The 70342-nt window shown below is 39.0% G+C and overlaps 4 protein-coding genes across 9 annotated transcripts; all 4 read left to right on the forward strand.

Moving 5' to 3' along the window:
- Window positions 1–2733: 2733 nt before the first annotated feature.
- LOC134389548 (keratin-associated protein 4-12-like) lies at window positions 2734–9801 on the forward strand. Of its 4 annotated transcripts, none has more exons than XM_063113108.1 (2): window positions 2734–3244; window positions 9689–9801. In XM_063113108.1, exons 1-2 carry the CDS (start codon window positions 2734–2736, stop codon window positions 9799–9801), a joined length of 624 nt encoding a protein of 207 aa, XP_062969178.1. The 4 variants fall into 4 exon arrangements, with proteins under 4 accessions (XP_062969178.1, XP_062969176.1, XP_062969177.1 ...); XM_063113106.1 differs by having other exon boundaries at window positions 2734–3234; window positions 9622–9801; XM_063113107.1 differs by having other exon boundaries at window positions 2734–3185; window positions 9621–9801.
- A 5702-nt stretch (window positions 9802–15503) lies between these two features.
- On the forward strand, window positions 15504–22814 carry LOC134389674 (keratin-associated protein 4-5-like). Its single transcript, XM_063113252.1, has 2 exons — window positions 15504–15864; window positions 22702–22814. The coding sequence occupies exons 1-2, from the start codon at window positions 15504–15506 to the stop codon at window positions 22812–22814; spliced, it is 474 nt and encodes a 157-aa protein (XP_062969322.1).
- A 7092-nt stretch (window positions 22815–29906) lies between these two features.
- Window positions 29907–45408, forward strand: LOC134389547 (keratin-associated protein 4-6-like). 3 transcript variants are annotated; one of them, XM_063113103.1, is made up of 2 exons: window positions 29907–30102; window positions 37783–38273. In XM_063113103.1, exons 1-2 carry the CDS (start codon window positions 29907–29909, stop codon window positions 38271–38273), a joined length of 687 nt encoding a protein of 228 aa, XP_062969173.1. The 3 variants fall into 3 exon arrangements, with proteins under 3 accessions (XP_062969173.1, XP_062969174.1, XP_062969172.1); XM_063113102.1 differs by lacking the exon at window positions 29907–30102 and adding an exon at window positions 44897–45408 and having other exon boundaries at window positions 37803–38136; XM_063113104.1 differs by lacking the exon at window positions 37783–38273 and having other exon boundaries at window positions 29907–30344.
- Window positions 45409–68260: 22852 nt separating this feature from the next.
- On the forward strand, window positions 68261–68629 carry LOC134389492 (keratin-associated protein 2-3). The gene has a single exon (XM_063113058.1). It carries the CDS (start codon window positions 68261–68263, stop codon window positions 68627–68629), a length of 369 nt encoding a protein of 122 aa, XP_062969128.1.
- Window positions 68630–70342: the final 1713 nt, after the last annotated feature.

Here is a 70342-nt window from a genome sequence, read left to right on the forward strand (position 1 = left end):
TTCTTTTTCTTTTTTTTTTTATTAATTGTGAATACTTATGGGGTACAAAGCTGACCGTCACCATTCATGCCCAAGATGTCATGGCCAGATCAGTACTGGCAGCATGCCCATTACCACAAATTGCTATTATACCCCATGTCCCCCAGCCAATTAATCCTCCCCTCCCCATTTCCCCCACCCCACTTTGTATCCCTAGGTCTGCTCTCTCTGCAAGTCTAACGCACCATTGTGGTCCTTCTTTCCCTCCTTCTTTCTCTTCATCTGGTTCTTGAATCTCAGCGACACCAGTTCACACTTAACCCCTCCATTGACAATCTATGGTGGTGGCCCACTCCATAAAAGATCTGCACCATGTTGAATCAAACTTTGTCTCTCTGTGAGCCAGTGACTGATCCTAGTCAGCCCACTGCAGCAATCTGGGGCAGGTCCAGTCTCTCACACGGAGCCCCTTCGTGCTGCACCACCTTTGCTTTGCTCCAGTGTTCCCTTCTCTAGGTTAAATTTCCAAAGTTTTTTCACTTGTTCCTCACTGATTATGATACCACCATCAAAGCAACTTTTCTTTTCATACACCTCAATTTATCTCTAGTCTTCTTACGTAGCCCAGAATGAAATGCATTTTCCAGAGATGTTTAGAATGTTCAGAGAAGCAGAACTTTCTCTTTCTTGGTAAATACTGCACTATCATTAATGTATCAATGTTTGCGTGGAAGGTTTAATGGCAGGAAGTGGCTGGCAGTTACATGTGGACTAGTACTTTAATAGTCCGTTTGTGTTGCTATAACAGAAATACCTGAGACTGAGTAATTTATAAGGAAAAGAGGTTTATTTGGCTTACGATTCTGGGACAGCTGCATCTGGCACGGGCCTCCGCTGCTTCTCCTCATGGTGGAAAGTGGCAGGCAGCTGGTGGGTGCAAGCAGATCACATGGCGAGAGAGGAAACAAGAGAGAGAAGCTAGAGATGCCAGGGTCCTATAAACAATAAGCTCTCGCGGGAACTTATAGAACGAGAACTCACTCACTACCCCTCCTCCCCCAGGGAGAGCATTAATCCATTCCTGAGGGATCCGCCCCCATGACTCAATCGGTTTCCAACACTGCCGCATTGGAGATCAAATCTCCACGAGTTAAAAATATTAGTTATGTTTACTCCTACCCATTTTCATGCACCCCGCTGCATTAATAACTATCCACTCTTTTAGGTATGAGAGTGGCTTTCATCTTTTTGGATTTGGTTTCTTGTGCAAGCATGTCTAAAGTATTTGAAACCATCATTCTGCCCTTCAGTGTATTTACTCTTCTCTAACTCCATGGCCCACAAATATTTTGATGAATATATTTTATGAAAAGACTCATCAAAGTCAGGATGCCCATACCTGTCCTCAGAGAGTCCAGTCCAAAACAGAAATTGCTACCCCAAGACCATACTAAAGTGGAAAGTGACACATATTTGGAAGAATATGATACAGTGAGAGGATTTTCTATCTCTTTCCTTAGGTTTCCTTGACTCACAAGGGTGGGGGAATATATACACATAAAGGGCCAACTGATGGACTAGAAGCATTCTTCATTTTTTGAAACAGTAATCACCCTCCATTTGGCTGGGCATTTTTTGCACCTTTTAAGCTTTTACTCCATCCCACTATAAAAAAGAGGTGGCTGATATCCTTTGATTTATATTTGTTTTCTATCATTTTTTTTCTCTCTCTCTCTCTCTCTACCTCTCTCTCTCAAAATCAAAACCTAGTGAGTTGTATCTGATCAACACCTTGAATGATGAAACAGGAGAGTACAGGGCATCTTCACAGTCCAGCACTCAACAGAGAGCAGGATGTTTGGGTGTGAACTAGAGTAACAGGCAAGGACACAGGGTAATCTCACTGGGATTTGAAAGTACATCTGAGAAACAGAGGAGACGAGTCAATGTGCCATGTTAAAGCCTGAAAGAAAGTCAACATTGGAAGGAAAACCAGCCACACAGAGCGGGGAGTTGAGGAACCTGAATCTTACAATAGAGCTGATCTCTGCAGCCAACTTCCCCCAGAGGCCCTAAAATTGAGTTGTGGTGGTTTGTTTCTGGAGAAAAAGAAACATCAAAATTTTACAACTTACTTTCCCACTTTAAATCAGTTCCATGTTTTTCATCAAAAAAGTCTAGAAAATGGGTCATGATTTACACTGGGGAAGGGGAAGTGTTCTAATAACCTTCTTATTCTCATGCCAGTGGTCTCCTGTTTCATGTTCAAACCTTCACTGCACACCTGACCCATAATTGATGAAGCACAGACTAAACCACAACTCTATCCTCCTGCGTCATCTGAAAGAATTATGGGCCTATAAGAATCATTATCACTGAGGGTGGACATGCTGTGCTGTGCAAAATGAGATGGAAGCACATAGTACCTAGAGGCAGCATGCCATGAGACAGCTCTCTTTGAGGAAGACAGACACATAGGAGATGATTCACGAAGAGTTGACCAGATGGACCCTAACACAACAGGAAAAGGAAATAATGTTTTCCATCCATCTTGAGAAATTTAACCAGGGAAACAAACTAGCCTAATTTGATAATTGCCTATTTGTTAGGATAAACAACAACAAGGAAAGAGTGTTGCATCTGATGATAGCAGCCCCTTAGCAGGGTATAAAAGAGACCTGAAGCAAGAAGACTTCCAGACCTTCCAAACCCACCTTCCTGGAAACTCACCCAGAACCTCCACCTTTTGACACCATGGTCAACTCCTGTTGTGGCTCCATCTGCTCTGACCAGGGCTGTGGCCAGGAGACTTGCTGCTGCCCCACCTGCTGCCGCCCCAGCTGCTGTGTGTCTAGTTGCTGCCGTCCCAGCTGCTGTGGATCTAGCTGCTGCCGCCCCACCTGCTGCCAGACCACCTGCTGCAGGACTACCTGCTGCCGCCCCAGCTGCTGTGGTTCCAGCTGCTGCCGTCCCTCTTGCTGTGGATCTAGCTGCTGTGGTTCTGGTTGCTGCCGTCCCTCTTGCTGTGGATCTAGCTGCTGTGGTTCCAGCTGCTGCCGACCCACCTGCTGCCAGACCACCTGCTGCAGGACTACCTGCTGCCGCCCCAGCTGCTGTGGTTCCAGCTGCTGCCGTCCCTCTTGCTGTGGATCTAGCTGCTGTGGTTCTGGCTGCTGCCGTCCGTCTTGCTGTGGTTCTAGTTGCTGTGGTTCTGGCTGTTGCCGCCCCACCTGCTGCCAGACCACCTGCTGCAGGACCCAATGCTACCGCCCCAGCTGCTGTGTGTAGCTGCTACTGCCCTAGCTCTTGCCAGACCACCTGCTGCCATCCAGCCTGTTCTAGTGATTCTTGCTGCTCAGCACTCTGACCTGCACTCACCTGTGTTTCATCAATCAATATTCTTGGTGTAGTTCATTTGTGAGCTGAATCATGGGAGACCAATTGTAAAACCTCTTTTCTGACTGATTCTTAAATTGACTTTGGCCTTCAAATATGCAGTTCTCCCTACCCCTACCCCCACTATATTACTCTCTCTCTCCCAAATGAAAACAAGTTTGAATTTTCCCTGAAATCTGTCAACAATCATGTCACCCTAATTGAAATATGTGCTTTCTGTCACGTTTTCTCACATGGAAAAATTCCTACATCTTAAATAAATTTTAATTTTCCAAGCATTCAAATATAACGGCATCATGTCTCTTTATTTTTCTGATTTAAATTGTTCTTATCTGTCAATATTTCTGTTGTTCTCTGCTGAAAGAGAAGAGATTATTTCAGGGTCTCCACCCCTATTGCCTCAGCACTCCTCATTCTAGTATAGGAAGCTTGTTTCTTAGAGCAGTTACTCAGAACTCAGCCTGAGCATTTTCTCCGGATGAAGGAGTGAGCTCTGGGCAGGAGAGTTAAAGCCTCTAGGAATCAGTCTACACCAATGAATAGGAGTTGGCGAATAAATGCCCTAGATTATTTGCCCTCAAGTGGGAATGTTAGATCAGTCTTCCAGAGGTTCTCAGTGGGATTGCACCCCAGCTGCCTACAGCAGTATTCTGATCATTAACTCGCTTTATACTGACTTCCTTTTTTTTCCTGGGTCATTTCCCAAGTTTTCTACAGCACTTCTTGTGATTATATCTCAAATATTTGATTTGCTCTCAATCTCCAGTTTTGGGGTATGCTCCAGAGAATACCCTATCTAAGACAGCAGTGTTCCTAATCTCATTATCAGTACCCTTCAAATCATTTTTCATATAATATGCATGGTTGCCATGGTTAATTCTTAAGTTTACTGTCAACTGAACTGGTAAATCTTCTCAGTGTTTTGTTGATCTTTTTTCCCAATTTTTGCACAGTTGTTTTTAGACTAGTTGTCTTCAATCTTTTTTTTTTTTTTCACATCATTATATCTAAGGGATAGGGTACAATTTCTATACTAGTAACTTTTATCCTAAAGGACGCTGTTTAAGGGGGTACTGCCCTCAGCTGTGTGTGCTAAGTTGTATTCACCAAAAGCAGAACCTGAAACAGATTCTGACACAAGTGATTTATAAGGAAATGCTCATGAGAAATCTGAGAAACCGCAGGAACAAGATAGTGTAGCAGAAGAAGATAAGCCAAAACGTAATTTAATTTTATCCTTATCTGACCCCACAGAAAGCTCCAGAGTGTAAATGGTACCACAGATCTGCCTCTCCTAGAGGCAAGGTGCTTAGACATTTGTACTCCCACATCAGTTATCGCTAGGTGTGGACTACTCTGGGGAAGGAGACGGTGCAGAATGAGCAAAAACCTCCAGATGAGGAGGCTGCTATAAGCTGAGGATAATTACCTGGAGAACAATGCAGGTGAACAGTGCAAAGGAATCTGGATAGATATCATATAGTCCACCATGGCACTTCTCAGGTTCACCTCTTTCTCTCATTAGCTCAATCCAACTAATTAATCACAATTTCCAGAGAAAATTACAAGAGAACATTAATGAGCAGCACTTCTGCTGGTCTAGGTGACTTGCCAAGTAGAGCAATATAGGTCCTCATCCTGAAAGTTCTGTGCCCTTAATTACTAGGTTCTTATTGAGCTATAGCCATTGCCCTTGCCCATTTGTAGAAAAAAACTGGAGCTAGAAATGCCGAGAATGTCCCAGTGGATCACCTAAGGGCCAAATACTCCTCCCTGTTCCCACCGTGTAGCAGCGGTCCTCCTTCCTCATGATGATGAGGTCAGTTGCAATGTGAATAGCTCCTTTCTTTCCCTACTGAGCCCCTGGCTCTACAAGCCTTAAGTGATAAGGTGAGAGCCACAGCTTTAATTCCAAGGGGACCCTTAATATGTCTCCTGGAGGTGGCACCTCCTTTCTTGGAGCCAGAACATCTAGAGCCACAGAGCCTAAAGCTATGGGTGAGGGAAGCACAAACTCCTTCAAATGGACCACTGGGAGTGAAGCGGGGCAGCTCTTCTTTCCACCTCTTGGTTTTTTGTGTTAGTGTATTTGGCCTATTGGGTGCTATGGGGACACAGCACCATAAATGGTCACTAGTTTAAGGTGTAGACTGTGTCCTGGAGGATAATACTCCATCCTCACAAGGTGTCACCTCCAAGCTGGTACCTCAGTTATGGCTTCAAGAGATAGTTGCATCACTCTATCCGCTCAACTGTTTCTGAACGGTGTCATTATCAAGTAGAACCAGTGGATCCCATGGTCATGTGCTCATTGCCACACATTCTTTGCTGCATACGGGGTCTGTTGGTCCAAGGTGAAGTTATGTAGGATTCCATGCTGCTAGATCAAATACCCTTGAGCCCCCATGTAATGGTTCTAGCTGAGGCACTGCAAGCAAAAGAGGCAAACCCACACCCAGACTACATGTCAATCCCAGTCATAAATGAGTAACTGGCTGTTCTCCTCAAAAATGGCACCTGATCAGGGGCTCAGGGTTGGTCTCTTGCTGGCAGGTCAGATATTCAGCAAAGGATGTCCTAGTGTTCTCTAGAGTGAACTCTTATAAATAGTACCAATGTGACAGCCCCTGGAATCTTTGTCGGATTTATCTCCCATCTTCTGGAGCACACGTATCTTACTAAAGTATCCACAGTATGCATGTTTCTTGTTCATCAGGTGTGATTAACATGATATCACCAAAATTGTTGATCAACATGATATTCTGTAGAATGTCCAGAAGGTCCACATCACTTTGGAATATATAGGGACAAAAAGCAGGAGAATTAACATAACCCTGTGGTTCCAGATGGTGAATTTATACTGCCGTCTGTTCCATGTAAACTATGTCCACTTCCAGTTCTCCTTCCTGCTGGGTATTGAAAATGATACATTTGCCAGTTCATATTCTACATACCCCTTACCAGAATTGTGTTAATCTGCTCTAGCAAATCTACATCCCTAAAAAATGTGGGAGTGGAATAGATAGTTTCAGGGACTCCCACTTGTCCTTTTCTGCTAAAATAGCTCTTAGTCCACAGGTCAAGGAATGAATGTGGTGGATTTTGCATTTGGGAACTGGATAAATGAACACCAGGTGGGTCTGTGGACCCAGTGAGCCTGCTGTGAGACTGATCTAGGTCAAGACTCCATTTACCCTCTCACCATCTTGCCATATTCTGTTAGGGAGCTATGCTGGCATTTGGGGTATCTAATGGTCAGTGTCAACTCAGATCTGGTATCCAACAACATCCAAATGTATGGGTTTTCAACTTTCCCTTGAGTGGGTTGTAGGTACCCTTGGGAAAGAAGCAAAGAGACAACTACTATATACACTTGCCGAGGTCCTTTCTGTTAGAAGACTGGCCTGTCCTTCAGATGATGAGTCCTAGGTCTGAGAACTGTCTCGGATCTGGAAACTTGGCAAGTGGGGCAGTGGCAGAGGGTTTGGGCAGTGCCCACACATCTTTTCAGGCTCCAGGGGGTCTTACTAATTACTCCTCTTGTTGGTTCTCAGATGCAAACTAATTAGAGGCCTGATCCTTGGGCAGCATTTGGGAGAGTATGCTGTCAAACCCCTTCCTGGAAGAAACTGGAACCTGGATATTATTGCCTTTGGTCTGTGCTGAGCCGGGAGCAGGGGAGTGGGGCGGGATTGCAGCAAAGAGTGCTTCCTTACATGTTTAAAGCCACCTCTTTGTTTACTTTGGTCCTATGGGACTCCTGTATACTGAGCCCTGTTCACTCCCAGAGCCAGGTCATTTAGAAGCCAGTCCCTCTGGCGGGAGCTATAAAATTTGGGGTTCTCAATGTATGGGCCAGCTCCTCCCAGGAAGAGGCTGGAGACTTGGTTTTATCTCTGAAGGGAGTGAAGGGGGCTGGGGGAGTGAAGGGAGTGAAGCGGGCAGGCCCACATACTCTTCCAGGTTCTTTGAGGTCTTACTAACTTCCTGTCCTGTGGTTCCCCGGAAAATGTACTCCATTTTTTCCAGTTCTACATGTGCCTCTTCTTCAGGCTTTAAGTTGCTGCAGCTCCAAGTCTAACTTTGGCATCTCATTCTGGGGTCCTGAAACTCTCGCTGTGCTTTGGAATTACCTCATGTGAAAGTGGTCAGAATCAAAATGAAGTCATGCATGTCAAACTCTAACAATAAATAAATAAAGCTGGGAAGCTGAGAAGGGAGGGCCCTGGCATACATTCCCATGATAAGCACTATTACAAAGACTCTCTTGCCCATAAATGCCTGTAACAAAACTTTTGCCAAGAGCTTTTCAAACTGCAGCTTGCTACATGAGTCACAGACAGCTAGCTGGATGTACAAGAACACTTGTCAGACACTCTCTCCACTAGTGAACCATCAACTCCCATGTAAAGCTCCTGTAACCAATAGTCTCTGTTTCAAAACAAATTACATTACATGTACTTTTCTCTTTTGCCTTTAAAAATCTTTGTCTCCCTTTACCTACTTGACTATGCACACAGTTTACTATGGCATGCATATTACCATGGCAATGTTCTATTCCCAATTAAACTCATTATTCTTTTAGAGAGCCTCTCACTATTTGTTATTTAGGTTGACACTCAGAAACAATAAAGAATATAGAGGAGGTCTAGGCTCCTTCCCAGACTTTCTGAGTCGGCCTTAGTGCTGTGCCTCCTGCCTAAGACTCCATTGCTTCCTCTTCCAGTTCATAGCAAGCCCATTTCCTCCTGCAGAGGTGTTGCTTTCTTGTCTACTAAGCAGTTTAAAGGCATGATTGTTTGTAGAATGCTCACTCTTGCTCGCTTATGGGTTTGTGAATTGGCATTCCATAGCAGGAGTGAGATTTTAAAATATTAGAAAACAGTAGTTCAGAACACCATCTAATCAGAGTGGACATCAGGCTTATCCCTAGAGCGGAGGCCAGAAGCCCCTCTGTGGTTCTTGGCTCTCACTCTTTCTTGCTGGTTCCCAGGGATGCGGCACTGAGGTGTACACTAAGGGAGCTCTGGGCAGTGGCTGTTTACAGAAAGACCTTCAATATCTTAACAACCAGTACAGCTGAACTGGTACCACAAGCTGAACATCCTGCTGGCCTGGGCTGCCTCAACCCCCAGCCCTAGAAGGTCATGATGAAGATGACAAAACATGACAGTTGTCTTTAAACCTTTGTCTATTCGTAAAAGAAAAACAAGTCATCATATAACAAGCAGAGAATAAAGAAAAGCGTTAAGAAGAAAATTTAAAGTTTCCATAATCCCATCAACCATAAATAAATACTATTAACATTTCTGGTAATCATATCAATAGTTTTCTATACACTTTTAAAAAATAATTGAGGCTGTACTGTATAGTCTATTTTGTATACAAATATGTGTTTTCATTAACATAAGTGCTATCATAAATTCCAATGTTGATCCCTAAAAGGCTAAGCCCATTCCTGACACATACTGGCTTTTTAAAAAGAGGAAATCTATCAATATATTCACATCCAGAAAATGGGATGAGTACACAGTTTGGGTGTCCTGGGGATTCGTTTGTCCACTGACCATTTTTGGTTACAACTGACCACACTGATGGATTTTACCTTGACTTCCAATGCTAAGATTCTGTATTTCTTATATTTTGTTATGTCTGCATTGGACATGTGACTAAATCTTTTTTCCATAAGCAATGCTCTGGAAATTGTGGGCATAGTATGACCCACAGATGGGGAAGTATGGCATATGAACTACTCCGTGTCAAACTTCACATGACACTGCTCTAGGGAAGAAGGTGGAATATCTGTAAACATAGCTGATGCCGACAAGGAAATAATGACAGGAGACAATGAACAGATATAGTGAGAGGCAACAATTTAGTGTAAAATATTTAGCAAGCATTTGAACCAAGGTGATGCACACAAAGAAAGACATACAGGATGTGCTTCAGGAAATGTCAATGAGATAAATCTTAATTCAATGTTTTCCATCCAACTTGGAAAACGTAATTGCCTAATTTGTAACAATTGCTTACTTATTAAAATAAACAATAACAAGGAAAGAGCTCCCTCAGCAGGGTAAAAAAGGGAATATGGGACAATGACATTTCCAGATTCAAGAAATACATTTTTTTGGAAACACATCCAGAACCCCCACCCTCTGACATCACAGTCAACTCCTGCTGTGCCTCCATCTGCTGTGGTCCCAGCTGCTACAGCCCTTGCTGCTACATCTCCAGCTGCTTCACCCCTCCTGCTGTGGATCCAGCTGCTGCTGTCCCTCCTGCTATAGCTCCTGCTACCCTCACACCTGTGGCTGCCTGCATCCAGTCTGTGGCCAAGTCTCCTGCCACACCAATTGCTACCGCCCAACCTCTGTCATCTCCACCTGTCCCCGCCCCATGTGCTGCGCCTCCCCTGGCTGCTGATCTCTGCCTGTAATCTTTGTCACATTATAGATGTCTTCACCAATCACATAAAATGTATTGTATCCAGCCAGGGACTGGAGAAATGGACTCTTGCCTGCCAACCCCTCTTCTGATGTGGCATTTAGCATTGGCATTCAGTTTTTCTAGGAAATGACAGATGCGAAAACATTTGTTAAAATATTTTAACCCAGGCCCCAATGCATCTATTTTTAGATGAGCAATGTCTTTATTCTGAGTGTACACTAATTGTGATGATCTCATATAGCATTGTTCCCATGCATTCTTAATAAACAGCCATTTCGTGATTTGTTAATGATTTGATTGTGTGTGTGTGTGTGTGTGTGTTTACCTGTCACTTCACACCAAGGGCCATCTATCTTCAAGTGCAGGAGAGCATGTTTAAGATCATGGGCTGTTGATTCATGTTAGAATATTAAAAACCTCTATTAGAATCAAGACACCACTAGGTATTTGTTGTGTAACATGGGGAAAGTTATTTAACCCCTTCAGACCTCAGCTTTCTTTCTTCGTGAATAGGGATAACGCATTATGCTCTTCAACACTTTAAAGACATAATCCATGTATAATATACTTATCACTGGGCCTGGCACATAGTACAGTATAGGCCCTCAATAAATATAGTTTTTATTGTTATTGGAACACTACCCTGAGCTAGAATAATATCTTAGCATAGTGTTCCCTTTGACAGAACAGCAAGAAAAGTTGTGCAGTTGTTTCGTTGTTTTCTATTACTCAAAATTAAGTTTTGGTGTATGCCTCAAATGTCACTTTAAAACTTCAGTGAATTGATCACCCTGAAGTCATCTAGATTTCACCTATCTATAGTTTACTTCCAGTAATGTCCCACCGCTGGTTGTGTAAAGCTTGAGCGTTCTACTAAACTCAAGTACTTTTTCTTTCCTTCCTCCTTCTTCCCACCCTCTCCCTCTCTTCCTTCTCTCCTTCCTTTCTTCCTTTCTTCCTCTCTAAACATGAAACTCTTGTTCAAATTACAAAGTGCACCTTCTAAGTAAAGATTTCTGGAAATTTATGAAGTCCAGGACAATTTTCCAATAAAAATTTTAAATCTTTTCATTAGCAGATGATCAAAATTTTAATATTGCCAAGCTGAAACTCCTTTATAATTTTAGTCTCTCACATTATTGAGATTTCTCTATTTTCTTGATGGTTTTACTCTCCCATTTTGGGCTTTCATCACTTTACTTGGCTTTACTTAATAGAACATGAACAAGACATTTCTTTGAGGCCCAGTTTTCTAGTCATCAAAACTCAGGTAAGTATGATTTTCCTTAGCTGTGAAAATGCGTCAAAATATGTGCAATAATATCATGTTCATACTAATATAAGGGTTTATAAGTTTTGCTTCATATTCCATAGTATATTAAAAACATTTTAAATTCAAGAGTTTTACATGTTAGCTATGTTATGTTTTCAAATAACAAGTGCAACTAAGAGTTGACTATTTCCAATTTTTTTTTTAAGTTTTAAGGTGTCCAGAGACAAAATTGACATAAATTGACATAAAGTCACATAAAATCACATAAAGTGATATAGGCTAGGTGTTACTTCTCTGGTACTATGTCATAAAAAAGTCTTGCAGACATTTTCAGCTTCACCCTTTTTCACTTACTCTGAATTGTTCTACAGAGTACAGACTTGTCTATTTATACATCAGAATTAATGAATCTTTTATCCTCCCATATGTTCTTCTTTGACAACTGCTAATTACATGATGCAGGCTCTGGTTTTAACATGATGCTTTATTAGCTATAGCTAAATCAAAGAATGTAGGTTTTATATGTTTTTTTCAATATTAAAGTATGTGAAGCTTGTAAATGCTTGTTTTTACAAGAACTGAGCATGGTGAATCTGTCTAGTAAAAGAACTATTTGCAAAGGTGTAGACAGAGTTTAGGAATAGCAATAAGAGAAAGATCAGTAGCCAGGGCTCACAAGAACAAGGAGCAAGTGCCCCAGGTCTGAAGACTTATGCAATGATTTGGGTGAAATGGCCAGAGAGTGGCATGCAAAACTTGTTAGTATTAGTACATACAGGATCTCAAGTACAGTAATTGCCATCAGGGAGAGTTATGGTTCTCTGAATGGTCCAAAAGTAATACCGGAGATACTGTGGTAGAGAAAACCAAGATAGAAATCAAGTTATAAGTGACAAAGCGTAACTGGAGTGGTTATTCTGTGGTCACATCAGCTTTACCTAAATGCATAGTGGGAATGGATTATAAGTGAATGAAGCATCAATTAAGTCTGCCCCTCACTCAGTTTTATTTGGCTGTGCTAAATATGTATCTCTGGAATTGCTCAAGCCCCTCTGGGTAGTAAATACTAAGCAATATAGAATTCCAGAAGGGAAACAAGAGATGACTGTTCTGATTAAGGAAATTGATAAAGCAAGTGTTTTAATTCCCATGAACTCCCTTTTAATAGTCCTGTCTGGACAGTATGTAAGGAGGACAGTTTGTGAAGGTTAATAGTGGATTCTTGGTGTTTAAACAAGGTGGTTCCTCCAATTGCTTTAGCTGTACCTAACATGTAAAACCACATTAGAGGAAACACAATAAGCCTGGAAAGACAGATATGCCATTACAGACTCAGCCTTTCAATGCCAGCTTTAGAGTCCAGCCAAATGCAATTTACATTCTCATGGCAAAGAACCAAATATACATTCATTATTCTGCCACATAGACATTTGAGTTTCCTAGCACATTGCCATAATACGGTGAGACAGACTTGAACTTGATAACCACTAAGAGCAAGTTAACACCATACGTTGTTGATTGTGGTACTAGCACATGAAAAATCATTAGTGACTTGAAAACCAAGTCCAGAAATAGACCCAAACACATAAAGGAATTTAATAAGTGAAAAGGTGACATGTTAAATCAGTAGGGGAAAGATGTATTGTTTAAAAATGATGTTGGAATATGGTCATATCTTATTTTAAAACATTTAAACTTCGTATCTTATATCTATATAAATTCCTAATGGATCAAATATTTAAAATATAAAACATGAAACCTTGAAGTTCAAAATTATGGGATAATGTTTACGTAAAATTGTAACTGAAAAGACCTTTCAAAATATGACACAAACCTCAGAAGCCATAAAAGAAAAAAATTAATAAATTTGACTGCATCAAGTGCAACATGAGAGAAAAGAAAAATTTCTTTCACATATGATTTTGCAAAGTGGCAGTGTATGTAGTGATTAAAACCATGGCCCCCATGCTCGGCTGGCTGGGTCAAGTCATGGCTCTTCCGCTTACTAATGTTATACCTCCTAGTGCCTCAGTTTCCTCATCTGTAAAGGAGGGATTATAATGAAATTTATTTCACTGGTTTATTGGGACTAGTAAATTAGTTAATATGTGTAAAGGGCTAGAACAATTGCAAAACATGTCAGTTACATTGTTATTCCAACATACAGCAAAGTGCTTGGCATACAAACTCAGAGGTGAGGAAGAAAAGACGAATTTAATAAATATTGTCTTTACATTTTGCTTAGGCTTCTGGGGAGAACAGATGCAGCCAGTTCATAATTGTGCCAAATATCCCATCGTGGTCTTATGATATAAATATTTTTTCCTTATCACTAAATGTCTTCTCGCTTTTTAGGTTCTTCTTTTTTAGGCACAACTTTCCCTTTCTGATTTATTTATCCTTTAAAATTTTAAGTTATTGGCTTTTAGGAAGTAGGGGGCATAAATTATACACATAGAAAGTTATAAAACACATAAACAGTTAAATTGCAATATCTTTTATGCCTTTTACAAAGAGCCTTCCTCATACTTCTATTTTCAATATGTTCCAAGTCTTTGCTAATTTTTCTTTGAAAGAAAGAATTTTATTTCATAATAAATATATTATTTCATAATAAAGACAACTCATCTTTATTATGCTCATTGCCATCACCTGATGCTGAGAGTTTATCTCTTACCCTGTCCCACTTCAGTCTTTTAAACAACACCTCTCCCTAGAAGTTCAAGAGTGTTTTGGCATTTTTAAAGGCAGATCAAAAATGAAAATAAATTTTATATCATATGTATTGCCTTACATTCCTGCCTGAAAACTTTTCATAGTCCTCCACCATTTCTTCTTGGATTCAAGGCTACCGGCAATCTCTCTTGCTTTCTATCAACCTCAACTTATCTCTTCTTATTTCTCAAACAGACCTTCCAGCATATCACTTTCATCATCACAAGCCAGGACTATGCCCAGTCTCAAATACGTGCTCCTTCTTTTGAATCTTTCTCTCCATCTATTTGACTAATATGTATTTACAAAGGTCAGTGTGTGTGTCCCTTGAGGACCTTAACAAAATTTTCACTTATTCAACATATACCTCCTTTCAAAAAACTCATTCAGTTTCAGGGCCTCGTATACAAAGATGCATAAAGCAGAGTCCCTGCCCTAACAGAGTTTGTATTCTAGAGGCAGCCAATAGACAAATCCATTTGTGATAGAGAATGAGATGATAGAGCCCATGCACATAGAAGGCACAAGAGAAGTGCAATGGAGAAAGGGCTTCACCTTGTGTGGGGCCAAGGAGGATACTGAAGGGAAATGGCACTTAAACCCACCAGTAAAATAACCAGGAGAATGCTGAGTTCACCGGAGATCCCCCTTTCCCCAGGCAGAGAGAATGGTGTGAAGGTAATTTGTTCCCCCTTAATTTTTTCCCTGAATATCTGCGGCACTGAAGAAGACCTCTTATTTAGGACCATATGAGGCTTTGATTTAAAAGCGCTTTATGGATGTTTAAGTACAAGAAACAAAATAATGTCTTTTATATTCCCCTTAATGCTCCTACAAATAATCTTAGATATAAGTGACAGTACAAAAACTGCTATACTTTTTAGCTCATAACGTATGGAAAAGATTTTAATTAAACATCAATAAAGCGTAACTATGACATATTTTGATATTTCAAGAGACAGATAAAAACTATCTTCCAAATTACTTTACTTCAGCATGTAGGACATTTCTGAAGATAGACACAAATCCATCCCAGATGATTCTTTGATCCTTAAAAAAAAAACTGAGTCACTGCTAACTGTTTCAAGGTGCTTCAGGTTGATAAGAATTAACACATCTTGGAATGTCCTAGGCATTTCCTTAATTCAGTGACCACTGAGAATACACACAATGAATTGGAAGCTTCGTCATTTTTCACACTCAAAGAGAGAAGTTTACTTCCTTTTATCTTACCAGCATTCCACCTGATTGAAACATGCATTTTTCCACTAGAGATTCCAGCCCCAGATGAAGCTCACCCCAAATCACATCAAGGTGAGAAACAGACAAAAGACAATGATCATCCCATGTCACATGATTCCCAGGGAGGGTGGTCATGTGACACTGCAACCAAAGGAAGAAACACAAGAGGTGATTCATGTGGAGACATCAGGGAACTTGAGAAAAGGGAAATAGTTATTTTACATATATTGAAAGTTCTTACTAGAAAAACACAGTGATGTAATTCATTAATTGTATTTGTGTCATATAAACAAAAACAAGGAAATAGTCTTTTCATAATTATAGAAGGAAATAGCCATTTCAGAATTACCTCAGCTGGATATAAAAGGGGACATATAGCAAGGAGACTCCCAAACTCAGGACACTCACTCTCCTAGAAACCCATCCAGAACCTCCACCCTCTGACACTATGGTCAACTCCTGCTGCGGCTCCAGCTGCTGTGGTTCCAGCTGCTGCAGCCCCTGCTGCTGCCGCCCCAGCTGCTGTATCTCCAGCTGCTGCCGCCCCTCCTGTGGTGGATCCAGCTGCTGCAGCCCCTGCTGCTGCCGCCCTTCCTGCTGCATCTCCAGCTGCTGCCGCCCTTCCTGTTGTGGTTCCAGCTGCTGTGGTTCCAGCTGCTGCCGCCCCTCCTGCTGCAGCCCCTGCTGCCCTTGCACCAGCTGCTGCCTGCGTCCAGTCTGTGGCCAAGTTTCCTGTTACACCAATTGCTATCGTCCAACCTGTGTCATCTCCACCTGCCCCCGTCCCATGTGCTGTGCCTCCCCTGACTGCTGAGCCCCTTCCCTGAGCCCACCCTCTCCCCTTTACCTCACTCATCACAGAAGTGGACCTTGTGCACCTCATATGTGACTCAGGAGAATTCTACCAAAAGTGTGTCCACATTCTTGCCTCATCGAATTCCCTCCTTTGTTGACGTTTTCCCCATGTAGACCCAAAGTAAGAAATTACCATAAATAAATTGTTACTTATAGCAAGAAATTAATAGAATTTTCCGAATTTTAACATTCTACCTTTTGGCTTCTGGGTACCGAATCCTCCTGTCCCAAACATGGAAATTCCTCCTGCAGGGCCTCTGGGGGCAAGGACATCACACCCACAAATGTGAAAGTCTGATATCTTTATCCTGTATTTCCTTTAACAGTGATGTTTTTGTATCTTGTTGTTGCTGCTGCTGAATAAAAGTCCAATTTCCTAGCCTATAAATACAATATCTGTTGCTTTGTAATGAACATTCTCAGTTCCTGGGAAATTATATCTAAAGCACAATTGAATCAAGCTTTCCAATTCCTACTCTCTCCTGTTGGATCTGAGATGGTGGGTGAGAATTGATTGAACCTTCAGTTCAAGTCTCATCTTAAAAATCAGTTTTTAATGCTGGTAGGACTGTATGTGGTTTCTTGGGTCATAGGGAATAAGTTTCTAAGGATGAGACATCTGCACCCTGAGCTGTGGGACACTCTAATACTCAAAAGCTGAAAAGGGAGCAATAGCAACCACAGGAGACTAGAAAGGAACAGCCAATAAAGCAAGATGACAACTAATGGAGTAAAAGTTCCAAAATCCAAACCAAGGAGAGAGTGGCTCTTGAAGAATTAAGACAGAATTCCAGCTGTAACTGGAAAGTAACTGGTATCAGATCACACCTCTCAATGAGAATAACTATGATAACAAGATAAAATTAAGAAAACAGTTATTTTAAGCATTGGAAATTGACCTATGTGGGCAAGATTAGAGAGACCATGGTCTTAGAAGAAAATTAAATCTATTCAAATGAAAGATAAAATCACCTCAAGCCTCTACAGTTTTTCATATATAATGGCTGCTATTCAATAAAAAAAATTACCAGGCATGCCAGAAAAAGGGACTCAATTAGTAAAATCAAGGAGAAGAAAAGACAATAGAAACAGAGCCAAAGATAACTCACATATAGGCATTAACATTAACTTTAGAATAAATTCTATTAATATGTTTGAAATAATGGATGAAAAATGTGAATTTTACTTAAGAAATATAATGTATTTTTTAAAAGCCCAGTGAAAATCCTACAACTGAAAAACTTAAGACTTGAAGTTAAGAATTTGATAAATGGATTTAACAGCAGATTAGACAGAGTAGAAGAGAGGAAGAGCAAATTGGAAGTAGAAAATATCCACATTGAAGTGCAGAGAGAAGAAAAGTTTAAAAAGATAGAAAATAGCATAAGACACAAGGAATATGATGAAATGATCTAACATGCATGTAAATCTGAGTGCCAGGAAAAGAGAAGAGAGAACGGGGCAGAAGTTATAAATGAAGAGATAGTGAAGGGCAGTTTGACAAAACTGATGAAAGATACTAGAACATCTTTGAAACCCAAGCACAGTTAATAAAAATAAAAACATCTAGACACATAGTGGACAATTGTTGAAAACCAAAGATAAAAACAAAATTATAATAGCAGCAAGAAATTGATGCAGCCATTATGGGAAACAGTATAAAAGTTTCTCAAAAAATTTAAAATAGAACTACCATGTAAAATCCATCAATTCCATTTCTGAAGAAAACAAAATCAGTATCTTGAAAAGATATTTGCATTCCAATGTTTATTGCAGCATTATTCCCAATAACCAAGATATGGAATCAATGTAAATATCCATTGACCGAAGAATGGATAAAGAAATTGTGGTGTATATATAAAATGGAATATTAATCCGTCTTTAAAAGGAAGGAAATCCTGCCATTTGTGACAACACGGGTGAACCTGGAAGACATTACGCCAAGTGAAATAAGCCAGACACAGAAAGAAAAATGCTGCACCATCTCACTTATATGCAGAACTTTTAAAAAGTGGAACTCATGGAAGCAGAGAGTAGAATGGTGGTTGCCAGACGGGGACAGCTAGGAGAAATGGGGAGATTTTGGTCAAAGGTTACAAAGTTGCAGTTACATAGGATGAATAAGTTCTAGAGATCTAATATACAGCATGGTGACTATAGTTAATAACATTGTATTGCACAGCAGAGACTTGCTGGGTGAGAAGGTCTTAAGTGTTCTCACCACACACACACAAAAAGGTGAGGTGATACACACGTTTATTAGCTTGACTGCAGTAATCACGTCACAATGTATATCAAAGCATCATATTCTACATCTTAAATATACACAATTTTTATTTTAAAATAAATAAATAAGTAAAAGCAGCAGAAGATAAAACAACACATACTTTTCTAAAAAGAACAATAGGCCTGAAATCCATCTGAAATGACAGAAGCAAGAAGACAATGAAAAGACATCTTTAAATGCTGAAAGGAAAGCAATCTAGAATTATACATGCAGAGAAACAAAAAGGATAGTGAAATAAAGTTATTTTCAGAAAAACAAAAATAGGAGAATTTGTTGACAGCAAACTGCACTGAAAGAAAAAGACTACAGGGAGTTCTTCGAGTAGAAAAAAAATGATACATTGAAGCAAGGTGATATGAAAGGAATGAAGATCACAACAAAAGGTAATTCTGTCTTTATTTCCCAAATTAGTCATTTTCTATAATGTACAATCCAGTCATTATGATTTCTATTTATTGTTTACTTTTTAAATCAATTTGTTATAGTCTCCTCAGAATCTTCAGTTTTCTCAGTTTGGGGGCATCATATTCCCTTTTGCTACATCTGCTTGTATGTAAAGTAGTATTTTCTTGTATGTTTTGTAATATTTGCCTGTGCGTTTATCTTATACAGGAATTCTTCCCTGTGCATACACCTTGCAGTCTGTGTGTGTTTTCTCAGAGTTTATTTCTTCTGTAATTAAAGGTCTTTATTTTGAGGTGTTTTTGGGGGGGAGGGGTGGTTCTATGTGTGTGCTATACCTTTTGTTTTTGTTTCTGATGATCCCAAGGGCATTCAGTATTCAGTACCAGTTAGTTTCTCACCTTAGAATTACTCAACCATGCATACAGTGTAAATTAGGAAGCATGGTGACATTGTGTGGTTTAGATGTTCATGAGAGATTTGATTGCTACATAAAATTCTTGTGGGCAGACTAAGATTCTCTTGTCTCCATCTTACTCACAGGGTTCCACTTTAAGAATGAAAGCTTTATATAGGGGTCTCACTTTCTCGACCCTGCCTTGTGACAGTGTGAGGTCCCATTTCCTGTACCTGCCTGGCCTTAACCATTAGCCTCCAATTCTGAGAGCCTGTAACTAGAAGTCAAATCCTCATAACCCAGAGGACATCAGCTAGTTTGTGCAGTTTGACTTCTGTCTTTCTTTCTGGAAAATGAGGATTTTTCTTCACTTTTTCCAAGTTCAGCCATGTAATTTAAATATTTTTAAAAATTTTTGAAGCATTTCTATTTGTTTATAACCAGGTCATAGGACTTTCATATCAACTCAGTCAACCATGTTGCCAGAATCCTTTATTTCCAGGGACCCAAGAAGATGAAAGATTTACTGTGTTAGTTAGAAATATAAAAAAAGTTTTTATAGTAGAAGCTCCTATAAAATAAAAATTATTGTATTCTTTAGCATTTCTCCCAAAAGACACAAACTCTTAATATACTACCACTGAAGAAAAATGTTTTTTCATTCCCAAATTCTTTTTGTATTTTAAACGTTTTACCTTTGAAAAAATTTTAAATGTAACAGAATAGTTGCAAGAGTAATGCAAAGACTTTCTTATAGCATATATTCTTCACCTAGATTCAACATTTTGCCACACTTGATTTCTAGATAGTTAGATGGATGATATGGACATTGATAGACTTATAATCTAAAACTAAGGATACTTTCTTGCATAACCATGGTACAGATATCGATTAAACTGAATATTGATGCAATACTATTATTTGAATAGTATGTGAATGTGTCTATTATACATTTCATAGCTGAATGTTGTCAATCATACCAATAATGTCCTATACAGCAATTTTTATCCATATCTATATATTTCATTTAGATATTATGTCTTTTTAGTTTTCTTAAATCTGAAACACTTCTTCAGCCTCTCTTTATGCTAGATCGCTCTGACATTTTTGAAGAAAACAGGCCAGTCATTATATGGAGTATCCTTTGGTCTGTGTTTTGTCTGTTTATTCATAGGTAGATTCAGGTTATGCATTTTGACAGAAATACTACATAAGTGATGTGACTTCAGGAGACACACAGTTTGTCTATTATTAATCATGCTAACTTTGATCCCATGGTTAAGGGTGTCTTCTCAAGTTTCTCCACAGCAAAATTAGCATGGTTCCTCTGAAATTAATAAAGGATCAATGGGGAAATATTTTGAAGTGTGCACCAATCTTGTTCCCCATCAAGCTTTCACCCAATAGTAATAGGATTTATTAATGATACTTACTTGATCAAATTTTATTATGATGGTTGGAAATGGCAATTTTGTAACTCTACTATTCCTTCTACATTTATTAATTGACATTCTACTGCCATGGATAACTTTCTCTTGTTTCTTTCCTAGTTCTCTGTTTAATTAGTATCGGTATGAAGTCATGGATTCTGAATTTTATTTGATGGGTTGAAATCCAGTCTTGCCATTATTCATTTTGGTGCTCAAGTTGTTTCGTACTGGGCCAGTGAGAGTCCCTTCAAAGTAGCTCCAAATGCTTTTCATATTTAAAAACAATGAGTCATTGGTTACAGTTTCAAACTGAGTAAAGTCATACCTAGCTCATGCCTTGACATAGTCTGGAGAGCCTACTATCTAATGAGCACTCACGACTCCCAAGTAGGATCTGTCTTCCTCGTTGCACACAGATAACTCACAACGATGAGCTTATTTCTTTCCACTTTCCTACTATAATCCTGCTTCTCTTCTGACATCAAAGGAGATATTGACATCATGAGAACAATTTGCCCAAGCAGCAAAACAGAGTGATACACAGATCACAGGTACATTCCAGTGACTGAATCTATGTGATGATCCCTTCTGGGAAGACACAGTGAACAAACAAGGAAACAGAAAAAGTAATTCTGTGAAAAGACCACATGGAGAGATCCTAACACATTAGGAAAAGGAAATCTTATTTTTCTTTATCTTAAAATATTTAGCAAAAAAACCCACAATGATCTAATTTAATGACTATCTTTGTAGGAGAGTTTTAAACATTCCCACCTCCTCACCCCAATCAGGCTGGCTATTATAAAAAAGACAGAAAATAGCAAACAGTGGTGAGGATGTGGAGAGAGAGGAACTCTCTTGCACTGTTGGGGGGACTGTAAATTAGTTCAGCCATGTACTAATGGAGAACAGTATGGAGGTTCCTCAAACAACTACAAATAGAACTTCCATGCGATCCAGCAATCCCACTCCTGGGGATATATCCAGAGGATGGGAAAACATCAGGTCAAAGGCATACCTGCACTCCCATGTTTATTGCAGCTCTATTTACAATAGCTAGGTGATGGAACCAACCTAAATGTCCATCAGTGGATGACTGGATAAGGAAATTGTGTATACAAAGTATACACAATGGAATACTACTCAGCCATAAAAAAGGATGAAATTCTACCATTTGCAACAACATGGATGAGCCTGGAGAAAATTATCCTAAGTGAAACAACCCAGGTACAGAAAGAGAAATACCACAAGCTCACACTCATAACTGGGAGCTGAATCCATAAATAAACAAATGAACAATAAAGAGAGACAGAGAGAAAGAAACAACAATCACAGTAATACATTGAACTTTTAGGAAACTAGAGGTAGAAAAGGGTGAGGGGCTAATGCGGAGTTGGTCGATGGACACAAAGAATGATTGCGTATTGTAGTGATGGATAAGCTGACTATACTGATCTAACCACATTCTGCACAATTATTGAAAATCAATGTTGTACCCCACATGTATATATAATTAAAAAGGAATAAAAAAATGCGCAAGAGTTACTACCTGAAATGAAAAAATAAAATAAAACAAAATAAACATTCCCTCTACTCCCTGAAGGTTTATCAGTTCGAGTACCAGAAATAAACTGACAGTAGACAGATCAATAGGAGAAAAGGCATACAAATTTATTATGTGCATAGACACAGGAGCTCACAAAAATAGAAGTCTTGAAGAAGAGCCATATGATTGAAGTTTTTACAGCATGGGAATAGGAGCTTGGGACTTCTGGGAAGAGGTGGAAACAAGCTTTGGGAGGGTGAGAGGAGGAAAGGTATGGCCAACAAATGTTGTCTGGTTATATAAAGTCTTTCAGGTAGCAGCCTTCAAAAGAATAGGTGTTAGCCTGAGGCAAAGCCTCTCGGGTCAGGTAGGTGTCTGTCTACCTTTCCTCTCTTTTCCTGTGATAGAATTTCTTTAAGCAGCTAAGAGGACCTCAGGAAAAAAAAAAAGAAGCCTCTGCTTTCTTTCACTGGTCCCTAATCAGCACACCAAGGCATCAAATTTTGGGGTATTATTTTCTGAGCCCCAAGATTCCTTAGGAAAATAAATAAGGATATGGCCAAGGATATGGTCACAGCAGACTCAGAAGAGTATAAATGAGAACAAGTAGCAAACAGACTTTCAAATTCACTAAACTCACTCTCTTACTAATAACAGAACCTCTACCCTCTGACACTATGGTCAACTCTTATTGTGACTCCCACTGCTTTCACCAGGGCTGTGGCTGAGGCCTCTACCAGGAGACCTGCTGCCATTCCAACTGCTGCCAGACCACCTGCTACAGGACCACCTGCTGCTGCCCCAGCTGCTGTGTGTCCAGCTGCTGCATTTCCAGCTACTGACACCCTTCCTGCTATATCTCCAGCTGCTGCCATCACTCTTGTGGCTCCAACCCCTGATTTCAACTGTGCCACCTCTCCTCCTGTGGCTGTAGCTGCTATCACCCCTACTGATGCCTGCATGCAGTCTATGGCCAAGTCTCCTGCCACACTACTATTGCCTGGCCTGTCTTGTCTCCACCTGTCCCCACCCCATGTGCTGCTTTTCATCTTGCTGCTGAGTCTGCTGTCCTGGGCCCACCTCCATCGCCACAGCTTCAGACCTTGTTTGTGTACATGTTCACCATTAGGACACATGGAGTTGGTCTGATGTCACTCAACTAAACTGGGCCTCATAATTCCAATGAGGAACCAGGTCATGCTGTTTTAGGAGATGGATATTCCCTGGAGCACTTGCATAGTAACAAATTTTACCTTTCAACCTGAAAATTGATGAAATTATTCTCCTAACTTCCTTTCTCTAGGACTTTTCCCAGAAGATTTTGTCTTCAGTTTCTAGACAAGTGTATTTGACCTTCACTTGCAGGACACACAACTTGACCTTGTCACTTTTCTATACAAGTATGGCTCCATTAGTCACTCTGATTTTTTCCTAGTTGTCTTATTGTTTCATGGGCAAACCACCTAAACACTATGAATTTGTCCTAGGAAAAGAGTGAAAAGATGAAAACCAAATGTTTGAAGGACTCCTCAAATATAACAGCAAAAAACTGCAATACCTGCTTCATGTATCACACCAGACAGCTTGCATATTTGGTGTTCAAACTTGCACTCGATAAAGATGTCATCCGTCTTTATAGATGAGTGATGCAGGTCCTGGAGAAGACAGTGTGGTTTGTTGGAAAGTGTGGCAAAATGCAGACTGCAAGACCACATTAGAAAGTACTACAGAGGTCCTGTCAATTGTTTCTACTTGGAAATGCAGGTTCACTGAAAAGTGAATCTGCTTCCATTCACCCCCCAATCGCCCATCTCTTCATTCATTCATTAAAAAAGTATTAACTGAACACTTATTATGTGGGAGACCCTTTTATAGGTACTGAGCTACAGAGAGAACCAACATGCCCAACGCTTTGCACTAATGGAGTCTGCATTCTAGTGGGGTTTCTCATCAAAAGTCAGTGATATGTTTCCTTTTAAATATTTTTCTATGCATTTTTCCACTCTGGTTTGTACACAGTATTGTTGTTTGTGCTTCTATTCATATGAATGGGGTTGAGCTTTGAAGCTCCTCTTTAAATGCAGGTATCTGTGACACAAATGGGAATATAGTCTCCAAAAGGACAGTCTTACTAATGACACATCCTACCTTTTAATCCTAGAGCCCCACTAAACTTCCCTAGTTTGGAGAAGGAGCCACAGCGGCAAGCTCACTGATGAGAAACAGAACAGAGATAAACTACCAGTGATTTGCTTGGGGTTGAGAACGAAGCAGGAAGTTTGGCTCCATGCTACAAAACAACTTCTGAAACTAAGAAGTGAATTTAACGAAGACATGAGATACAAGGCAGTGCACACCAATCAATTATATTTCATATACTAGCAGCAAACAATTACATAAGTACATTTAACTAAAAGCAATTCATTTACAAAAACATTAAAAACATAAGGTGCTGAGAAAAAAAATGTAAAAGACCTCTCCCCTGAAAACTGCAAAACTTTAGCAAAATTAAAGCTCCAAGTAAAGAAATCAAAGATCCAAATAAATGGAGAGTTATGCCACATTCATGGATTGGAAGATTTAATGTTGTTAACATGTCAGTTCTCCTTTAGTCAATCTAAAGATTCAAAGCAATCCCAATCTAAACCCCAGGAGATTTAGTAGAATCTTACAAGCTGATTTTAAATTTTATATGAAAATGAAAAAAAATACAATTTCCAAAGCAACCATGAAAATGAAATAAAGAAAGATACAGAAGGGATTTGAAGGAAAAAAGTGGCATGGAATATAGGCAGAGAATATTTGTAATAGATGGCCCCAAAGAAGAGAAACAAAGCTATGAAATAGAATGGATACTAGAAACTATAATTTAAATAAAGTCACACATATAAACTCCTGGAAAAATCAGCCCATAATGGTCAAAATTGAGACATAATGTCATAAAACAATTGGATTTTAAAGAAAAAATAGTTATCATTTCAATATCTATGAATTTCCATGTCAATTAGAATGAAAAGGAAAGTGTATTGTGTTCACACATTTTGATAGCAAAACTTTATGTCAGAAAATAATGACATAACATTTTTAAGATATTCAAGGAAAGAAAACGTGAGCCTAAGATTTTACACAGCCAAACTGAGCTCCAGGTATAAAGGCCACAAACAAACTATTATGAACACAAAAAATCTTGGTGAATATTCTCCCAATGTATGTATCCCTAGGAATTTATTAATGAATGGGCTTCTTAAAACCAAAATGACTGACAATACTGGAGGGACATCTATATGAAAACCAGAAGTGGGATATATACATACAACCATATAAAAACTGTAGAACTAAAAACAGATGATAAACACAAGAGGGGGAGTATGATATGTAATGACCATGTACTGACAATGTAGATATAGAACAACTACCAAAAAGTGGAAGAATAGGAGAGAGAAACACATAAAGTAGAAAAAGGTTGTTGGTTGTCTTATAAGTATGAACTGGGAGTTCAAAACTGATGCTCGGGTTGTGGGGGATAAAGAAGTAAGTAGGTAATTTCAATATTTTTGAAAACTGAGAATCAACTGACAGTAACCAAAAACTAGGGCTCATAGGGTATTATAAAGCCATTTATATAAAGATAACCATTAGTACAAAATGCAAATCTTCCTAAATATCAAAAGACATACTGAGAGAGAAAGAGAGAGAATAATGGAAATAGTAGAAGATTAGAGAGAGAGATAAAGAGATGGAGGGGAGAGAGAGAGAGATTTAACATATTATATATAAATATAATTTATTATATATTTATATATCACTATCCATTTCTTATACACACACACAGTCGTACATATAATAAATATGGCATAAGTAAAGCCAAACATATTGATTATATCAGTACATATAATAGACTAAACTTACTTGCAGAAAGAAAAAGATTTTTAATCTGGCTACAAAAGAAAAACCCAACACTATGTTGTGTACGAAGAGATACAACTAAACCAAGAAGCCTCAGAAAGTTAAAAGCAAAAGGATGGAGAAAGATATATGATGAAAATGCAAATAAAAGAAAGCAGGGCTTGCAAATATTTTCTCCCATTCCATACGTTGTCTTTCTACTTTGTTAATTGTTTCCTTGGCTGTGCAGAAGCTTTTTAGTTTAATGTAATCCCATTTGTTTATTTTTTCTTTTGTTGCTTGTGCTTTTAGGGTCTTATTCATAAAGTCTTTGTCAAGTCCTACTTCCTGGAGTGTTCCCCTTTTGTTTTCTTTTAGTAATTTTTTGGTTTCAGGTCTTATATTTAAGTCTTTAATCCATTTTGAGTTGATTTTGGAATATGGTGAGAGGTACAGGTCCAGTTTCATTCTTCTGCGTATGGATGTCCAGTTTTCCCAGCACCATTTATTGAAGAGACAGTCTTTTGCCCAATGTATGTTCTTGCCACCTTTGTCAAAGATCAGTTGGCTGTAAGTATGTGGGTTAATTTCTGGGTTTTCTATTCTGTTCCATTGGTCTGAGTGTCTGATTTTATGCCAGTACCATGCTGTTCTGGTTGTAATAGCTCTGTGATATAATTTGAAGTCAGGTAGTGTTATGCCTCCAGGTTTATTTTTTAGAAAGAAGGAAGGAAGGAAGGAAGGAAGGAAGGAAGGAAGGAAGGAAGGAAGGAAGGAAGGAAGGAAGGAAGGAAGGAAGGAAAGAAAGAAAGAAAGAAAGAAAGAAAGAAAGAAAGAAAGAAAGAAAGAAAGAAAGAAAGAAAGAAAGAAAGAAAGAGAGAAAGAAAGAAAAAGAAAGAAAGAAAGAAAGAAAGAAAGAAAGAAAGAAAGAAAGAAAGAAAGAAAGAAAGAAAGAAAGAGGACTACAATAATACACTGAGCTTTCAGAAGGAGAAAACAAACCTAAGGATACTGGAGATGGGGGGCTGAGAGAGAGGGGGGTTAGGGAGTGATTGGTAGGGTAAGGGACATAAAGAATAATTATGATTTGTAATAATGAATATGCTAATAAAAATATCCATGTTGGGAAAAATGAAAGCAGGGGTCACAATTTTCACATCAAACAAGTTAGATTTATACTAAAAATAGACAAAGATGGACAATGTATCATTCTAAAGACTACAGTGAAAATATACATAGCTGAAACTTTAGGTTCAGGAACTACAGTTGATTCAAACATAAAAAGGAAGAAAACCAATAATCAAATGTTTAGGATAATAAAAATGTTTTAGAAATAGATGAAGGTTACACAGCATTATGAATGTAGTTAATTCCATGCAATTGTATGTTTAAAAAAGCTTAAAATGGCAATCCTTATGTTACATATATTTTATCAGGATAAAAAATAAAAAATACTCTATGTCAAAGAGAGAACATGTGCTGGTTCCAACTCTTGGCTATTGTGGATACGGAAAATGTGGTACATCTACACAATGGAATACTACTCAGCTATAAAAACGAATGAAATACTGCCATTTGCAACAACATGGATGGACCTCGAGAGAATTATATTAAGTGAAACAAGTCAGGCACAGAAAGAGAAATACCACATGTTCTCACTTATTGGTGGGAGCTAAAAATTAATATATAAATTCACACACACACATACACACATACACACACAAACCGGGGGGGGGGGGAAGAAGATATAACAACCACAATTATTTGAAGTTGATACAACAAGCAAACAGAAAGGACATTGTTGGGGGGGAGGGGGGGGAGGGAGAAGGGAGGGAGGTTTTGGTGATGGGGAGCATTAATCAGCTACAATGTATATCGACAAAATAAAATTTAAAAAATAAAAAAAAATAAAAAATAAAAAAAAAAAAGAGAGAACATGTGGAGAAAAATTAATGATAATATGGAATAACTAAATAAAATAATCAGCAAGGTAGATCATGTAGAAATTCATTGAACTTTCACCCCCCCCCCAAAAAAAAACAACCACGCTCATTTCTTTCAAGTGCAGAATATCATTTTAATAGCAAAAGGCTGGAAACAACCCAGATGTCCATCAGTAGGGGACTGGGTAAATAAGCTATGTTATGTCCACAAAATGGAATTTTTTGTGGCAGAAGTGGAACAGAATGAGGAATATCTTCTGTACATACTACTGTGGAGTAAACAGTATATCAGTACAAGTGAACAAAAGCTAGTTGTAACAAAGTGTGTATGGTATGTGACCATTTATCTAAGAAACAAAGATAACAATATGTAAATACAGACACACATTTAAAATAACAATGTGAAAGAAAACCTTAAATTTAAAAAATGATTATCTATTGGGAAGGGAAGGAATAAATAAAGGGAACAGAAATAGAAGCAAGACTTCCTTTTGTAGAATTTATTTTGGAACCATAAATATTTTACATAATTACAAAACAAAATTACATTTAAAAAAAAAGTTCCTAGACAGAGAACACCAGAGGTCGGAAAGGAGAGGGGGCGGGGGGGTAGGAAGGGAGAAATCAGTAAAGGGCAACAAAAAATGTGTGCATTGTATAATGATAAAATAAAGAACTCTGTTCTTTAAAAAGAAATAATAATTCCTAGAAATAAAAGGAAAATATGGATGATGCACTTCATCCCAAGCATAATGATAACAAAGTAGGGAAAAGTTTTCACCTCAAGTGTTCACCATCCAGCTGGAGACAGATGTGCTAAGTTAGAGTGCTCCACAGTATAGCAAGCATAAAAGAGGAGCAGACAAGGTTTCAATAAAATAATAAGCCAAGGAAAGCACTGGATGCATCTGAGCTGCAACTTCAAAGAAGAATAAGAATTTGCTGAGCTGACTTGCAAGAAGAAACATTCTAAGGAGATGGAACATTACAATCAAAGGTGTGGAATTAGTATTATTTAGACTTTGTAGACTATTACAGGACTTAGCAACCTTAACTCACTTCTATGTCAATTCATAAAGACTAGTGAGTATCTCATGGGTTCTTTGAGAAGAAAATTCAAGAGAATAATTACCGAGCATTCAACAGAAGATCTGGCACATGGCAAGCGCGCACAAGCAGTAGCTGTCTGTCATTATCTATCGCATTCTTCGCTGAAAGTACGTGGAACTTAAATACGCAATGCTTGTTTTAGAACTTGATCTTATGATACTTTGAATTTTTACCAAACTCTTTCCTCTTAATATATCATGTTTTAGTGCCTCTAGGACAAAGAGCAAGATCTCCGTTATATTCTCTTTATCCCAGCAGGATGTCTTGAAATCGTATTATGGAAAGGATGCTTTAAATGAAGGCTTTTATAGAATGCAGAGTCCATTGCATATGTTGGTCCATCATAAGATAGATTCCTGTGAGGGAAAAAGTTCTTCTGAAATAGATCTTTACTTTTGAAAAGGAATGATGCAAGGTTAACTCTTCAGGAAGAATCATTATAATGAGACCGGAAGGTCTTTGGCAGGCGCCTGTTTCTTCGATCGGCCAGAAATCATATAATACCACAGACTTTCCCTGTACTCAAGTAACTCCACTGATGAATCTTTCTCCTTATTTTTTATCATCATTCTATCTGACAATAGCATGCTAGAGCCATCCTCAAAGTATTATCACAGAGTCATACACAAAAACCAAAAAGAATGACACATGTAAAATCTCAGTAACAGAATATCATGTGATATTCCCAATTTAGAAAACACATTAAACAGAGGAAGAAATCTGTTTCACACAGCCTAACAAGACTCAATGAATCATAACACTGTGGGAAAAATAAAATGATTCTTTTCCTAGGTATTGGCATATTTAACCCGATAAACACAGTTTACAACTTAATATATTAATTGGTTTTCTTTAGGAAAAACAAGGAAAGAGTGCCCCTCGTGGTAATACCACATAAAGGGGACAGGAGTAAGGAGACTTTCAAACTCAAGATCCTCATTCTCGTGGAAATCCACTCAAACCCACTTGCGGAACCTCACTCCTTTCACTGACACCATGGTCAACTCCTGTTGCGGTTCCATCTGCTCTGACCAAGGCTGTGGTCAAGGCCCCTGCCAGGAGACCTGCTGCTGCCCCAGCTGCTGCCAGACCACCTGCTGCAGGACCACCTGCTGCCGCCCTAGCTGCTGTGGATCCAGCTGCTGTAGGCCCAGCTGCTGCATTACTAGCTGCTGCCGCCCCTCTTGCTGTGGTTCCACCTGCTCTGGTTCCACCTGCTGCTGCCGCCCCTCCTGCAGCATCTCCAGCTGCTGTCATCCTAGCTGTCGTGGATCCAGCTGCAGCGGCTCCAGCTGCAGCCCCTGCTGCCCCCGCACCAGCTGCTGCCTGCGTCCGGTCTGTGGCCAAGTCTCCTGCCACACCAACTGTTATCGCCCAACCTGTGTCATCTCCACCTGCCCCCACGCCATGTGCTGTGCCTCCCCTGACTGCTGAGCCCCCTGCCCAAGGCCCACCTCTTCCTTAACATCTGTCCCCAAAGATCTAGACCCCACTTTTGTGCTGATCCTTGGGACACATGGAGTGGGGTTGATGTTGCTCAACCAAGTTGGATCTCATGATTTGAATGAGCCCATCACAGGGCCACTAACTGTGAGCATATACTACAGTCCAGATTCTGCAGGTGAATCTCTTCCTCCCATCCACGTGTGAATTTTCATATAATATACCAACTGTTGTACTGACCGACTGTTCTTCTCAAATTCTCCTTAACTTTTGGGCACCAGGTCATCAAGCTCAAGGAGCCACAGGTTGATTTCTGTATTTCCACTTTATGGATCTCTATAGTCTTTTAATTATCCAATGAAGATTCTTTTTTATAATTCTTATTACCCAAATTTTACTATATTATGTGTCTATGACAAAATAAATCACCATTTTCCAGTATAGAAATTTCAGTGTGATTGTACTCATTTTTAAGATTTTCTAGTCAGTCTGGACAATTGTATTTTACCTACATCTGTAGGACAGACAAAATGGCTTTGTGAGTTTTTACAGTAGGGATCAAACCAGATTTGTCACAGCCTAGTTTTCACTAGCAGCTTTCTTAGTTCTCAGACAAGAACTAAATTTCTGAATTTATGAATAAAAAAAAAACATTTTTAAAAACTTTTGAGAAAGACTTTGAACAATTCATGCTGTATGGGACAACATTTTTTGATATTATACACCTGTAAAAACAGTTTATAGTAATTATAAGGATAATGTAATTGGACATCTGTAGCTGGGAGCAATTGATGATTTTGAAAAACATAATAAAAGGTGATAAGTTAGAAATCAAAGGACAAGTGTGAGAGCTGGAGGTTTCCTGGCAGCTTATAAACTCTCATTTCCTGCAGCTAAAGGAAAAATAAAGCTAAGGACCAAGCCTAGCACTTAAAAACATAGTAACAGAGCTTCAGAGATTGATGTTCCCTCGGCCTAGGCAGTTCTGCCAAGGCCGAGGCCCTAATGGGAAAAGAATGGGACCTGGAGATATGGGATGGGAGGGATGGGAATGTCTGAGCTGATGCAATTGAAGATCTTGGATTCCCAAATTTCTCTGAACCCTTGGGGCTCGCAGAGGTAGTCCACTCCTCCCTGTGGAAGTCCAGTATGACCCCATTACTTGAAGATGATGTAGCACCCTCAGTCTTGAAAGGTAACATAGGCTCCCATCGGTATCTTCTCTCACTTCACTTCTTTGCCACCAATAACTAGACTTGTTATGACGCCCTTCACCCGGAGAATGGCTGCACCTGCTAACGAGAGGTTACCCTCCAAAGGATCTGCAGAACTCAAAGATTACTTCAGAGGTAGTGGTGTGATTTATCTCATCAGGACATACATATTGTCCATCTGTCTCTCTTTTTGTGATATCAGCAGCTGTTGGTGATCATTGCCTAGAGCCATATTTCATTAGGTGTGACAAAGTTATGATGCTGCAATTCTATGATTTCTTTGCTACCTATTAGCTGGAATAATTCCATAGAGAAACTTCCCCTCATCGATGTTTTGTTATGCTGCGGAACTAGAGAAAAGGCAAAATAAATTTTTGATTCTTTTCCTTTATTTACCAGTTTGTATCACCCAAAGGTGACCAAAGAGGTTCTTTCTTTTCTTCTTTTAGTTCCTGTCAATATTAACTCATGGATTTCGATATACTTGGTGTATCAGTCCATTCCAGTTTATATCCTACTGATGCTCAAATAAGCAATTTCAAGTTGACCTCTGAGTACTTTTGACATGAATCTAGTTAAACTCCAAAAGTTTTATTGCTTTTTGATATAACAAGTTATTCAAACTCATTTGTACATTTTCTTTCCCAGACTTATAATCAGCCATTTCTCAAAGAAGCCCAAGTTCCTTTTAGCAGAATATGGTATTTGAGACCATAAATTGAAAAATAAGAATGCTTATTATGACTAAGTTTATTATTTTCTCTCAGCTTTTTCAGTGTCCAGAATAGATAATATTTATTTAAAAGATAAACTACATCATGAGTTTCTACTAAGAACTACAGAGTTTTTACTTAACTTAATATATCTTTCTTACAAATGTCCCTTCTCCCTTGCCAAACATAACATTTCATAATGTTTGCACAATTTTGGAATAGCATTGCCAATACTAACAACAATATGGTTACTGAAAACAAACTTGATTGCTTTTCAGGTTTTGAAAAAACTATTTGGCCTTGAGATAGTTACTTTCTCTGAAGTCATGCACAGATACACTGTTAGGTTCCATTGTTGTCACTGTTGTGGAGGTGGTTTTAATGATCTTGGGAGATTTTTTAAATTTGACTTTTTTTCATAATTAAGTAAAATACTTACATGGGTCTAAAGTCAAAGGTACAGAACAAGATAAATTCAAGGAAATCCAGCTTTTATCTTTGTCTTCTCCACCCTATTTCCTTCACCCTCTTATGGGTCAACTTTTTAAAAACAAATTATGGTTGATATTTCCATTCTTTTTTCAGCTTCACTAAGGCACAATTGATACAATATGCTGCATACACTTAAAGTGTACAGTTTGATGTTCTGATGCGTGCATATACTCATGAAATCAACACCATCATCAAAATAGTAAACACCCATCACCCCCTTTGCAACTTCCATTCCCCACCCCCAGGCAACTACTGATCTGCTGTCACTAGAAATTTGCTTGCATTTTCTAGAATTTGATATAAATGGAATCATACATTATGAAATTTATCTTGCCTGGCTTTTCACACAGCATAATTATATTGAGATTCAAGTTGTCACATTTATCAATAGCTTATTCCTTTTTATTGCTGAGAAGTATTTCTTTGTATGGACATACCACAATTTGTTTATCCATTCACCTGGTGGGTTGTTTCCAGATTTGTATACTACAAATAATGTTACCACGAGCATTTATCAACAAACCTTTGGACATATGCTTTTATTTCTCTTGAGTAAGTACTTTGGAGTGGAATAACTAGGTCATATGGTAGGTATATCTTTAAATCTTTAAGAAACTGTCAAACTGTTTTACAAAGTGGTTGTGCCATTTTATGTCCCCAACCTTGAATGACAGTTCCAATGGTTTCACATCATCACTTATGTTTGGTATGGACAGTCCTGTCAATTTTAACCATTCCAGAGAGTGTATGGTTTTATCTCATTGTGGTTTTAATTGGCATTTTTCTAATAGTTAATGATGTCGAACATCTTTTAATGGGATTATTTGCCACCTGTACATTTTCTTTGGTGTGTGTCTGTTTAAATCTTTTGCCCATTTTTTGTTGGGTTGTTTGTCTTCTTATTATTGAGTGGTAAGAGTTCTTTATATCTTCTGTATAAAAGTCCTTTGTTGTATACATGTTCTGTAAGTATTTTCTCCAAGTTTGTGGCTTACCTTCTTATTTCACAGTGTATATTGAAAAGTAAAAAGTTTTAATTTTGGTAGAGTCCAATTAACTGATTGTTCTGGGATGCAAGTAAGTTACTTAACAGTTTTATCCTTTCTAGACTTGCTTTTTTAAAAATGTTATTTTATTGTGGTAAGAACACTTAACATGAGATTTATCCTCTTAAATATTAGGAGTACAATACATTACTGTGGACAATGGGTACAATGTTGTACAGCAGATCTATAGAGCTTGCTAATCGTACTTAACTGAAACTTTATGCCTATTGATTAATAGACTTGCTTTTAAACTTTATAAGATGGGACCAGAGCAACCTTTACTCTCAGGCAAAATTTGTCCCACTCCTGAGGCAATACTCTTCTGAGTAATCTAACCAATGATCCATATTACAAAGTTTCTCACTTTGGCAGGTGGGAATATGAAGTATTTCGGGGCCTGAGTCAGCTCCAAGGATTGTTTTCTCCGGCTTTTGTGGGGGTGCCCTTTCACGGGTAACTTCTTCATGCACATGCACTGATCAGTACGCAGCTGAAGATGGACGCGGGGCTCTCTGTGCAAATCTCCGCTCTAGTACTCTGCCCTGTGAGCTCTAGCCTTCTTGGCCCCCTTCTTCCCAGCTCCAGCTTCTCAATGCAGAATGACTACCAGACTCTACCTGGTTCTCCCTCCTACCACTATACCCTAGAAACTCTCTTCAAGAAATAAACTAATATAATCCTAAGGATAACCTCACTTGTTTCCTCTCTCTAAGACAACAGTTATTCTGTCTCTCCTAACAACCAATGTCTAAAAACCATTGTCTCACTTCTTTTGCCTGTTTTTTTAGTTGTTTCAGACAGGAGTGTAAATCTAGCCCCGGCTACTCCACCTTGGCTGGAAGCAGAATCCCTCTTTCCTGCTTTCTCATCTCTTCTTTCTCTGTTCTTCCATCATTTTTTAAATGTAAGCAGACATAATCTTTATATCTGTATCCTGGGTTTTTTAGACATGTTGGACAACATAATGTACATTTTTCTCCACCTGCTTTATCATCTCTTAACAACATTCCTGGAGATTACCTCATAGAAACATATAGATATACTCCTTATTTCTTTTCACAACTGAATAGTATTCCATTATAGGAATGCACCATAATTTATTCAGCAGTACCCTATTGAGGGACACTTGAGTCGTGTCCAGTTTTGTCTTCGTTATTTTGTTTTGTTTTTACAAATAGAACTGCTATGAATAATCTCATGCAGGATCTTTTCATATTTTTACTTGAGTATCTTTGGGATAATTTATAGAATTGGGATACCTGGGTCAAAAATAATGCTGCTAGTTATTGTCAAACCCTCACAAAAAAAGTATGAAGATGCCTATTTCCACGCCATCTTGCTATCAGAAAATGTCAAATTTTGAATTTTTGACAATCTAACAGATGAGTAGTAGTATCCCATATAATTTTATTTCTCTTATTATGCATGAGATTGGGCATGTTATATGGTGAAGAAATATTTGCATTTTATTTTCCCATTAAGCTATTGGTATTTTTCCTAGTCTATTTTTAGAAGTCCTTTATATACTATTAACACTTTTTGGTTTAAATTGCAAGTATTTTATTTTCATTTAGTCATTTGCATTTTTACTTCATTTATGATGATTTCTTGCCATGCATTTTTAAAATTACAAATGATTGTCTTTTAGCTATCAGGAGGGATTTAATTGCAAAATGTGTGCGTGTGTGTATTTATAAAACTGAAAAATGTTGAATTGAGAACCCTCTTTAATGATGAAGTCTGCTATTACCTCTGTTCCTGTTTTTGTCACTGGTTCTGTTGACTTCTTTGAAATGTCTATGGCACCAGTACCTTCCTTTCCACACTCATTGTCACCAACCTAAATAGGCATTCATCTTTCACCCCCACACTACAACCACCACCTAAGCATTTCTGCTTCCTATAAATCCCCCCACCACTAGCCAAATAATATTTTCAAGGCCTAGATGTTTGCCCACACCTTTCTTCCCACTGTGTGATGGTATGATATACAGTCTCTTTGTATAAATTCAAGAGTATCCTTAAGTTCTCCTCATTCTATCAGTTGAGTATTATCTTTCTCTACTCCCCTATCTGTACTATCCAGAGAGGTCATTTTCCCCATCAAAAGCCAAAATCACATACCCCCATTCAACCATGCCCCCATTATCTAAGTGCTCTTTCTTTCCTTCCCCATCCATCAAGATTACCTATAGAATGTTAAAAGATGACTAAATGCCCTGTGTTTTTAATAAATACCACATTCACTCAACTAAGCTTCACTCTGGGCATTTGCTAGGCACAGTGTTTATAAATATAAATAAGACAGTCTCTAACATTGTGGGGTTCACAGAAGGATTGGGAAAAAAGACGTAAAACAGTTATGATAAAGTGTGATACCTTAGATCAGAGGCATATCTTGGAGCAAAGGGGAGGGAAGAATTCATTTTGAATGTAGTAGATGTCGAGAAAGATGTTAGAAATGAGTAAGTATGTGGATTGGACACTTAAGTGCACGAGCTTGCTGATTTGACAAAGGAGAAAGTAATAATCTAGGCAAATAGAACATTCTAAGAAATGGCCTGTAATTAGTTTTCTTCATGCTTTCCTTGAACATCCCAGGAGAGAACCACCTTCCCTGTTTACCACATGACTTCAATCTATTTAGGTCTCAGCTACGTCATGAGTCAAGAGTTAAGAAAAATTGTGTTTACTTCAGAGAGTCCTTGTGAAGTATAAACAACATAATAATTATAAAGAACTCCCAAAATTCCTTACATACAGTGAGCACTCAACAAATTGTAGCCATTAGTATTACCTCACCTTTCATTGGATGTGTACAGATTTAAATACGTAATTGTTATTTTGGTCACTAATCACACAATACTCTCAATAATTGCCAAACTCTTTACTACATATATGTATTGTTTGTCCTTTTTAAGTGTCTACAAAACAGATTAAAGCTTAACCATTTGTTTCACCTTTGTATCAGATAAAATATCTGCAACATACATTGCTGAGAGAAAATAGCTCAAAATATGATAAAATGAACTTTTTTTTTTTTTTTTTTTTTTTGTCTTTTGTGACCAGCACTCAGCCAGTGAGTGCACCGGCCATTCCTATATAGGATCCGAAACTGCGGCGGGAGTATCGCAGCGCTCCCAGTGCTGCACTCTCCCGAGTGCGCCACGGGCTCGGCTAAAATGAACTCTTAATAACACTTGCATATTCATTGGATATGTTTACTTACCAGAATATAGGTTTAAAAGGTTCCCTTATGATACTCTATTTCTGAAAAAACATGCCAATAATAATTTAATAATTTTTAAAAGAACCCATCATGCCAATGTATTTTTACCGTTTAAAAGCAGCAAACCATTACATTATAACTGTTTTAAATTGAAAAGTTGCAATAAAACAAAATAGATAGAAACTTCTCTGGGATCCTTTCCACCACACTGACCATTCAGAAAATCCAAAGGAATCACTGCACACAAGTTACCTCTCCCCTCATCCCTCATTTTATTTTCTAACCAGTATTATATGACTTGCTTTTAACCTCTTTGATGGCAGAGGAGATTGTTATCATAAAACCCATCTTCAACATATTATCCTGGAGTTAAACACATCAAAGAAGAATTGTAACACTAATGAAATCCAGTGAAACAATGTCATGTAATGAGCCTACTTTAGAAGACACTTCAGACAAAGGAAGAAGAATGAAATGAGAGCTGATTCACTTGTCTTAACCAAATTCAATAGCTCCTAATAAAATAGAAAAAGGAAATGATGCCTTTTCTATAATAGGAATATTTACCAGATAAACACAATTATCTACTTTAACTAAAAACTGATTTCCTATAGTATATACAACAACAAGAAGATCATTCATATGGTCACAGGAGCTCTCAGCAGGGTATAAAAAGCAGGAGAGAGCAACGAGAGACCAAACTCAGAACAATCACTCTTCTGGAAACTCACCCAGAGCCTCCATCCTCTGACACCATGGTCAACTCCTGCTGTGGCTCTAGCTGCTGTGGCTCCAGCTGCTGCTGCCCCTCCTGCTGCAGCCCCTGCTGCTGCCGCCCCAGCTGTTGCATCTCTAGCTGCTGCCGCCCCTCCTGTGGAGGATCCAGCTGCTGTGGTTCTAGCTGCTGCCGCCCCAGCTGCTGCATCTCTAGCTGCTGCCGCCCCTCCTGTGGAGGATCCAGCTGCTGTGGTTCTAGCTGCTGCCGCCCCAGCTGCTGCATCTCTAGCTGCTGCCGCCCCTCCTGCTGTGGTTCCAGCTGCTGCCACCCCTCTTGCTGTGGTTCCAGCTGTTGCAGCCCCTCCTGCTGCAGCCCCTGCTGCACCCACACCAGCTGCTGCCTGCGTCCAGTCTGTGGCCAAGTCTCCTGCCACACCAATTGCTATCGCCCAACCTGTGTCATCTCCACCTGCCCCCGCCCCATGTGCTGTGCCTCCCCTGACTGCTGAGTCTCTGCTTTGAACACATCACTTTCTTATCACCTCCTTCCCCACAGATGAAGACCCATCTTTTAAAAATGTGGAGTGCTCAAGAGATCTCCTGTGTCCCATAAGCAAATCTCATCATAGCAATTCTGTGTCTGCATTCTAATATCTGTCCAAAATATCACCCTTCCAAATGAATTCATTGAGAATATCCTAATAAATTGACAAATTGCCCTCAATATTTGTGATGGTTAATTTTAGGTGTCAACTTGACTAGATTAAAGAACACATGGAAATCTGGTAAAGCATTATTTTGGGGTGTATCTATGACGGTGTTTCCAGAAGAGATTAGCATGTAAGCCTGAGAGGATGGGGTAAGAAAGACCTGCCCTTAATATGACTGGGTGCCATTCAATCCATTGGAGGCCCAGAAAGAACAAAGACAGAGGAAAAAGCAAATCTCTCGCTCTACTTACTCTGGAGTTGGGATACAATCTTCTCTTCTGTCTGTGAACATCTGAACTCCAGACTCTTCAGTCTTTGGGTTCAAGGACTTATACCAGCAGCACCCCCAGCTCTCAGGCCTTTGGCCTCAAACTGAGAATCACACCATTGGCTTCCCTGTTTCTGAGGCCTCTGGACTTGGACTGAGCCATGCTACCAGCATCCAGTTTGCAGACAGCCTATCCTGGACTTCCCAGCCTTCACAATCACATGAGCCAATTCCCCTAAGAATCCCCTGTCAGATATTTATATCCATATCCTATTGGCTCTGTCTCTCTGCAGAATTCTGACTAATACAACATTCCCCCCTCTGTCATCAAGAATTTACCATGTCTAAGGAATTTGAAGATTCCTTCCATCACTTGTAGGGCCACTCCTTTGACATTAAAGTCCAGTGAAGACTCTCTCTTATAATCCTTTGCAAAGATTTTTTCATACCTTGTTATTTCCATGTACCAAAATAAACATCTATTCTATTGACACTGAAAATTGAATGTGATTGTTACTCTCTTTTCTTAAAAAGGTTTTATATTTTGGTCCTGGGTAATAGTATTTTTCCTACACCTGTAGGACAGGCAGCACACATTAGTTAGACTTCTAACAAAAGTCAAACGACATTAATCACTGCCTACTTTTCTCTAGAAAGTGTTTTTAGTCTTAGGTAAATCAACTAATCATTTTGTATCCTTTAGGGGAAAAAAAAAGTGAAACTAATTCATGGAACATCCAGGAATATAATAACAGGGAACACTGAACACATTTCCTGATCTTTTAAAATAACATCTTTCAGATTTTTTTTTTCTACCAATAAAAGTAGCCAATAGATGGTTTAGCAAAATCTATGCATTTTCTACTCAGAGCCACGTTCAATGAACCTATTCTCCACATATATGGTGGACCTGCATCATTGTGAGTGGCAGAACTTCAGTGAGGAGCTTATCCTGCCATGTAGAAAGGCCACCTTCAGTGCTATCCAGGTGATGTAAATGAAGGAAGCAGACCTGGTGAAAGCTCACAGGTATTGCTGGAGAATGTAATGCCCCCTTTTCAGGATGAAACAATAATGACCCGCATTCCTCTCCTCAGCTAGAAATGCCTCTCATAGATTATCCCATATTCAGAACTCCCCACAGGGTCAGCCGAGACTTTCAGTAAGACTGCCCCAAGTTTGATTTCTCAAGCATCCAATCCTGCTTCCTTCCCTTCCATTCCACAAGTGCAAATCCCAAGATACCCCTCAATAAAACCTACTGCATGCTAATCTCCATCTCAGCATCTGCTTCCTAGGGATCCCAACCTGTCCCAAAACCAATTTGAAATTTATGATAGCTAATGTGAGAGTTGAAATATTGTCTAAAATGTAATTTTAATCTTTTAGTGCAAAATAGAAATAGGAGTGTAAACATAATAGCAGAAGACATTTAATGGACTCTATGGAGGAAATTGTTAATTTCATAAAAATCACATTTTATATGAATTTTCATATTATTTATACACAAATACATGTTCTTTATTTTTTTTTAATTTTATTTTGTCGATATACATTGTGATTGCTTATTGTCTCCCCATCACCAAAACCTCCCTTCCTCCCCCCCCCAACAATGTCCTTTCTGTTTGCTTGTCGTATCAACTTCAAGTAATTGTGGTTGTTATATCTTCTTCCCCCCCCCGTGTGTGTGTGTGTGTGTGTGTGTGTGTGTGTGTGTGTGTGTGTGAAGCCAAGAGTTGGAACCAGCCCAAATGTCCATCATCAGATGAGTGGATACGGAAAATGTGGTACATCTACACAATGGAATACTACTCAGCTATAAAAACGAATGAAATACTGCCATTTGCAACAACATGGATGGACCTTGAGAGAATTATATTAAGTGAAACGAGTCAGGCACAGAAAGAGAAATACCACATGTTCTCACTTATTGGTGGGAGCTAAAAATTAATACATGCTCTTTAAAAATTTAAACAACACAAAAGAATGTGACCAAAGGTAAGTTTCCCTTTACCAATCTTTGCCAATCCCATTCAAGACACATTGTTATAAACTGAGATCCAACTTTATTAAATGCATTTGTACTACATGTATGTATTTATTCACAAACCTGGCTTTCGAGAAGAATGTATATTCTATAGTTGTTGGATGAAATGTTCTGTAGATATCTGCCATGTCCATCTCTCTGTGTCTTTTAAGTGGAGAGTTAAATCCATTCACATTTAGGGTTGCTTTGAAAGTTATTAACTAACTCCTGGCATTTTATCCCTTTTGTTTAGATTTTTTTTTAAATTTGACACAATTATATTGGCCTTTCTGCAGTGTATTTGGAAGTAGTAAACCATTATAAATACTAAAGGAATTATGGAAAAAAAGAAAATCAATGAGATGCATTAAAAGTATTTTATCTAATTTCATTTTATTTTATTTTTTATTGATTATGCACATTCATGGGGTATAAAGCTGCCTGGCCTGTCAATACCTGTGCCCAGGATGTGATGGTCAGATTAATAGTATCGGCATGCCCATTACCACAAATTGTGATTATTCCCCATGTCCCCCACCCAATAAATCCTTCTTCCTCCCCCTGGCAATCCTATGTATGCCCTCTCCCCCTGCAAGTCCAACACATCACTGCAGTCTTTCTTTCCTTCCTTCTTTCTCTCCTACGTCCCACTAATGAGTGAGAACATATGATATTTTTCCCTCAGTGCTGCTTGGCTTATTTCACTTAACATAATTTCCTCCAAGCTCTTCCACGTTGCTGCAAATGGCAGAATTTTATTCGTTTTTATTGCTAAGTAGTATTCCATTGTGTATATATACCACATTTTCCTTATCCAGTTGTCCATCAATGGACATTTAGGTTGCTTCAATATCTTGGCTGTTATAAATAGAGCTGTGATGAACATGGGAGTGCAGGTGTCCCTTCAACATGATGATTTCCATTCCTTTGGGTATATACCTAGAAGTGGGATTGGTGGATCATATGGTAGATCTATCTGTAGTTTTCTGTAGTTACTTGAGAAATCTCAACACTGTTTTCCATAGATGTTTTAAATATCTTTTGTTTCTTTCTTCCCCTTTTATTATTCATCTTCAATGTTGTTGATTTTTTGAGGTGATAAGATTTAGTTTCTTTCTCTTTTTCATTCACATTTTTGTTTTACCGGTGGGTTTTGTTCTTTCTTGTATATTTGTGATAGTGACTATCATTTTTTGTATTCTAGATGCAGGACTCCCTTGAGAATTTCATGTGGGGCTGGTAGTGTGGTGGTGAACTCCCACAGTTTTTGTTTTTCTGAAAAATACATTATTTCTCCTTCATTTCTGAAGGATCGCTTTGCTGGGTAAAGTATTCTTCGCTGGCAGTTTTTTTATATTGTTATTTTGAATATATCAGCTTTGACAGTTTGACTATAATGTGTCTCAGAGAGGATCTTTTTGGGTTGAATCTGTTTGGGAATCTTTGAGCTTCCTGGATCTGAATGTCTGTGTCTTTCCCTATATCTGGGAATTTTTCTGTTATTATTTCATTGAATAGGTTTTTAATGCCTTTTCCTTTCTCCTCCTCTTCTGGAACACCAATGATTCAGAAATTTGTGAGTTTAAGGTTGTCTGCTAGATCTCTTAAATTTTCTTCATTTTTTGAAATTCTTTTTTCCTTTTTTTGGTCCACCTGGGTTATTTCAAAAAGACCAACTTTGAGATCTGAAATTCTTTATTCTGCTTGCTGTAACCTACTGCTTAAGCTCTCAGTTGTGTATTGTCTTTCATTGAATGAATCCTCCAGTTCCAGGAGTTCTGCTACATTCTTTTTTAAGGTGTTAATTTCTTTGTAGATTTCCTCCTTTACACCCTGGATATTTTTTCCTGTTTCAGTGTATTCTCTAATTGAGTTTTCTCTTATCTCTTTGAGTTTTCTAAAGATTGTTGCTTGGAATTCCTTTTCAATCATTTCAAGCATTTTCTGCTCTATGGAGTCTGGCACCTGAGAATTACTGTATTCTTTTTGTGGTGTCGTGTTTTCTTGTTTATTTATATTTCTAGCATCTCTATATTGAGGTGTGGTCATTTGGTAGAGCAGTTGCTTCTTCTGTTTCTCTGGATTGGGTTTTGAGAAGAATACTTCCTCTCCTTTTTGTAGGCTCCATGGTGACTCTCATTGTGTCAGTGCAGTCAAGTGTACAGCAGGCTGCCTGCAGTGTGGTTCTGGCTGCTACTGTGGCCTTGAGTAGTCCTTGCAGTAGCAGTAGCTGTGGTGGCTGTGGTGAACCACCTACACAGAAGCAGCGTTTGTGGCACCCCTCCAGGCCTTCTGCCTTGGTCCCTGGTCTTGGATCACACTCTTACTTTCTGTTTGGGTTTTGGAGGAGGGCTCTATAAGTAGAATATTAACTTTCACAGCTTCCTCTATATGTTATCAGTCAACATGTTACTTACCACATAAATAAATGTTGTTTTCTTCCAATGGAACCATGATCCCTTGTTTAGAATGTTTCTCCTTCTTTTCTCCAGTAATCAAAAGACACATATTGTTAAAGAATCTTTACATGTCTCTATATCATCAAAGATTTCTTCATTTATTCAACAAACATTTATCAGCAATGTCCTCTGTTTGCACATAGATAACAAAAATAAATGCCATAGCCCATGCCTTCGGGGTGTTTGCACTATACCTGGAGGAATAAAAGAAGTGAATAACTATGGTACTGTATAGTGTGTTAAATTAGAAGCACAACACAGGGAATACCTATATATAAATGGTGTAGTTTCTCAGGAAGGATATCATTGAGGAGGAAGCATTTCAAATGGGTCTTGACAGATGTGTAGGAGTCTGCAGAGCTGACAAGAAAGAAGAGACATTCTAGGAATGTGAAACAGCTTCAGCAAAGGCTTGCAAGTTCTATTCTCTGTCCCTTCCTTGGCTACTCTAAGACATATTAACCTTACTTTCTGTTTAATCTCAGACAAGGTTTTGGGTTGTTTGTTTTAATCTCTCTATGCTTCTTTTGACTCTCCCAATAAAAGAGAAATAAGAATATATACACTACTTTGTAGAGTTGCATTAAAGATTAAAACAAAATAAATGTAAGATATTCAGCACAATGCCTGGTACATAGTGAACACTTCAAATGATATATATACTGAGGGCATATGAAATTTATACACATACTTTAAATTTTGATTTTAGTAGTTTAATTAAAGTAATTTCAATTAATTTAATTTTTTCCAAACTTTCTTTTCTATGCATATGTCTTGTCAAGTACATATAAGAGAGAGATGAGGGTTTATCTATTCTATACCCAGAATAACCAACAGAATGTTTTGGATACACATTATTGAAGGCTTAGTAATTCTAAATATTATTTATATAAAACAAATGCTTCTGAAAATGAAAAATCCATTGTGCAATTTTGACAATCAAAAGGTAAATCAAAGCTTCCCTCTCTTAATGCCTATCGTGGAAGACATAAAGCAAAAAATGTGTTTTTACTATTCAAAAATAGTGAGTCATTGCTAAGTGCTTCAGCTTGAGACTGAGGAATAAGATCAGACACAGAGTTTAGAACTTTCCTGGGGTCTAATCATCACCTAACCATCCAAGATGCCCATATAGGATCACAGTCATCCTCATTATAAATGGGACATCCTCCCCCAAATTTCCTTCTCGTTTTTTCCAGTATTTCACCTACCAGAACATTCTTTGAAAACAAAAGACACATTAGCACTGTGAAAACCATCCTTCAAGATTTGCAGGGAGCAATGTACAGATAGAAAGGAATGTCACATTCAAAAACAAAATGTCAGAGTCATGTGACTAGTGGTTTGTTTTGTAAAATACTCTGCATAGGCCAAGAACAAAGGTGACAGCCACTAAGTGATAAGTGTTTTACACTGGAAACACAGGAGCACACCAGGAAAAGGAACAGTGCTCTTTTCTCTATTTTGGATTATTTAACTAGAAACACACAATTATGTAATTAAATGATATGGTTTTCTGGTAAGGTAAATAATAACAAGGAAATAATGATGTGATGACAACAGGTCCTCAGCAGAGTATAAAGGGGGTTATTGGCCAAGGAAACATCCAAACCCAAGAACTTCACTCTCCTGGAAACTCACCCAGAGCCTCCATCCTCTGACACCATGGTCAACTCCTGCTGTGGCTCTAGCTGCTGTGGCTCCAGCTGCTGCTGCCCCTCCTGCTGCAGCCCCTGCTGCTGCCGCCCCAGCTGTTGCATCTCCAGCTGCTGCCGCCCCTCCTGTGGAGGATCCAGCTGCTGTGGTTCCAGCTGCTGCCGCCCCAGCTGCTGCATCTCCAGCTGCTGCCACCCCTCCTGTGGAGGATCCAGCTGCTGTGGTTCCAGCTGCTGCCGCCCCAGCTGCTGCATCTCCAGCTGCTGCCGCCCTTCCTGCTGTGGTCCCAGCTGCTGTGGTTCCAGCTGCTGCCGCCCTTCCTGCTGTATCTCTAGTTGTTGCCACCCCTCTTGCTGTGGTTCCAGCTGTTGCAGCCCCTCCTGCTGCAGCTCCTGCTGCCCCCGCACCAGCTGCTGCCTGCGTCCGGTCTGTGGCCAAGTCTCCTGCCACACCAACTGCTATCGTCCAACCTGTGTCATCTCCACCTGCCCCCGCCCCATGTGCTGTGCTTCCCCTGACTGCTGAGCGCCCTGCCCTAGGCCCACTTCTTCCTTCACCTCTGTCTCCACAGACCTAGATCTGTCTCTTATGCAGTACCTTAGAATGCATGAAATCTGTTGACTCCAGTGAGCCCATCACCACCTACTGACTGTGACACATTCCGGTTCATTTTAAACTCTCTCCTTTGCTGTCTTTTGTTTCCAATGTTGGTACCAAATGTAAATTAATTGTAATCTACCAGCTAATAAATTATCCCTATTGTCTAAATTTTTTATTTTTCTTATTATTTGGGGGATCTAGATTATTTTTCTGAACAAGGTAGACATTACCTGCAGCCTATGTATTGGCACTGATTTTACACGCTCATACCTGGGGGCTCATTTGTACCCTGTATATTCTCCTGGAGTAAATTTCTCATGTTTTGTTGCTTCTCTGCTTTCTAATAAACTTTCCCGCACATAAGAATTTATTGGCTTTATTCTCTATTGATTTCACAATCATTTTATTCGGTTACCAAGCAATTATATTTTGCATAAAGACACAGGAGGAACAACCCATGCTGAGATCACTTTGAAAATAAATGCTTTATCAAATATAGATAATTTAAGATGTTAGAACAAAAGCGGTGTGTGTGTGTGCGTGCGCGCATGCATGCATGTGAATGTGTCTTAATATCCTAAATTAGGACAGATTTAATTTATCTCTTAGCTCTTAATTAAAACACATTCCACCCTTAACACCATTATACCTCATAATATCATTGGGCCTATTTTGGAGAAAAGGGTAAAACCAAATTTCTGGGAAAAAAAAGTACATGCTAATGAAAGAAAGAAATCTCCTATAAAGAAGTCAAAGTACTCAATTCATTTTATTCAATAAGCAACATTTCAGAATTTATAATCACAAAGTGGGTTATATTTCCCACTGAGTTCTGCTGAGAAGAAATGCATATTTCATTGTATTTTTTAAGGAAACATGCCTCAGCTAGATGGTGTGGTATGTCTCTGAGTGTGGTCTCTCAGAATTTTCCTTATTATTCAAACATCTCCACACTTAACATTCTAATGTATATTGACTCTGGAAGGCTGAAATTTTAAAACTAATTCTCTTTTTCTAAGTATTTCTAAGTATTGAAACTAGTTCATACCACTGAGTAGCTTTCAGCTGGGGTGTATATCAGAATTGGAATCTCCAACAGTGGTGCCTGCATTTGAATTTGAAAATATACTACATATCTTGGCTATTGTAAATAGAGCTGCAGTGAACATGGAAGTGCAGGTATTCCTTCCACATGATGATCTTCATTCCTTTGGGTATATACCCAGCAGTGGGATTGCTGGATTATATGGCTGATCTATCTGTAGTTGTTTGAGAAATCTCCATACTGTTTTCCATAGTGGTTTTACTAATTTACAGTCCCACCAACAGTGTAAGAGCATTCTCTTCTCTCCATATCCTCACCATCATTTGTTATTCTCCATCTTTTTGATAATAGCCAGTCTAACTGGGGTGAGGTGATACCTCAATATGGTTTTTATTTGCATTTCCCTGATGGAATGTCCATCCACAGATGAGTGGATAAGGAAAATGTGATATATATACACAATGGAATACTACTCTGCAATAAAAAAGAATGAAATTAATTCTGCCATTTACAGCAACATGGATGAGCTTGCAGAAAATTATGTTGAGTGAAATAAGCCAGGTACAGAGGGAAAAATACTATATGTCCTCACTCATAAGAGAGAGCTAAGAGAGAAAGAAGGAAGGAAAGAATGACCACCGTGGTGCATTGGACTTGCAGAGAGAGAGAACATACCTAGGGTTGCAGAGGGGAAAGGGGGAGGGGAGGGGGGTCAGGGATTTACTGGGTTTGGGACATGGGGAATAATCACAATTTGTGGTAATGGGTATGCTGATGGTATTGATCCACTCATCACATCTTGGGCACAAGTGGTGATGGTCAGCTTTGTACCCCATGAATAGTCATAATCAATAAAAAAAATTAAAAATAATTTTTTAAAAAAGAAAATACATTAAAGGTGATTATGACATGGCCCTTGGGTAGGAGTGTCTGCTCTTGATGTTTTTACTTACACTGAGATTACACTATTACTGGGCTCTGAAATGGCCCTAAGCTATTGCACCAATCAGATTTAAGATTGTTTGTGCAGACATCACTGGTACACATCACATTTCTTCAGATGTCTTTAGGGAAACATTACCAATATCCTAATCATTGAGTTATGACATCTCTTTGAAATAATAAAATTCCCTAATTATATTTGTAATCGGCCTTATTTGAATCAAGAGGGAATACAGAAAGATGAAACATACTTTAAATTTGACACAGAAGTGTTAAGAGTATTATCAGATATCAAAAGTTCTGATATTCTGAGTAAATTTATGAACCATAATATTTGGTGTTTTACATATCCAAACTTTTCTGTTTATCAAATGAAAAAATGAAAAACTTGTATTTTATTTTATTTTGTCTCTGACATTGGAGCAGGTTAGCATTATGAGTTCATACTTGAATCCATGCTTTGGAATCATCCTTTGGGACTTCCCTTCTATTGCATTCCCATCTCCCCTCATCAATCAGTAAAGCCAATGCAGAAAGGAAATGTATTAGCTCTCTGTTGCTTACAACAGAATACCTGAAACTGGATAATTTGTAAAGAAATAACATTTATTTCTTACAGATTTGTAGGCTGGGAAGCCCAAGGTCAAGAGGGTGCATCTAGTGAGGGCTATTGAAAAATAAGTCCATAATATACAACAACTGTATTTGTCAGGGTCCTCCAGAGAACCAATAGGATTTATAAATAAATATACATACAAGTATACACACACAGATATATATAAAGAGATTTATTTTAAGGAATTGGCTTACATGGTTATGGAGGCATGGACTCCCAAAATCTGCAGTCAGCAAGCTGGAGACCAGGACAGTTGATAGTGTAGTTTCAGTCCAAAAGTCATCAGTCCCAAGCCCCCAAAAGAGCCAATGTTTCACTCTGTGTCCAAAGGCAGGGAAATACTGATGTCAAGGCAGTCAGGCAGGAGCAATTCCCTTTTACTCAGACTTTTTTGCTCTATTAAGTTCCCTGGGCCCCTAGGCTGTCCACAACACACTTTGAAATCTAAGTGGAGGCTGCCATGGACCCACAGCTTATGCATTCTACACAGCTGCAGAATCAGCACCATGAAGATGCTGCCAAGGCTTAGCACTTGCGCCCTCTGGAGTGACAGTACTAGATGAACCTGGGCCCTCTTGAGTCACAGCTGGGGCAGCCAAGAGGCACTGCACTAGAATGTGGGAGCAGAGATTTGAGACAGCCCTGGGCAGCAAGCCCTTTCTGCCTTTAAACCCTAACATTCTAAACCCGTGATGAGAGGAGCAGCTCAAAGATCTCGAAAATGCCTCAGCATCATTCTCCCATTGCCATGATGAATAACACCTGACTTACTTCTATCCATATTAATACCTTTATCAAAGAGTTGTTTGGACATACACTTTTTTTCTTTACATGGCCGGGCTGTGAATTTTCCAAATCTTTACATTCTTTTTCACTTTCAATTACAAATTCTGTCTTTAAATCGTTTATCTCCTCTTGCATGTTACTATACACAGTTAAAAGAAGCCATGTACTTCCTTCAACATTTTGCTTAGAAATTTCTTCCACCAGATATTCTAGTTCATCAGTCTTAAATTTTACCCTTCATAATGCCCTTGGGCATGGACACAATTGAGCCAAATTTTTTGCCACTCTGTAACAAGGATGGCCTTTATTCCCATTTCCAATACTTTGCTCCTTATTTCCATCTGAGACCTCATCAGAATAGTCTTAATTGTTCTTATTTCTACCAGCATTCTGGTCATGACCACTTAAGTCATCTCTAAGATTCAGACTTTTCTTACAGCTGAGCCCTCCCCAAAATTGCCCTTTATGTTTTGTTCACAGCACTACAATAGTATGCCCTTATCTGTGGTCTCACTTTCCATAGTTTCAGTTACCCAGGTTCAAAAATATTTAGTGAAAAATTACAAAAATAAACAATTCATAAGTTTTGAATTGCACATCATTCTCAGCAGCCTGGTGAAATCCCACGCCATCCCATTCCATCTTGCCCAGGACATGAATTTATTCCTTTGTCCTGTATATCCACTCTGTATATACTACACACCTATTAACTTAGTAGCCATCTCAATGATCAGATTGACCTACCAAAGTGCCTGAGTTCAGGTAACCCTTTTTTACTTAATAATGGCCCTAAAGTGCAAGAGTAGTAATTCTGGCAATTTGGATATGACAAAGAGAAGCCATAAAGTGCTTCTTTTAAGACAAAAGTAGAAAGTTTTTGACATAATAATGAAGGAGGAAAAAAAATTGTATGCTGTAGTTGCTAACATCTATGGTATAAATGAATCTTTTTTCCATGAAATAATGAGGAAAAAAATGTTAGTTTTGCTGTCATTCTTAAACCTTATGATGGGTATGTATGTATAAGAAAAAAACACAGTACATATATGGTTTGGTAATTTTTGCAGTTTCAGGCATCTGGTGGTGGTCTTGAAATTGCACCCCCCTCAGATAAGGGGGACTACTGCATACTGAAATTGCACTAATTCAAAAAACAAGAAGGCAGGCTAAACTAATTTGCTTGGCTAGAACTTTTTAAAGAATGTCACTTAGCTTCTTTCCAATACATTTAAAGCATAATTAAGAATCGTAGGCAAAGACTGTTTTTAAGGGATGAGGTTCAAGGCTTAGGTACAGAGTGATATAATTCACTTGTAATTAGCACTAAGTCAATCCATACTGAGTAAAATATATCTTCTGTAATTATATACTTACCTTCTCAATTTTCCTTACAATCATTTTTTAGAAGATGTCAAATTTCACATGGGTACAGGCCAAGAAAAATTAGTCTGCACATGTCCCAGATGGGATGTGTCCAAATTAATGAGATTTTGTTGTATGATTGTCATAGCAAGAGATTTAAAGGGTGTGAGAGACATTCAGGATATTGTACTAATCCTTGTTGGGGCAATAATCCATTACTTGATAATATGTCAACCAAGTGATGGATTATTGCCCCAGCACACAACACTCCCAGGAATATATAATGCCCTGAGAATAGAATCACTTTCCTGAGAGTGAAGTGAGTCACTGATCCCACAGCCTTCAATGTTCAGAATATTCACAGGGTCATGTTGCGATTTGGTTGGGACCTAAAAGGGCCCCGAGTGACTCACAATAGCAAGTCCATACTTGCAAATGAGCTTTATGTTGGTCACAAATGTTTGTTTTGGAAGGTCTTTGTTGGGCTTGACAGAATCATAAACTTGTGCCCCAGAAAGCTGTAGATTACCATTAACTCATGTATTCAGCAAATGGTTGAGACCACCCCTGTTCTGTTCCAGACAATATTCATGAACCTCTATACTACTTGTTCTGATTTTTGCTTCATTACCCTGTTTTCAGCCCCATGCTTGACCTTTGTTCTCTCCAGTGTCCCCAAACCTTGACTCTCTCATTAAATTCTCTAAAGGAAAACCTCTTGTCTCTCCTAGTGGGAAGTGGGGGAGGACTAATGAACTGACTCTATAGGGTGGGAGAGGGATCCTGGGGGTCTAGCAGTGCTCTTGTGTTACCCCACCTTCCAAATCATCTGGTGCCTCCAGATTCTGAGCTCTTTTGAGGATTCAAGGCAAGTTGACTTTACACTCAGTAGGGTTCTGTTTGCACCCACTCACACCGTAGCTCCCCTTGTTACGTTAAGTTAGTAACCACTGTTTTCTCCAAAAATTTGTTGCCAATTCTTATCTGCTATTGTTTCCTGTCCTAGGAAACTATAATTAGTGTTTTTCTTTTTTCATTATTTTTTGTCAGTTTATAATGATGGATTCAAAGAGGATAAGAGGGGGGACACTAAGAGTTTATTTTCTGATATCTTAAGGACCTACAATTGGTGAACCCTTAAAATTAAGCTTAGCATTCCATATATACACTCTTCCTTAAATCATTCCCTGAAGTCAATGGGCTACCACAAGCCCCAAATGTTAGCAAGATTCTTTCTGTATGTTTCCATTGCATGTTATGATCCTGGAGGATAATTTTACTTTAAAATATTTCATTCACATCTAAAGTGTTTTGACAGGCAAAAAAATTGTGGCTCAATAATTTTAGATCTGGACAAGCTATTGGTCAAGTGTAAGGACCGAGAAAAGATTTCTTCATAGATTCAAGGATTCACAATTTATAAACTCCCTTTAAAATTAGAATTAATTTAAGAATCACTCCCATCAGTTAAGTCGAAATAAAGAATTCCATTACAACGTAGATATGACATGGGAAAAAAAAATGGTTCCAGGAGATAAAATTATAAAATTTAAAGACATTAAAATATATTCTAAAATTGATAGAGGATAAAAATAGCAAAAAAAATAAATAAAATAAAAACCTCAAATATTAACATGAGAGAAGTCCAAAAGTGGTAGGCAAATGCAAAAAATAAAAGTAGCAATATCGATATTTTTGGGTAATAAAAGGAAAACTCCAAAAGTTAAGAAAACATATATATAAATGTTTATGTGCTGTATAAGAGAGCATAGAAATGAACAAGACAAAAACAGTTTTGCAATATACCAAGATCACAATGCAGGCATAATCATTTAAAACTCTAACAATTTCCCAGGCCAGAGCACCTAAGGAATGCTGCAATGAAAAACATTTTGTATAGACCAGTTATGATCTTAGAATAAATCGAGGAGTGTCCCAGGATATGGTTCCTGCATTGTGTTACCGATTAATTTCTGAATGTGTTGTTTGGTTTTGTGCTTTGTTTCCCTTTTTATTTTTCTTTCCAACTAAAAGCTTCTGCCCAGAGCTAAAACAGCTCTTGAACCTATCAATATCAATTTGGGTTGGAAGGAACACTCTTGGAAAGACATAGAAAGTACAATATGAACCGAACTCCCAAAGGAAAAGTAATCTCAATGTTAGAGCAAACACAGGCAGCTGGGTGACTTCATCCAGGTCATGTTCAGGAAGCCCCTAAAATTTTTCATGTTCCATAGTGAGATGTGTATGTAAACCCTGCAACTGAAGTTTTAATGGAGCAGGAATGGATGTTGTGTAAATAAAGCACCTCAAAAAGTTTTGGAAATACACAGAGGTAATGGTTACACAGCATTGTGAATGTAATTAATTCCATGCAATTGTATGTTTAAAATTCTGAAAATGGAAATCCTTATATATATTTTGCCACAATAAAAAAAAATGAGAAAGGGCCGGCCCCATGGCTCACTCGGGAGAGTGCGGCACCGCAGCACCAGTGCCGAAGCCGCGGGTTCAGATCCTATATAGGGATGGCCGGTTCACTCACTCGCTGAGCACGGTGCGGGTGACACCAAGCCAAGGGTTAGGATCCCCTTACCGGTCACAAAAAAAAAAAAAAGGGAAAAAAAATAGAACTCAGCCCACATCTCCAACTCAATGTCCAACACTTTCCTTCCCGTAAGTGACATTTGGCACCATCATACTCACTGATTTTCCCACTCCATCTGTGGCTTCACTAGATCTTGTCCACTGTAGGACCCACCATAATTAGCTCCACTCCATGAGTGAATCTTCATATACCCCTCGTCCTCAAAAGGACTACAGTGTTGTCTTGGTAACTTTGCTTATAATAATTCCTTCTTCAGCTGTCACCCAATTCTCCTTCACTTTGTCTTGTCTTGTGTTTTGAGAGCTGTTCATGTTCCCTGGATTTTTAGACTTGACACACTTTATTTCTATAAACAACCCTTATATATTACTCTTCTCTGATAGCTCAGATTCCTCTTTCTCACCAATATGGCAAGCACAATCTACCTGACACATGCTTTCCTATTAAATCCAAAAAGTCATTGTGAGTTACCTGAGAGGTAAGAACTGGGTTTCATTCACTTTGTGTGCTTCCCAGAGCCCACTAGCTTGTTAGTTGACCCGTAATTCAATTACAAGAAAAAGGAAGTTCTTGCTTTTTCTCAATAAACTTGACAGCTAAAGAGGGCACTCTGGTTTGGGGAAAAAATGAGTTATTTGGCATTTTCTTGAACATAGGCTTTGATATATCCAAAATCAGTATTTTTGTTCACATGACAGACACAAACTTGGCTCCAAATAAATAATCAACAATAAAAAATAATGAAGGGCCACAAAAGTTTCTGATACCAAGAAAGTAAGTGTTTATTGGCATGTAGTCATTCTTTCACACATAATTCATTGCAAAGGTCAGAACACACACAACAATTATAAGAGGCCTATTCCAGTGACATGGTGTGACACATCTAGTCGTCTGAGTGTCAGGGTAATAGGCATAGAATTTGGCAGTTTGGTGTGATGGTCATTTAAATTGCTGCTTTTTAAATACCTGCTTGGTGGCATGACTTGTGGGATGAATTAGTGCAGTGCCAGATCAGAACAAGGCCAGGTGCAGTGGACAGCAATGAGGAAGGCTGATGCACGGCAACATGAGGTTGACTCAGGGCTGGTGGTCAGGAATGAAGCTCAATAACAAGAGAATCCACAGGAGGTTGGGCAACAGCAGGTGGTCTAGCAGCAAACTAGGAGGCAGCAGCTGGACACACAACAGCCGGGATGACAGCAGCTAGAGTCACAGCAGCTGGATCCATAGTAGCTGGGGTGGCAGCAGGTGGTCCTACAACAGGTGGTCTGGCAGCAAGAGGAGCAACAGCAGCTAGAACCACAGCTGCTGGATCCACGGGAGCTGCGGCAGCATCAGCTGAACACACAACTGCTGAGGCAGCAGCAGGTGGTCCTGTAGTGTGCAGTCTGGCAGCAGCTGGGGCGGCAGCAGGTATCCTGGCAGAGGCATTGGCCACAGCCTTGGTCAGAGCAGACGGAACCACAGCAAGAAGTGACTATGGTGTCAGAGGGTAGAGGTTCTGGATGGGTTATTAAGAGAATAAGTTTTCTGAACTTGTGAGTCTCCTGATCCCACGTAACTTTTTATTTTTATTATTATTACTGATTTTTTAAATTTTATTTCAATTTATTCATTTTTTTATTGAAGTGTAATTGATTGTACATATTTTGGGTTAACAGCATTGACTCCCATCACCTGTGTACGACATGTGATGATCAATAGCATATTCATTATTACAAATCATAATTTATTCTTTATGCCCCTTACCCACTCTCTTCCCAACACCCCCCCACACCTCCCCTCACCCACGTCTAGTAACCATAAATTTTTTCTCACCTTCTGAAAGTTCAATGTATTATTGTGGCCTTCTCTTTCTTTTTATTTCTTTCTTTTCTTTCTTTCTTTCTTTCTTTCTTTCTTTCTTTCTTTCTTTCTCTCTCTCTCTCTCTCTCTCTCTCTCTCTTTCTTTCTTAGCACCCACTTATAAATGAGAACATGTGGTATTTCTTTTTCTAAGCCTGGCTTATTTCACTTAACATAATTTTTTCCAAGCTCATCCATGTTGCTGCAAATGGCAGAATTTCACTCTTTTTCATGGCTGAGTAATATTTCATTGTGTATATATACCACATTTTCCTTATCCAGTCATCCATCAATGGGCATTTGTGTTGGTTCCATATTTTGGCTATTGTAAATAAGCTGCAATGAACACGGGAGTGAAAGTATTCCTTCAACATGACGATTTCCATTCCTTTGGTTATATACCTAGAAGTAGGATTTCTGGATCATATGGTAGATCTATCTGTAGTTGTTTGAGAAACCTCCATACTATTTTCCACAATACTGTACTATTTTACAGTCCCAACAGCAGTGTGGGAGGTTTCCCTTTTCTCCACATCCTTGTCAGCATTTGTTATTCTCGGTCTTTTTAATACTGGCCAATCTAACTGGGGTGAGATGATATCTCAATGTGGTTTTGATTTGCATTTCCCTGATGATTAGTGATGTTGAGCATTTTTTCATTCATCTGTTGGCCATTTGTATGTTTTCCTTTGAGAAATGTCTATTCAGCTCCTCTGCCCATTTTTTATTGGATAATTTGTCTTTTTTCTATGAAGTTGTTTGAATTCCTTACACATTCTGTATATTAATTCCTTGTTGAATGTAGAGTTTGTAAATATTTTTTCCCATTCCATAGGTTGTCTTTCCACTCTGTTGATTGTTTCCTTTGCTGTGCAGAAGATTTTAAGTTTGATATAATCCTGTTTTTTAATTTTTTCTTTTGTCCCTTGTGCTTTTGGGGTCTTCATCACATCAACAAAATCAAGGACAAAAACCATATGATTATCTCAATAAATGCAGAAAAAGCTTTTGACAAAATTCAACATCACTTCATGATAAAGGCTCTCAGCAAATTAGGTATAGAAAGTATCTCAACACAATAAAAGCCATACACAACAAACCCACTGCCAATATCACCCTGAATGAACAGGAACAAGACAAAGATGCCCACTCTCACCACTCCTATTTGACATAGTATTGGAGGTACTAGCCAGAGCAATGAGGCAAGAGAAAGAAATAAAAGGCATCCAGATTGGAAAGAATGAAGTCAAAATGTCTCTGTTTGCAGATGACATGATGCTATATATAGAAAAACCTAAAGACTCCACCAAAAGAACTCTTAGAGCTGATTAACAATTTCAGTAATATTGCAGGATACAAAATCAACACCTAAAAGTCAGCAGCGTTTTTATGCTACATAAAAACAAAGTAGCAGAAAAATGAATCAAGAAAGCAAGTCCACTTACAACGGTCACCAAAAAATTAAAATATCTAGAAATCAATTTAACCAAGGAACTGAAAGATCTCTACAACAAGAACTACAAAACACTAATAAAAGAAATTAAAGAGGACACAAAAAGGTGGAAAGACATTCCATTTTCTTGTATTGAAAGAATTAACATAGTGGAAATGTACATACTACCCAAAGTAATCTACAGATTCAATGCAAGCCCCACCACAATACCAATGACATTCTTCACAGAAATATAAAGAACAACCCTAACATTCATATGAAACAACAAAAGACCACAAATAGCCAAAACAATCCTGATAAAAAAAATAATAATAATAAAGCTGGAGGTATAACATTACCTGACTTCTAATTATACTACAAAGCTATTGTAACCAAAGCTGCATGGAACTTGCATGAAACAGACCCTCTGACCAATGGAATACAACAGAAAGCCCAGAAATCAAGCCACATACATACAGCCAACTGATCTTTGACAAAGCCAACATGAACATAATTGGGGAAAAGACTGCCTATTCAATAAATGGTGCTGGGAAAGAAACAGAGCATGCCTGGGACCCTAGTCAGGAAGCAGGGGCCACCCCTACTGCCCTGAAGCAGGAAAGAAACAGAGCATACCCAGGGACCTAGGCTGGAGTCAAGGACAGAATCTCCCACCTGTAGCAAGCAAGGAGCATGTCAAAAACACCACTTCCATACAAGTAGCCCACCACAGCCACCACCACACCCACAGCTGCTGCAAAAGCAGCAGCTTGATGAAACGGCAACTGCCACAGCCACTGTGTGCTGGGTTCCACCAGCAGGTTTTCCTTCCCTTTCCTAACCTCTCCCACGCCGAACCCAAGAGCGAGCTGCCCTAATGCTTCACCGCTTGGCCCTAGAGAGCACCAGGGGATCTCCCTGGGGGGAGTGAGTGATCTGCCCGCCAACCCAGCCCCGTAGAAAGGACACTCAGACGTGGCAGGAGTTCGGTCAAGCAGTTCCGTTTATTGTTTGTTAAGCAAGCATATTTAAGCTTTGCCAGCGGGGGAGTTCTCTCTGCCCACCCAATCAGGGTAAAGATCACGAGGTCATGCATGGGGGTTCCTTAAGCTATACTAAGCAATTATGCCTTGATCATGAGTGCGGAAAGCCAGGGCTGCCAATAGAATTAAACAAAAACAAAATGCGGAACACAGCTGCTCCCTCCCACCTTGCTTCCTCTCCGGGCGATCTTTAGGTGGCCGCATGGAGAGGGCCTTGCCTAAATCGCCATTTTGGCATTACTGAATCACATATGAGCCCAATAACTGTGCAGGTGGTCCAACATACCTTGAGTACATTGACACAAGTAGTGTCACCTGCAGAGACCAGAAAAAGAGGAGGACATCTCTCACCTCAAAGCCCACTCTGGAGAAATAGAAGAAGCAACTCCTCTGCCAGATGACTAGACATCAACATAGAGATAGAAGAAATATGAAAACCCATGGAAATATGACACCACCAAAAGAATAAAGTAACTTTCAAATACCAGACCCTAGAGAGCAGGAAACACTTGAAATGACTGAAAAGAAAATCCAAGCAACAATCTTAAGGAAACTCACTGAGACTTGGGAAGACTCAGTTAGACAACATAATGAAACAACAAAAGAAATCCAGGATAAGAAGGAAGTAATTTATGAAGAGATTAATACCTTTAAAATATGTAGCAGAACTCAAGGAACTGAAACATTCACTCAATGAAATAGAAAACACAACCAATAGCTTAAGCAGCAGGCTAGAACAAGCAGAAGAAAGAAGTTCTGACCTTCAAGACAATCTTTTCAAAATAACCCATGCAGACAAAAAAAAAAGAATTTAAAAAAATGAAGAAAAGAGAGCTAGCAGGCAACCTTAAGCACACAAACACTTGAATTATGGATGTTCCAAAAGAGGAGGGAAAAGGAAAAGGCATATAAAAAACCTATTCAATGAAATAATAAAAGAAAACTTCCCAGGTATAGGGAGAGACATGGACCTTCAGACCCAGGAGGTTCAAAGATCCCCAAACAGATTCAATCCCAAAAGATCCTCTCCAAGACACATTATAGTCAAACTGGCAAAGCTCAAAGATAAAGAGAAAATCTTAAGAGAAGCAAGAGAAAAGCATCAAGTCACCTATAAGGGAGTCCCTATCAGACTACAGCAGACTTTTCAACAGAAACTCTACAGGCCAGAAGAAAATGGGATGATATATTCAGAATACTAACAGAAAAAAACTGCCGGCCAAGAATATTATAGGCTATCAAGGCTGTCCTTCAGAAACAAGAGAAAAACAATGTATTTTCCAGACAAAAAAAAACTGAGGGAGTTAACCACCACCTGACCAGCCCTACAAAAAATTCTCAAGGAAGTCCTGCATCTAGAATCCAAAAAGAGATCATTACTACCACGAATACACAAAAAAGAATAAAATCCACTTGTACAATAAAAATAGAAACAAGAGAGAAACTAAATCTTAACACCACAAAAATCCACAATAACAATGTAATAATGCCTCTGCCTTATTTCTCATTTTGGTAATTTCAGTCTTCTCTTTTTTTTCATGATGAATCTAGATAAAGGTTTGCAAATTTTATTGACCTTTTTAAAGGATCAATCTTTGCTGTTGTTGATTTCTCTGTTGTTTTTTAATTCCCTTTTTCATATATTTCTGTTGTAATCTTTGTTATTTCCTTCTTATACTTGCTTTTGGTTTAGTTTGCTGTTCTTTTTCTATTTTCTTAAGGTAGAAGTTAACATTACTGATTTGAGATTTTTCTTATTTTTAATGTGCTTACAAGTATAAATTTTCCTCTAAGCACTGCTTGAACCCTGCATCCTATAAATTTTGATATGTTGTGCTTTGATTTTATCTCAAAGTACTTTCTAACTTCCCTGATTTTTCTTTTTACCCATTGTTTGTTTATTTGAGTGTTAATTTCAACTTCTTTGTGAATATTCTGTATTTTCTTCTGTTATTGTGGTCAGTGAACATATTTTCTATGATCTTTGTCTTTTTTTATTGTATTAAGATTTACTTTATGGCCAAAAATTAAATAAAACAAAATAAATGATGGTGGGAAAATTGGACTTCTATATGCAGAAGAATGAAACTAGACCTATACCTCTCACCATATACCAAAATCAACTCAGAGTGCACTAAAGACTTAAGTGTAAGACCTGAGACCATAAAACTACTAAAAGAAAACATAGGGGAAACACACCAGGAAGTAGGACTGGGCAAAGACATTGTGAATAAGACCCAAGTCCCCTTTTACACCCTGTTGGGAGAGTATCTTCCTTGTTATTGTTTATCCTAATAGATAAGTAATTATTAAATTAGATAATTGTAGACATGTTTTCTTGAAATGTTAGAGTGCATTTTTCCCTTCTATGGTGTATTTTCAGTCTAATCTTTCTTTCTTTCCAAATTAACTCTATGTTTCTTCCTTGTGTGTATCATCTAATTTTCAAGACTGCAGGTGTCTCTCTCCTCCAATTGGCTGTCATGGGACTAACAATTTGTTACTAGATGCCCATACATTCCTCTTTCAAGCTTCACTCAACCTAAGTCTACCCTGTAAGTCTCATGAGTCCAGGACATGCAGCAAATGGGGTGGCAGCTGGAGAAATTCAATGGGAAGGAAATAATTCCTATTAGAATGATGATATTAGATCTCACAAAGAGAAGGAGAAGGCCCACCTCTGTGCATCACTCTTGAGCAACGATAAAGGGTATGGCTCTAGCTGCAGGCCCGGGATGAGTGAGTTGGGGAAGGGTATCCCAAGCAATGCATTTTGGCATATTTCCTCTTGTGTTTACTTATTATAGGCAGTATCACTCTCTTTAGGAATCAAAGTTGCATACAAAATTATCATATCTTCTTTCTGAAATAACCAAGTGACACAGAATACCTAGTAGTGCAGCCTAGAAATCTATATTGATAAAAGGTGCCTAGGATGTTGTAGGAAGATATCTAGGAGAGACCCATTCCTTGCTGGTATAATTCCATCATAAGCACATGTCCTAAAGTCAAATAAACCTGAGACTTTGTCTTCTCAAGAAGTTGAAACAAGAGTAGGGCTATGTAAAGTATAGCATAACAAGCCACACTTTTTACCACAAGTTGGGAAAGACCAGAGACTTAGTGACTTGAGAGGAAATCAGTATTTCCAGTGGAGCATGTGTGGGTCAAAGACCACTCAGCTTATTGCTAGATGAGGGTGGTTCTTCCCTTGAGCCATAAGGAGACTCAGCACATTGGGAGAAATGCCTCTTTTTGCTTGTTATCTGCAATTCTTGAAGAGTTCACTAATTTAGGGTGCCCTTGAAAGGAGGTGCACTCATCGATACACCTGCTTTCCTTCCATTCAGTTAAAGAACTAAGCATCCCTGATCACACTAAGTCAAGTCTATTTGCTCTCTTGAAGCAAAATCTTACCACTTCCACCCACTCTTACTCATAGAGAAGATGTTTTATGTCAGGAAGGACAAGCTGAGAAGATGATGTGGGGGGCAGGATCACCTGAGCAACCACTAGTACAGTTAGCTGGTCACCGTGGGAAAAGTGAGTCCTCACCCTAGTCCTGGTAGGGGTTCTGCCCAAAGGTAAAGTCATGCCATAAGGACTAAGGGTTTCACAGCTCTGCCTGAGGAGACAGACTTTGTTTGGAAGAGAGCATGTAGATCCATGTCTAAATGGCATTGTCAAAAACAATGGAGGTCTTGGTGGAGAATAATAAAAATGAGGCTGGTAGCTCTGTGATACCAGCATGGTTTTATAAAATTGGGTTTCAAACCACTTAAGCTATAAGCTTTCAGTTATATATAGATAGATAGATTTTTTTTTATTCCATCAACATTCCTCAAAGAACAAGATTATTGAACTTCTCTTGGTCAGTCTTAATTTTTCTACTTCACCTTCCAGGGTGTCAGCTTGTGGTGGGCCCAAAGCTATGTCTTTTGGCCTTGTGAGAGAACTTTGAAGTCCTAGCTCTGAGTCACTGGCCCATATCCTAAAGTTGCAGCATCTGCTCCCAGACTGAACAATCTTGTCTTGAGTTGGTTACACATGGAGCAAAATGGCAGCTGATACCCTTCTTCATTCTAGCACCTGGGCGGGGGGGGGCCTTATTTTCTTTCTTTTAGCTCATAAATTCATTACTTTACAATTGTATCCAGAATTCCAATATCTATGTAGTCAGAAGTCCTTTAATTATATTTTTCCCAAGAAAAAATTTTACCTGTTACTCACTGTAATAATCTATACTTATTCTGAGAAATAAAATAGAAACTCTAATCAAATATTTGATTAAATCAGCAAATACTTTCATAATTTTGGTGTAATTCTTTATTCTTTTTTTTGAAACATAATAGATTATACATAATTGTGGGGTACAGAACTGAATATCAATACCTGTGTATGTGATGATCAAATCAGGATAATTATATACTCATTTTTATAAAACATAATCATTCTTTGTGACTCAACCAATTTATCACTAACTCCCTTCCACCTCCTCCTTTCCCACCTCCAATAACCATGATTGTGTTCTCTTCTTTTGAAAATTAAACTTATTAGTGTGATCATTGTTTCTTTCTTTTTATCTATCTTTAATTCTTCCTTTCTTTTTTATTTATTTGTTTATTTTTTAGATCCCACTTATGAGTGAGGACATGCAATATTTCTCTTTCTGTGCCTGACTTATTTCAGTTATAATTTTCTCCAAGCTCAACCATGTTGCTGCAAATAGATTTTCATTTCTTTTTTTTTTTTTTTTTTGACCAGTAAGGGGATTGCAACCCTTGGCACGGTGTTGTCCGCACCACACTCAGCCAGTAAGCACACCAGCCATCCCTACATAGGATCTGAATCTTTGACCTCGGTGCTACCAGCACTACACTCTCCCAAGTGAGCCATGGGGCCAGCCCAGATTTTCATTATTTTTTATGGCTTAGTAGTATTCTATTATGTATATATACTACCTTTCCCTTATCCACTTGTTCATTTATGGACATTTAGGTTGGTTCCATATCTTGGCTATTGTAAATAGAGCTGCAATAAACATGGCAGTGCAGATATCCTTCAATGTGGTGATTTCCATTCCTTTGGGTATATACTGGATCATATAGCAAGTATATCTGTAGTTGTTTGAGAAACCACCACACTGTTTTCCATAATGGCTGTACTATTTTACAGTTCCACCAACAGTGTGTAAATGTTTCTCTTTCTCCATATCTCCAACAGCATTTGTTATTCTCTGTTTTTTTGGTGATGGTCAGTCTAACTGGGGTGAGCTGATATCTCAATGTGGTTTTGCTTTGCATTTCTCTGATGCTTTGTGATGTTGAGCATTTTTTCATGTATCTGTTGGCCATTTATATGTGTTCCTTTGAGAAATGTCTATTCAGCTCCTTTGCCCATTTTTTAATCAGGTTATTTGATTTTTAATGTTGAGTTGTTTGAGTTCCTTATATATTCTGAATATAAATCTTTTGTTGAATGTATAGTTTGCAAGTATTTTCTCCCATTCTGTATGTTGTTTTTTTTTCACTCTGTTGATTGTTTCCTTTTCTGTGCAGAAGTTTTTAGTTTCATGTACTCCCATTTGTTTATTTTTTCTTTTGTTACCTGTGCTTTTGGGGTCTTATTTACAAAGTCTTTACCCAGTCCTACATCCTAACATGTTTCCCCTGTGTTTTCTTTTAGGAACTTTATAGATCCAGGTCTTATATTTAAGTTTTTAATCCATTTTGCTGTTTGCTGAAAAGCCCCTGACTGGATGGCTTCATTGCTGAATTCTACCAAACCTTTAAAGAACAATTAATACCAATTCTTTTCAAACTATTCAAAAAATTGAAACAGAGGCCACTCTCCTAAGCTCTTTCTATGAGGCCAGCATTACCTTGATACCAAAATTAGACAAAAACACAACAAAAAAAGGCCAATATCCTTGATGAACATAGATGCAAAATACCTCGACGAAATATTAGCAAACAGAATACAGTAGCACATCAAAAAGATTATACATCATGATGAAGTGGGATTCACCCCAGGGATGTGAGGTTGGTTCAACATATGCAGATCAATAAATGTGGCAAACCACATCAACAAAACCAAGGACAGAAACCATGTGATGATCTGAATAGACACAGAAAAAGCATTTGACAAAATTCAACATCCCTTCCCCAAAAGAAATTACATTGTGGAGTGTTGAATATACCAATTATCCTGATTTGAGCATCATATATTGCATACGGGTATTGATATTCAATGCCATACTCCACAGATATGTACAAGTATGTTTCAATAAATTTTTAAAAAGAAACTGTAATCAGAAAGTATACCAATCACAAGGATAATTTAAAAGTTACCTAGGAATAACTTTCACAAAAATTATCTGCAGGAATAAAACAAAATTTTATTGAGAAAAAAATTCAATATCCCTTCCTGATGAAGACTCTCAGCAAATTAGGTATAGAAGAAAAGTATCTCAACACAACAAAAGTCATATACAACAAACCCACCAAACAATATCATCCTGAACAGGATCAAGACAAGGATGCCCACTCTCACCACTCCTATTTATCATAGTATTGGAAGTACTATCCAGGGCGATGAGGGAAGAGAAAGAAATAAAGGGCATCAAAATTGGAAAAGACAAAGTCAAATTGTCTCTATTTGCAAATGACATTATCTTATATATAGAAAAACCTAAAGTTTCTACCGTAAAACTCTTAGGGCTGATAAACAAATTCAGTAAATTTGCAGGATACAAAATCAATATACAGAAATCAGTAGTGTTTTTATACTCCAACAATGAACTAGCAGAAAAAGAAATCAAGAAAGCAAGCTCATTTACAATTTCTACCAAAAAAAAAAATACCTAGGAATAAATTTAGCCAAGGAGGTGAAAGATCTCTATAAAGAGAACTACAAATCACTGGTGAAAGAAATTAAAGAGGACACAAAAAGATGGAAAGATATCCCATGGTCATGGATTGGAGGAATTAATGCATTGAAAATGTCCATAATACCCAAAGTGATCTACAGATTCAATGTAATCCCCATGAAAATACCATTGACATTCTTCACAAAAATAGAAAATACAATCCTAACATTCATTTGTTACAACAAAAGACCCCAAATAGCAACAACTCTAATTCAAAAGGAAGTCCCAAACCAACCTGTAGCCAGAAGCCAAGCCTAGCCTTAGTCAGCCAAACCCCAAATGACCTACAGACATATGACCAAGAAGTATTTGTTATTGTATTCTATGAGAGTTTGTGGTTGCTTCTTATACAGAAATAGCTTTCTTTTTTTTTTTTTTTTTTTTTTGTCTTTTTCGTGACCGGCACTCAGCCAGTGAGCCCGCGGCGGGAGTGTCGCTGCGCTCCCAGCGCCGCACTCTCCCGAGTGCGCCACAGGCTCAGCCCAGAAATAGCTTTCTAATTCAACCATGTTAGCAACAAGAAACTAGTTTAATTCAGCAATCATTATGCAAAGATACGCAGATAGTTTTCCACAAAGAAAACAAAAATAGGGGAGTACCCAAGTATTTGTGCCAGAATTAGTTTTATTTTAAACTTTAGTAAATTTTCTGTACGGTATATATTAATAAATCTCTAGCTTTATAGATAAAACTAGTACTTCTGGATAATACAAAGTTAACCTGCTCAGGTTGAATTGAAGGAGAATGCCATTTGGGTTTTGTTTTGGTTTGGTTTTTTTCTGTAAGCATATATGTTAAAACACAGGTTTACAAGTTAAACTTTGATATTGAAGAGTCGTGTGACCTTGGGCAAATTAGTTAAACTCTCTGAGCCTCAGATTCCTCACCTATAAAGTGGGGATAATACATACCTTAATTGATTATTATGATGATTAATCAGATAAGATATGTATTATGTACCTGTTACAATCCCTGGGACATACATAGTGCTCACTCAGTAAATGGTAACTTAAAATTCTTATATAGTAGGAAGAAAAATACCATCTGATATCCAGTGCCAACAAATAAAACAATACAGGTAGAACATTATAAAATGTTCTTAAAGGAAAATGGGTGTAAACATCCAGTAAGAGCCTAGTTATAAAAGAAAATAGGATTCCTCATGAAACTATGACACAAGACATTGGCTCAAAGGATTGCTAAGACCGAAAAAGTCCACAGAAACTTGGTCATAAATAAAAATGCTATTTGTAAACAAATCAGAAAATATTCTCTTTCCACCAAATGATAATGTAATCTCGCCTAGAATATTGAATATAATTATTTAGTCTGTACTGTAAAAATCAACTAATATCATAAAGATGCCAAGAGAAAATCTTGGCATGAGGAAGCATAAAGAATGAATTTGATAAAATTCACATCTATGATATCTTCCATGGTATCTACTGAGCAAAACAGCACTAATTCCCCCACAACAACAACACAAAGCCTTCCTCTTAAAGCTTGAGGGAAATCATTTCAGGATAAATGACATCTCAAAAGCAGTGGAGTGGTATTTTGCAAGCTCTTTGCCCTCCTCTTTTCATTTAGTGTTCATAGAAAGTAAGTGGGAACGACTGGACAGGATTCTTTTTTTTTCAGATCCAAAGGAATTCAGTGTGGATCTACATCAAAAGTAACCGGTATATTTACTGAACTCATAATAAAGGGTAATGTAAAGGGTGATGGTACACAATAACAATAAAAGGAATTCGACAAGGTCACAAATCAGTTCCACAATGTGTTACCAAGGGAAAACAGGTTACGCTTTGAGAGTGACATCAGAGAAACAAGCAGGCCAACAAGACGTTGACCTCTGTGGATCGTTAGAGAGAAACCTCTGGGCTGTCACAGGACTGACCCTGCACGAATGTCCTAAATAAAATAGAGTAAGGCTAGGCCTGTAAACCAAACTGACTCCATTTTCCCTGCAGAGGACACTTTGTTACTTTTCCACTCCTCAGTCATGAGACCTCCCAGGACAAATGATTACCCCATGGGCTGCCCTGACAAAATAGACTGAGATAAGAGAGGAAACAGATATTTACTGAGTTGCAACACCCCCACCCCCCCAAGGCTTGTATTACCATAATTAAAAGTTACAGATTAACCTTAAGACCCTTTTAGGGATTCCCATCTGCTCACAAAGCATCGAGGTGACTGCTACAATGACCCTCCTGGGGTGACAATGATGAACACCACTGCCTACTGAGCGTGCAGCCATGATGCAACCAGGAAGAACAGAATGGACCACCCCCAGTGATACTGGTCTGCCACCCCTCTCCTTTCCCTATGAAAGACCCTGAACAGCTCCCCTCGAGGGGCTAGCTTTACTATTGCTACCCCCCTTCTGCATAAGTCTATCTCCTCTTTTAATAAAGCATTGCTTGCTTTACTGCTGGGTACATTGTTCATTTCTATGACTTTGGAATCCGAGAGCCTAATTAAATCACTGGCAAAAATTGGAAAGCTTTGGGCACCAGAGAAGACTCTAGCTGTAAGAAGCAAGTGGCCACTGGGACTATTTTGCTCCCATGTCTCTGCTGCTGGTAACTCTCTCCTGGAGTCCCTGGCCTAAATTCTGACAAGGCAATGCTTTATTCTCTTTGCCTTTCTCTAATTTTCTGAGCCCTCTTCTGCTGTTTGGTTGGATTGTATAGGTCACTTCTGTATAGGTGCACCCTGGAGGGCTTCTGGCTACGCTTTGTTTTTCTGATTTAAATCTAGTCAATACTTTTCTTCTTTATGCTGAAAACAGTGGAGAGAACTGCTTTTATCAATTATTGTTGATGGAATAGTTTGGCCCCGCCAATTGGGACTAGGCTGAACTGAACCCCACTGCTCCTCTTTTCTCTTTGTTTTTTTGCTTGGTTAGACATTTAGTTGAGTACTGGTAATCTGAATAAACCTTCGAATCCTTGCATCAAATTTGGACTTTCAGGTCATTTGTTTAATGCGAGAGGACAAGCCGAGCATGACCTGTTGGTAACATTAAAGTCTTGAAGCCCTTATGGATTATCTGTCATTGAGGTAAAATGTTTTCCTAAGTCTCTTCAAGATCACTTCTGTCAATGCTGCTGAAATGAAAGTAGGAACCTTCTACTTACTTTAACGCATGTTCTCTCCCCTGTCTGAAGACCGTGGCTTATTGAGCCCAATAAGCATAAAACTTATAGTAGAGGCCACTTACTGATGAATGAGGAAACCTGGACCTCAGACCTCATACTGTGACCTCATTGTGTGACCTTGGGAAACGCTCAAGACCTCAGTTGTAAAATAAGGAAATAGGTTTATTCTCCACAGTCCCTTTCTGGATTCTACAGAAGCAACAACTAATCCCAAACAAATTACAAAGATAAAAATTGCCATGGATCCTTGAAGAGGGTTTCACAGCCAAGGTAGAAGCTGAGTTTGAATTGGAAGGATGAGGAAGGCATTCCAGGTGAATGAGGAGACATTAATGAGCAGGGCAAGAAAGCACAGGGCCCATTCAGGGGAGAGTGACTAAACCAGTGTGGCAGGATCCGGCGTTCTGTGTGGTCCCTCCACACATGAGAAGCCACAACCCTGCCTCTAAGTGAGCCGTGGAAGGAAATATCTGGGAAGCAGGTGACTACTGGTGTGCACTGGAGAGATGCTATTAACCTGTTACTGTCACGTCCTTGTGTATTAATAAGGTAAGTCACTGTTTGGGTGGCAATCATGAGAGTCTTTGAAGGCAAGGAATAGAATGCTAACTTCAGGGCCAGAGGGCACAGTGATTAGATCCTATTCTAATTTTAAAAACATATTCTTTTCTCTTTTATGGGTTAGAAATATTTCAAGGGTAAATACATCAGAATTGAATCCAGTGTCTAAATCTGGTAAGAATAAACAATAAAAGAAAGTGAAGAAATATTTGTGGTGTATAAGTATGGATATGTATAAGGTGAGGGGTGACCAAAAATACCATTAGTCAATGCTAAATCCTCACTTAATTGGCCAAAGATTAGTAAAGAATGATCATGTGTCCTGGGGGTCATCAGCACCTGGCCAAGGTATATAAACAGCCCAGAAGTGGAGGAAGACATCACACCTGAGAACAACCAACTCCTCTCAACAGCCCACTCCAAACCAGCCCCAGACAACACCATGACTGGCTCTTGCTGTGGCTCCACCTGTGGGGACTGCTGCCAGCCCTGCTGCTGCCGCGACCCCTGCTGCTGCCGCCCTGTGTGCTGCCAGACCACCGTGTGCCGCCCCGTGACCTGTGTGCCCCGCTGCACACGTCCCATTTGTGAGCCCTGCCGCCGCCCCATCTGCTGTGACCCCTGTGGCCTGCAGGAGGGCTGCTGCCGCCCCATCTACTGCTGCCCCACATCCTGCACTGCCGTGGTCTGCCGCCCCTGTTGCTGGGCCACCACCTGCTGCCAGCCTGTCACCGTGCAATCCCCCTGCTGCCGCCCCCCCTGCTGCCAGCCCGCCCCCTGCCGCACCACCTGCAGGACCTGCTGCTGCTGAAACCCCCACTGGCCCCACAGAGCAACACACACCGGAGCCTAAATAGCTATGTGGCACTTTAATGAAGTTGCAGGAAAAATAGATTTCTTTTCACAAATGACAATAGTTATTTTTACATTCTACCATCTGGATACTATCTGATATAAGTAGATGTCCGTCACCACCCTCAGCCAAATTCCCAGGTTTCTACATCAGAAGTCATCATGAATGGTAAACAGACTTTTAAAATACCTGGAGTGGACTCTACAAACCCATCCTGAACTCTGACGATTTTGGCTGCTCAAACCCTCACCATCATCTTTTGTGATGTGTTGCTCACTGCTGTCAATAAACTAACTTTTTCTGGCATAACAAACTGCCCCGCTCCCTGATTCATCCATTAGTGCATGTCTGTTACAGTACATAGATGAGGAAGGTTTTAGAATCTGCACAAGAGAACCAAAACTTGACCTAAGCAAAATCTTATCCATAGAAATTTCGTTGTCAGTCATTCAGTAACTGTTTACCAGGGGACCTTCACTTGCCAGATACTGCCTGATTTGTGATGAACAAGCCACATTCCTTGCCGCCAAGGTGCTTACAGTGTGATGAATTAGACAATTAAGTAAACCCAGTGTTAGTGAAGAGGGGTCAAAGGAGTGGAATAGCATATGCCAAGCCCAGAATGGCTACTGGCAGTAAACTGACCAGCACAGCACATCTCACTTTCTTACCATGGTTCTTAGAGTAGCATCTTTCAACATGTGGCCCACACATCACCCCTGTCTCCTGGGATACCTATTAAAATGTGTGTTCTTAGTCCCCACTCCAAACCTACTGAATCAGAATCTCTAGGGGTGGGGCCCAAGAATACGTATTTTTTATTATCACTTTCATGTGATTCTCATGCACATTAGAATTTCAGGACCATAATTTCAGAGGATGATCTGGATTTGAGCTCCTTGAAGGCTTAACAAGCATGGCCCCGGATTTACCAGAACAAGCCATAATGAAGACACCCAAAGTTAAGAAAAAAAGGAATTGCAGCAGTAAGATTGAAACAGCACCTGCTAGACTGTAATCAAAAGGATTAATGTGGAAGAGAAACACCTTCAGATGAAAGTGCAAAGAGAAAGCATCCTGCGCTTGTTACGGGTGGACAAAAAGGACAACAACAAAAAAGAGACAAGAAGGAAGAAAGAGATGAGGGCCTAAAGAAAAAGTAGGGAAGGGGAGGCAAAGCAATGATAGGAAGGAGGCTGAAGAGGAAGCAGCGGTGGAGACAGGGATGATGAGGAAGACAGGAGAGGAAAAGAGAGCTACCAGAAGTCCACTGTGATTATTCAAAGGTGGCCCAGGAGAGCCACACTAGTCCCCAGACTACTCACGCAGGTAGGAAATCTGTGCATATCGGGTACTCTGTCACCCGTCCTTTGCCCACCTCTCCAGATTCCCATCTGCCTGTTGTCCACTAAGTTTCACTTCAAGCAACACTGAACTTCTCGTAGTTTTTGGACATTTTCAGTTCCAAACATCTTTGCTTTTTTGTGTGTGTCGTTTCACTTATCTGGCATATTCTTTCACCTACCCCTTCCCTCCACCTTCTTCATCCACCTAATTCTGATTCATTTTCAAGACTCAGCTCAGTCTTATCTAGTAGCCCTGTACTAACCTCCTGCACCACACAAACACACATGTACACGTGTAAACGCACATGCACGCACACAAACACAT

The sequence above is a fragment of the Cynocephalus volans genome, chromosome 10 (genome assembly GCF_027409185.1).
Source record: "Cynocephalus volans isolate mCynVol1 chromosome 10, mCynVol1.pri, whole genome shotgun sequence".
Lineage (NCBI taxonomy): Eukaryota > Metazoa > Chordata > Mammalia > Dermoptera > Cynocephalidae > Cynocephalus > Cynocephalus volans.

Bases quoted from the DNA above. Each gene is read 5' to 3' on its own strand.
- LOC134389674 (XM_063113252.1), top strand. From the start codon at position 15,504: ATGGTCAACTCCTGCTGCGGCTCCAGCTGCTGTGGTTCCAGCTGCTGC. The intron at 15,865-22,701 runs GCTGAGCCCCTT...GCTGTGGCTGAG, and splicing joins GTGCTGTGCCTCCCCTGACT to GCCTCTACCAGGAGACCTGC.
- LOC134389547 (XM_063113102.1), top strand. From the start codon at position 37,803: ATGGTCAACTCCTGCTGTGGCTCTAGCTGCTGTGGCTCCAGCTGCTGC. The intron at 38,137-44,896 runs GCCCCTGCTGCA...CTGACACCATGG, and splicing joins TTGCAGCCCCTCCTGCTGCA to TCAACTCCTGCTGTGGCTCT.
- LOC134389548 (XM_063113106.1), top strand. From the start codon at position 2,734: ATGGTCAACTCCTGTTGTGGCTCCATCTGCTCTGACCAGGGCTGTGGC. The intron at 3,235-9,621 runs ACCCAATGCTAC...CAGCTGCTTCAC, and splicing joins GCCAGACCACCTGCTGCAGG to CCCTCCTGCTGTGGATCCAG.
- LOC134389492 (XM_063113058.1), top strand. From the start codon at position 68,261: ATGACTGGCTCTTGCTGTGGCTCCACCTGTGGGGACTGCTGCCAGCCC.